Raw genomic sequence first — 72,089 nt, forward strand, 5'->3', positions numbered from 1 at the left:
TAATCTACACACTTTCTCAGGGTGTTGTCCTTTTTACGTACAGTGACAATTGCGGCAGCGTAATAGGAACTACTGTGGCGATGCCGGCTTTCAAGAGATCATCACAGATCTCACGCACCTCTATGCGTTCGTGGTGCGACAGACGGGCTTAACTTACTCTGGGGCAACTTGTACATATGCAGTGGAAGTAATAGACTTTAAGTCTGCGGCTTGCTCTTCCCGTAAAGTGGGCTCTATATCAAACTCTGACTCATTGACAGCAGGGACCTCAATGGCATTTATAGCCATAAGTGCCTCATTCAGTGTTTCCGGAGTTACAGCAGAAGTTTTTAGAAGGGGAGAGTCAGACAACAATTCTGCAGATACAATCTCATTCTTATCGTGCGGTAGTACCGCTATATCTTTTCTCAATATATCAAATGACTTCAGAACAGCAGTGAGTTTCGTATTTATACATTCAGTAGGTTTATTCATAAGTAACATAAATTCTTTTTCATATTTCTTTTCTTTGAGTTTACAAAGTCTAATATTCATTTTTTACAGAAGATCTCTACCTATAATCATCGGCAGTTCGGTTAATTTGTTCGGTAAAACTTCAAACGTTTGTATTGTCTCAATACTGAGGAGGTGAACAATACACTGGACTTGACCCAGTGACAGAAGTTGACTATTTCTTAAACCACGGCAGTTCAATCTACTGGGGCTAAGACGGCAGTTGGCGGGGACTTCAGATTGACGGAGAAAACTCTTTGGGCTACCCGAATCGAGGAGGGAGAACATATTTATAAATTTCCTATCTTGCACTTCATCACAAACAAAAGCAACACTCACCAGTTGTAAATGGGTTAGTCTATCTCCCACATCATCAGAAGCCGCGGTGGCAGTGGTAACGGCGGCAGTTCCCATTCGTGACGGGCAGTTTTTATAGATGTGGCCCACTATGCCACTTAACTTAAAACAGGAATTCGGCGGTCCGATCGTTTTCGGGCATTGGTGTTTATAATGCCCCCATCCCGAGCAGTTGAAGCATCTGGTCTCACTCGTGGCAGGGCCTGAAGATTTGTTCCCAGAAAACAAGGCAGTTGGTGTTGGCTGCACCTTCACACTGGCGCTTTGGTCTGAGGTGGCCGCCTATACACGGGAGCGCTCGTAGCCCCAGAAGGGGCTTCAGCTCAGCCTCCGTACGAGCTGAGTACAACATACCGACTCTAGTTGAGCTGTCCCGCAGTCCGTCGATGATCAGGTCGACAAGCTCGTTCGCCGGAATCGGGGCATTCATTGCAATCTCCTGCATCTCGATTGCAAATCTTAAACATCCTTCGCCTGTCCTAATGCGCCGGCTACGCAGAGCGTGGTACACCACTTCAATACTACGCGAGCGTCCAAACTCTCGGAGAAGGATTGATTTGAGCTCCCCGTAGCTGTGCACAGACACCGTGCGCAGCAACACCGCCGCCATACCCTCCAGCATGCAACCAGGTGTAGACCGTCGTTTAGCTGCAGGGTTTCGAACGAATCGAGCTCGATTCTCAACCATCTGCTCCAATGAGCATGTCTATTTTTTGTGGCTTATAAAACTGTAAGTCAGCTAATGATAACGCTGATTACGACGGACAACTTGTAATACTATGGTCTTCGGAATTGCAATATGAACATTTCGGGGACTTATTGTCAACTTTCTTATTTGCCAGAAAACACGAAAAGGTGCTACGATTATGCCTCGTGGAAACTGGAACTGACCTGTCACTATGAACAAGGGTTTCGAACAACGAGATAAAATTTTTTAGCTCTGATTGCTTCTCACTAAACTTTGGCAGTTGTAAATTCGGAAGACGAGATCGAGCCGGCGGTTCGGACGTACGTTCCTCATGACCTTTGGTATCGGACGAATGGTTGTGATTTCGGACCTAAGTTGTGATTTTGCTGAAATACACAGCTCTTCTAACTCTGATCTATACTCATCGTCGGAGTCAAAGGTCTCCACGAGTTTGATTTCAGCGCAGACTCGATATAAGTATTCAACATTTCCAATCTACATTCCAAGTCTATTGCTCTAAACGAAACACTTCTTCTTTACTAACGCGTTTTATACTTTTTGCGCACTGAGCTCGTCTTTCTTTGCATCATCGCAATCTTTGGGGATCGTCGATTAATTTCCTTACACAGAACTAACAAACTTGCTGAGTAACTATGAGCCGAATCGAATTTTATAGCTAACGAACTGCAACTTCTTTTTTTTTATTTATATGTAAGTTAGCACATGCGTTTCTCCTCGATACGCCGACTCCTACAGAACAAGTAGAACCATGCCCTGCACCCCAGAAACTGCTGAATAAGTTCCGGGTAGTATACCCGTTCTCATTAAAAGTCACGTTGACAACACACACATCCCACAACCCTAGGAAGTACATTTTAACCCATTTTTATCCAAACTATTCACTTGTTCCTATACCTAGAGTAAGCACTTTAACGCTTGACCCAATATTAACTTCATATCGCATAGCATAAGCACTTTTCTATTCGCCTTTGTAACCAACCCATTTCTGCTGACTTCACCGGAAGAGTGACCTACTCTCAACATCGGCCACAGTACGATCAATAGACGTTGATCAGCCCTCTTGATTTATATTTAAGGCCCCGATAGTAGTAGTCTTAGTCTTAGTTTAGTCTGGCCTCGGAACCAGAAGTACATTCAAGTGATAAATAAACGAATTATAACGTTTGTAAAAACCCAAATATTAAACCGAAGCGATATTTCATGTCGGGATGGCAATCGATTTATATTTTTCATCGCAGCTAGTGCGTCTGTCTTCGTCTTCCAGTGTGGCCTTAGGCCGCATACCGATATTTTCCATAGACGGTCTTAATACTAACAATCGATACTTAAAATACTGACTTACTACTAACGTAAGGGCCACGATACCGTCTGATAAGTTTTTTATTTGGCCGTTGGCTCGGGGTGAGGCAGTGGCATTCTGCACATGAATTATATTATTGGCCCTCAGAAATTCTGCAAATTCAGAAGAAGTAAAGCAGGTACCTCGGTCGCTGATAATTCGGCGGGGTCTACTGTAGTTTGCAAAATACTGAGATTTTAACGTCTGACATACTTCACGCTAATTAGTAGTGACCGCAGGGTACAGCTTCACAAATTTAGTGAAAGCGTCAATGACAACCAGAAGATAGTTTTTCTTGGAGCGTATGGACGGAAGGGGATCTAGATGATCAAAATGAATGGTATCTAACGGCAGGGGCACTTTGTGTAGCGTGACACGGTTGTCTTGAGCGGAAGAGGAATAGTAAATACACTTGAGGCAGATTAATATAATTGTTAACTTAAGACTTCATACAGGGAAACCAGTAGTACTTCTTGATTTGCGTACAACATTTCTCCGTATGACGTGATTTATCATTTCGGAAGGGACATAAAGTTGGGGTACACTCGACGGTACACTACTCCGTCACGCAGTTCGAAATCTGCTATTTCATGTATTCATCTCGGAGTTTGACAATCTCAGGGTCACGGTTCTGAGTTAACCGCAGTTGGAAGTCGAGATTTAAATCGTCAACGTATGCGGCAGTTTCTATTCAGCTCAGAGCATCGGCATGGGGCATACTAACCCCCGAGCGGTGTACGATCGTGTAGTTGTAATTTTCTAGCAGCAGGGCCCAGCGAGAAATTTTAGCGGAATGTCCACTGTTTCTCAGTGTCAACGCCAGGGAATTACAATCCGTAACGATTTTGAACGGGATGAACTTAAGGTACATCTCAAAGCGTTTCAAGGCATATACGATCGCTAACGTCTCTAGTTCATAACTATGTGGTTTCGATTCGGCGGCGGAGGTTATCGTAGAGAAGTAGAACACTGGGTGCAATTTACCGTAGGTTTGTTTTTGGAGGAGCACTGCTCCGAAACCAGTTGAACTAGCATCGCAGTGTAAATCTGTTTTAAACTTCGGGTTGTATATGGATAACACGGGGGATTCGATCAGTTTCGACTTCAGGGATCGGAAGGATTCGAGGCATTCCTCAGAGCAGACGTAAGGGGTATTTTTTTTTAACAATCGGGACATCGGATACGCAATCTTGGCGAAGCCAGGTACAAATCGGCGGAAGTACGAAAACAAGCCTAAGCAGCGCTCTGATTCCTTGCTATTTCTTGGGATGGGCAAATCACGTATCGCCTGAAGATGTGCTGGTTCAGGCGTGATACCGGCAGAATTAGCTAAGTAACCCAAGTACTCTAGTTCCCAATACGCAAAACGGCATTTGCCCAGCTTGAGGCATAGCCCGTTCACTCTTAACTTATACAGTATTTCCTTCAGTATCTCAAGATGGGTTTCAAAGTAATGAGATGCGACCAGGATATCATCCATGTATATCACCAGTTGACCTTGGTTTATAAATTTCTTAAGGACAAAATAAACAAATCTAGCGAACTCGGAAGGGCCATTACAAAGTCCGAAGGGCATGCGTACATATTCAAACTGGCCATCAGGGGTTACAAAGGCGGTATATTTGATTGAATCTGGATGCATTTTCACATGGTGGAATCCGTTCTTCAAGTCCAAAACAGTGAACAATGATTTATCACCCAGATGTTCGATGCAATCATCTAACAGAGGAATCGGAAAATGATCCCGAACAGTAATTTTGTTCAACGGGCGGTAATCTACACACTTTCTCAGGGTGTACTACTGTGGCGATGCCGGCTTTCAAGAGATCATCACAGATCTATGCCTCATTCAGTGTTTCCGGAGTTACAGCAGAAGTTTTTAGAAGGGGAGAGTCAGACAACAATTCTGCAGATACAATCTCATTCTTATCGTGCGGTAGTACCGCTATATCTTTCCTCAATATATCAAATGACTTCAGAACAGCAGTGAGTTTCGTATTTATACATTCAGTAGGTTTATTCATAAGTAACATAAACTCTTTTTCATATTTCTTTTCTTTGAGTTTACAAAGTCTAATATTCATTTTGTACAGAAGATCTCTACCTATAATCATCGGCAGTTCGGTTAATTTGTTCGGTAAAACTTCAAACGTTTGTATTGTCTCAATACTGAGGAGGTGAACAATACACTGGACTTGACCCAGTGACAGAAGTTGACTATTTCTTAAACCACGGCAGTTCAATCTACTGGGGCTAAGACGGCAGTTGGCGGGGACTTCAGATTGACGGAGAAAACTCTTTGGGCTACCCGAATCGAGGAGGGAGAACATATTTATAAATTTCCTATCTTGCACTTCATCACAAACAAAAGCAACACTCACCAGTTGTAAATGGGTTAGTCTATCTCCCACATCAGTACAACATACCGACTCTAGTAGAGCTGTCCCGCAGTCCGTCGATGATCAGGTCGACAAGCTCGTTCGCCGGAATCGGGGCATTCATTGCAATCTCCTGCATCTCGATTGCAAATCTTAAACATCCTTCGCCTGTCCTAATGCGCCGGCTACGCAGAGCGTGGTACACCACTTCAATACTACGCGAGCGTCCAAACTCTCGGAGAAGGATTGATTTGAGCTCCCCGTAGCTGTGCACAGACACCGTGCGCAGCAACACCGCCGCCATACCCTCCAGCATGCAACCAGGTGTAGACCGTCGTTTAGCTGCAGGGTTTCGAACGAATCCTCCAGATCGTTCAGCCATTTTTTCACGTCGTATGCGGTATCAGCTGAGCTCGATTCTCAACCATGCTCTCGATAACGCTCAGGTCACTGACCTGCTGTCTCGGTGCTCGGGATTCACCCATACTCTGTTGCAGTTTTGAGGATCTGCTCTGCAGTTGTAGCAACTCATGCTGTTTTCGTAGCGTCGTCAGTTGCTCGTCTAGACTGGAGGAGGCGGAAGCAGTAGGTGTGATGACTGCAGCAGGAGACGGCACGGAGGGCACTAAGGCAGGCACGTCTTCCCATGGGTCTGCGGCCAAGGGAACGTCAGATTCAGTGACGGGTGCGGCAAGCAAGGCAGCAGCATGCCCGCCTGCTAAGCGGGCACGGCGGCGACATGCCTGGAAGCGGCGGGCATGTAAGCGGCAGGCACAGCAGCCGCAGGTACTGCACCGGCAGGCACAGCAGTGGACACGAGGGCAGAGGGTACAGCGCCGGCAGGCACAGCGGCAACACGTACTGTAACGGCAGGCACAGCAGTGGGCACGAAGTTGGGCATGGTAGCAGCAGACACGGCAACTGGGTCAACGGCAGCGGCGGACGTGGAAGCGGCCATCTTAGACGCGAGGCGTGTGGCCTGCGTCCCAGCCGATGAAGTTCCACCAGGTTTGGCGGCAGGTGACGGCAGCGCTGATTCTTCGCTGTCTCGTGTGGCGGTGCTCAATGAAACGTGCATTCGGCGAATTTGCCCGACTGAGGCTGACGGCGGCACCTCAACTCTGCTTGCTCGCAAAGCTCTCATCATCTCCTCTTTGGTAATTCCTATGGTGGAGCTGGTCAGGGCAATTTGACCTGAAATCATCAAAACTTGTCAAAAGATTTGGCGTAAAAACCCAATTATTCAACCCAAACGATATTTAATGTCGGATGGCAATCGATTTATATTTTTCATCGCAGCTAGTGCGTCTGTCTTCGTTTAGCGTCACCGGAAGAAGAAGGACCCAACTTCCAGTGTGGCCTTAGGCCGCATACCGATATTTTCCATAGACGGTCTTAATACTAACATTCGATACTCAAAATACTGACTTACTACTAACAATCGATACTTAAAAATACTGACATCGATATATGTGTAAACAATTAACGGAATTCATAAATAACTGACATCTTACATGTTAAATGGAAGCTTCTGTGTAATTAGTTTCATGGTAAACTAGTGGTTAAAAAAAGAGTGTTGGGTGTCATCTCCCATGTGTATCAGAAGGATCATGGTAGTGCCACACGTTGAAATGGAGACACGTATGATAGACTCGTAACATATATAACAATATATATGTAGTTTTTTGTTATGTGTTCTGTCTTTTTTGTTTTTTAAGTTGAGATTAATTAAATTAAATTTTTTGCAGCAATTATTTGTTTTGTTAAGTGCTTTAATCAATGCGACCTTGTGTGATAAATATTATTATTTATATTTTTATACCCTTGCAGAGATCTTTGTTACGCACAGAAGGAGACGTTTCCGACCCCATAAAGTATATATATTCTTGATCAGCTTGAGAAGCTGAGTTGATATAGCCATGTCCGTCTGTCCGTCCGTCCGTCTGTCCGTCTGTGTGTATGCGTTTTACTCAGCCGTCTTAAGAGCTATCGGGCTGAAATTTTTATTTATATTTTTTTCGGGGTTTTTTATTACCCGGGAAAAAAAAAAGTATGAAAACCATCAGAATCGGACCACTATATCATATAGCTCTAGAAGAACTAGAAGAAACATTTATTATTACCAAGGACTGCAAGGGTATATGAACTTCGGCATAGCCGATGTTAGCTTCTTTGATGTTAGCTTCTTTAAATAAATTAAAAATAATAATATACAAATATAAAAAAAAAATTAGATAAAATATATTTTACAGCGAACGAATTTTTATTGACAATCAGCAACTATGATGTCAACCGAGAAGATAAATAGGGTATTTATGATCAACCAAGAATGTATATACCCTTCCAAACCAAGAATGTATATGCCCCACCAATTTGGCCGAAATCTAGGATATTTTATCCAAACGAAACGAAAAATGTGTATATCCTACCAAATTGGCAGAAATATTTAAATAAATTTATTTGATCAAACGTAACGAAAAAAGTATATACCTTATCAGTTTGTTGATTTCTATGTGCTTGTGCAATGCGAAACAACTAAACGGTAAGCATGTACTAGATTGTGAGCGACGAGAGAGTGGGGCGACAAGAGCGAATTTTGTGTGCTTGGCAACAATTTTTCATACCATACACCCATAGGGTGAAATGGTATATTAAAGTCGCCAAAATGTATGTAACAGACAGAAGGAAGCATCTCCGACCCAGGATCAACAACCGAGTCGATCTAGCCACGTCCGTCGGTCCGTCCGTCCGTCCGTCCGTCCGTATGAACACCTAGATCTCGGAGACTATAACAGCTAGAGCCACCAAATTTGGTATGCAGTCTCGTGTAGTATGTACACTTATCGAGTTTGTTTAAAATTTTTGCCACGACCCCTTCCGCCACCGGAATTTACAAAAAACAGATTTTCTTAAAAACTATGAAAGCTACCGACATTAAATTTGGTATGTAAGCTACCTTAATACACGCGCAGATATTGACTATTTAAAAATTTTGCCACGCCCATTTCCGCCCCGCAAATTAAACAAAACTGATTTTCTCGAAAGAGAGTCACCAAATTTCGTATATATATTGGCTTAGTAGGCGCGCAGAATACATATATTTTAATATGTTGCCACGCCCACTTTGACCATCGCGATCAAATTAGACTAATAAATCTTATCTATTTCTATCAATCTACCAAATTTGATTGAAATTGGACTAGAAACATGCAAAATATACGTATGAATGTATTTTGCTACGCGATCCATAAGGGCAGAATTGGCCGTTGGCTAGTGGCGGCGCTAGAGTGCTCGTGTGTTTGTAGAGTGAGCGAGATAGCAAGTTAAAACAATTTAATAGACATACATTTGGTTTTCGAAATTTTAAATATTTGTTTCACCTGGTGTATGGTATACCCAAGTCGGCGAGACGACTTACTTACTTCTTTTTTTTTGCTGCAAACACCGACGAATAATTTTTTGGTAGTATCTTAACCAAAAAATTGAAATCTAACGATTCAAAAATTCGCTTCTTAACAATGCAAAGGTAAAGTAGACCACAAATTAGCTTTCCTTGTCTCCTTGTTCGACATAGAGTCTTTCGTCGAATTAAACAAGGGTATGAACAGCTCCAGACAAGACAATTAATTTTACGGCAGACGCGGGGAATTTGTTTATTTGGCTTTTAATTGCACTTCAACGCGACATAGTTGTGTAACTTCTTTACTCCTGCTACCAAGGCAATAGCTTCTCGATAATTTCGCTCACCTTTGGATAAGGTACCGGAGTAAAAAGCGATGGGTTTCTCCGCCCCATTTGGCATTTTGTGACTTAAAACTGCACCGAGTCCATAAGGTGACGCATCACAAGCTAGTACTAGTGGCAATGAACCATCGTAATGCACTAGTACGCCGTCTGACCCAATAAGTTCCTTAAATGTAGAAAAAGACTTCTCACACTGTTTATCCCACTTCCAAAATGCATTTTTATCCAAAAGACGATCTAAGGGTTCTGCCACTGTTGCTTTATGTGGCAAAAATGAGTGATAAAAATTTAGTAGTCCTAAGAAAGCTTGCAACTGCTTTTTATCCTTAGGTGCTGGTGCGTTTTTGATTGCCGAGACTTTATCGGCACATGGTCGCATACCAGTTGAGTCAATTTTGAACCCTAAAAACTCAACGAATGGTACTCCGAATTGGCATTTCTCCTTGCGTAGTCGCAGTCTGGCTTTATCAAAACGTATAAACAGTTCCTGTAATCTAGTTGCCAATTCCGTTTCCGTTTTTCCCATTATTACAATGTCATCAAAATATGGTAAGACTCCGGAAATATTCTCAATACAGCTTTGAAAAATGCCTGGTGCAGATGAAATGCCGAATTGCAATCGAGTAACTTTGAATGCACTTTTATGTGTACTGATTGTTTGCAACAAAGACGAGTTTTCGTCGACTAATAACTGCTGATAAGCTTGAGCCAAATCAATTTTGGCGACAAATCGATCCACCTTCGATAGATGCCAGAAACGTGTTGATTCGGCGTGGAGGTAGTCGCACTGGTGGCACTGTAGCATCAATGTTTAATATGACTGGCGGACCAGTGTAACATCCAAGTTCTGTTGAGAATAAGTGTTAGAACTTATACAGAATGCTTGCGATCTGTACGCCACTGCCCACTGAATGTATGCCCTTGATACTGATGCCTAGTGGGTCAAACCAGTTACAACCCAGAAGGTCGCTACAACCGCTTTTAGTGACGATGACTGGTAGATTATCAATATTACTACCGTTGTAATGAATTGGTACATCAAAGACTCCTAGAATCTGGATTGGGTTGTGTTGGTAGTCACTAAACCCCGGATCGTAGTTGTAAACCTTTGGCTTGGTTGTTGGCCAGATACAATCATAAGTGCGCAACGTCATAGTTGCGTCAGATCCGGAATCCACTTCAACGATTGACCATTACTCTGAACCGTGATACGTTTTTTCAGGCTCACCAGATTAGATATGAGGTTTACCGATTTTCCGCGTGTTTTCTTGCCCTTTACTGGTTGAACATCGTTCGACGATTCGTTATTCTGGCAGACATGCTTAAGATGGCCTTTCCGGCCACAGCCGTGAAATATTGCATCACGATAAGGGCATTGCTGCCGGCCGAGTAATCCGGCACAATTGTTGTCCTTTTCTTTTATGTAGTTGTTGAGTGCGATGTGATTTGATGCCGTGGATAGCCTCATTAGTCTGTCTGATAGCCTTTGCACTCGCTGCTGCAGCTTAACTAGTAGCTCGCTCCAAAACTTTCCGCACTGTTAATTCAGTGTCTGCAAGAAAACTTCTCTGTAAGTTTTCATCCCTCATGCTGCATACAAAACGATCCCGCAGCATTCTGTCCAACGCTGCTCCAAAATTGCAACCCACTGCCAATGCCCGCAGCGCTGCCAGATAGTTTCCGGATGTTGATCACGTTTGGGAAAATTATAAAATTCTGATGGACGTGGACAAAGATGATCAGTTAGAATCTTCTCAATTTGGTCTGACCTGGTCTGGAAACGCCAATGATGTCAAAAGATCGTAGACTGGTGCTCCGACCAATGTGAGGAAAGATGCTCTATTGCAACCCTCGTCTTTGACATCATCACCAGCAAGCGACTCTGCCATGCAAATGTGTGTGTAAACGTTTGCAAATTGATTTTTGCAAAAGTGACAATTTTTGATGTTTTGCGTCAATAATTCCAATGGAATTTGGAATGTTTATTGATTTAATGATACAGAGCCAAGATAGCGTTGCCAGATGGCTTACACATGACAGGGCTGCATATACAACAAAACATAAAGGACTTTAAAGACAAATTGAAATTTTACTAAGTAATACGAGAGAAATCTAATAGTGAGAATAGAATGTACTAAGTTTAAATAAACAATAACAGAAAAGTGATCGCAGTTCTCAGATAATAATAAAGATATCGAATATTTCAATTGTGGTCATAAAGGTCATACAGCCGCTGACTGTGACAATAAAAACAAAGGTAAAAAGTATCTTGAATGCAACATGTTTGGACATTTTGGCAAAAAAATGTCCCACATGCCGGAAAAACGCGAAGTTAGTAATACACGATAACAAAAAAGATAATAATAGACGGTTTAAAGATGAATGGCTTTACTGACACTGGACGTAAATACAATCTTCTGTCCGAAAAGATTTAAAAAAAAATAAAACATTCAAAGCTATTTGAGTGCAACAAATTTTTATTTGAATTTGGTAATGGCGATGCCTTAAGCCGAAGTCCAGTAATTTTAATCACCGATGGACGCGCAATCAGCAAACTAAAGTAAAGGACAAGTCGACTATGTGAATATTATTGTGCGACATATTAGATGCTGCATTCTGTGTATTATCTCAATCCGCAAACCAGGGAAAACCGAGGGACTGTTAAATCCATTGCCTAAGGAAGAAGAACCACTGCAAACATTCCACATTGATTTTTTGGGTCCGCTTGAATCTAGTGACAAGAGATACAAACACATCCCTAGCTGTAATCGATGGATTCACCAGACTCTGCTGGTTATATACGACTAGGACGACATTCGCCAAAGAAGTTATATCAAGATTCCAAACACAAACTCTCACATTTGGAAACCCAGTCCAGATTATTACAGATAGAGGATCTACTTTTACATCAGAAGACTTTAAGGAATATTGCCGTTCAGAGCAAATGGGCAAGTAGAGAGACTTAACGCGCTCGAAGTTTGATGTCCAATTGAAGCAAATGATTGATGAGGAAATAATAAATATGTTTAGCGAGAAAGAGATGATCTAAGGAAGCATGCTAAACAGCAAATCATAAATCTACAAAAGGAAAACAAGAACACTTATAATCTACGACGAAAACATGCATCAATTTATAAAGAAGGCGATGTTGTTGCAAATTAACGTACTCAATTCGGAGGTGGACTGAAGTTAAAGCCAAAGTGTTTAGGTGCTTATCGAGTAACTGAAGTCAAATCAAAGGATAAAGCCGATCATGACGACTTTGAAGGCGACGACGATGCATTTAGGGCAAATGCTATTAAGGATGGCCGATCTGTGGAAATGGTATGGTAACGCTGTAAGGCCAGACCTACTGCCGAAGAAGCTGATTGAGGAGGTGGCAAGGAAAGCACACAAGCCGAAGTGGCAAGGCAGAATTAAAAACGAAGAGTAGAGAAAACGACGAACGACGAGTGTGTACTCGACGAAACGAAGCTAGAACATTCTATTTAAATAACTACATCATTTTGTAAAAACCCATTGTGCATATATTCTTCCTATAATAATTAACTTTATAAATAAATAATATACTTAATATAACAATAATTCTTATTCTTGTGGGCACAAATCCCACATCTATAAATCACACCAATTCTCATCTCATACAGTTTGTGTTCAGCCTTTTCTAATAACTTCTTTACGTTTTGAATTTTACGAAACTCGTTGTTTTAACTACCGTAACATTTCAAATGCTGAAAGCATCATCATGCTGCATGTTGATTTCGGGCCTGTAAATGAATTCATAATCATAGTTTTGATGCTCTTAAGCCCATCTAGCGATTGTAGGGTTAAGTTTAACTATGTTTAATGTCAGTGTTAAGTAATTACAATATGTCATAATCTTAAAGCTATCATAATTTTCGTCTGCTCCCGTTGTTCGCTTTGAAAAATAGGATATAGGATGCAACAATTTGTCTGCTTTTTTTCTGAAGTAACACTGCTCCGAACACTAAAGCACTGGCATCGCAATGCAATTCAATTGCAAAACAATTTTTCTTGAAACAAATATCTTTAATAAATCTACGAAAGTACGAAAGTAACCCAAGAAAACTTTGAACAGCCTGAGCTTTTTCAGGTTTTGGAAATTTTTTTATTGCTTCTCTTCCTTTATCATCTGTTCTTATACCTTCACTTGATATTTGATAACCTAAATATTTGGTACAGGACTTCATAAATATACATTTATCCAAACGTAACTCTAATTTATTCTCAGCTAGTCTTAAAAAACTTCCTTTAGAGTTTCTAAGTGTTCATTTATGTCCCTGCTGGCGACCATGATATCGTCCATATACACAACTAACTTATTGTTTTTAACCATATCACAAAATATCTTTTGTATAAAATGTTGAAAGACAGCTGGCGCATTTTTAATCCATTGGACATTCTTAAAAATTCGTATTGTATTATTTACATACACATGAAAGTATCCATTTTTAAGATCTAATTTTGTGAAGACAGTTTTGTTCAGTGTTTAAATTGCTGTAGTCGAATTAGCAAAAGTCATATATTTTGTGCTATTCATTGCTGTGACTGTTTAGCAAATATGAAAACAAATACTTTGTGTTGCTTTTGCTTCCGAAAAAAACCGAAATCAGAAAATCTGACAGCAAAAGCAGCAGCAAATAACCGAAATAGAAAATTTTGACAGCAGCAGCAAACAGCAAAAATCCGAAAGCAAAAAACCCGACAGCAGCAGCAATAGCAAAAAACCCGAAACAGATTGCTTTGATAGCAACAGCCAAGTTATACATTTTTATACCATACACCCATAGGGTGAAATGGTATATTAAAGTCGCCAAAATGTATGTAACAGGCAGAAGGAAGCATCTCCGACCCCACAAAGTATATATATTCTTGATCAGGATCAAAAACCGAGTCGATCTAGCTATGTCCGTCCGTCTGTCCGTCCGTCCGTCCGTCCGTCCGTCCGTATGAACACCTAGATCTCGGAGACTATAACAGCTAGAGCCACCAAATTTGGTATGCAGTCTCGTGTAGTATGTACGTTTATCGAGTTTGTTTCAAATTTTTGCCACGCCCCCTTCCACCCCCTGAATTTACATAAAACTGTTTTTCTTAAAAAGTATGGCAGATAGAGACATCAAATTTGGGTTATATACTTGATTAGTTAGCGCGCAGAAAATAATTGTTCCAACTTTTTGCCACGCCCCCTTCCGCCCCCGGAATTTACATAACTCTGATTTTCTTAAAAACTATGAAAGCCACCGACATTAAATTTGGAATGTAAGTTAGCTTAATAGACGCGCAGATATTGACTATTGAAAAATTTTGCCACGCCCATTTCCGCCCCCGAAAATTAAACAAAACAGATTTTCTCGAAAACTAACAAAACTAAAGTCACCAAATTTAGTATGTATATTGGCTTAGTATGCGCGCAGAATACATATATTTTAATATGTTGCCACGCCCACTTCCGCCTCCATAATTTAGAAAAAACCGATTGGCTCTTGCAATTTTTTGACCATCGTGATCAAATTGGGCAGACTAATAAATCTTATCTATTTCAACCAAACTACCAAATTTTATTGAAATCGGTCAAGAAACATACAAAATATGCGTATGAACGTATTTTGCTACGCGATCCATAAGGGCAGAATTGGCCGTTGGCTAGTGGCGTCGCTAGAGTGCTCGTGTGTTTGTAGAGTGAGCGAGATAGCATATGGTATGAGCATAATAAAACAATTTAATAGACATACATTTTGTTTTCGAAATTTTAAATATTTGTTTCACCTGGTGTATGGTATACCCAAGTCGGCGAGACGACTTACTTACTTCATAATACTAGGAACTGTTCTGTTCTGTACTGTTCCGACTGTTGCTATTGGCCAAATTTGGAAGTCGACGAAAGCAGCAGTCGGAAAAATAGTCGCAGCAGACTACTTGATTCTTAATTTTTGGTCTACTTTGATTTTACCTATACATACGAAATGACTAATTGTTAATTTACATGTATTTAAAGAGTATTGAGTACTTTCATGTGTATGTATGTATAGGTAAAATCAAAGTAGTTAAATCATAGTTTCCGAAGCAGAAGCAACAGCACACAGCAAAACTGTTGACAGTTTTCGTAGTTTTCAAACCCTGGTTTTATTTAGGGGAGAGGGCCCAGTTATGACCCGGGTTTTGAAAAACCTCAAAATTTTTTCTTCAGTTCGGGAAAATGAAAAATTAAGAAGTTTAACATTTAAATATTAACCAAACGCAACTTTTTTCCAAAGAATGTATGTTTATTTGAGTTACTCAAAAAATTTACTACTACTACTACTACTACTAATTTGTCATGTAAGTCAACTATAAGTGGTAATAAATAATTATCTTTATTTAGATTGTTAAAGTCCGTATACAAGCGGATATTCCCTGTTTTATTTTTTTACTAAAACGATTGGTACTCCAAATCACTCGGCTGTATAATTCCTTTTTTTAAGTAATCATATAATTAGATTTGCAATTTATCTTTTTATGTATATGAAAGGCGTCTGGGAGAAACAACTAAAAGGTTTCGATTTTCCCAAATATAATTAGATTTCACATCTGGTCATTGGCTCTTTTGGGATTTTAGCATTTAAATAATAAATTATAATTATTTGTCTTAGTTTCCACTTAATATTTGATAAGTCATTAACGACTAACTGTTTCATCTAACTGTTTACTAACTGTTTCATCTAACTGTTTTTTATAGTTTAAATTGGAATTATTTGTATCTTTTCTGTTTTTAGTCTCCACTTTTTGTACTGTAACCAATTTCAGTGCGATTAGATCAAATTTTAAATTACACGCTGTTAAAAAGTCTATTCCAAGAACTACATCGTGACTCATTTGGTACAACATTTAAATAAAAATAATATTTTATTAATTCTTTCAATACATGACATAAGGTTTTTCCAAATATGTATGTTTAATTAGCTTTGATTTAAACCGAAATATACTTTCAATACTCGCTCAAGTGTTAGGTGATTTGATATAAGACGTTTTTTAACAAAAGAAATATAACTTCCAGAGTCTAGGAGGCACGCTTCAACTAATGGAGATTTAGATTTGTCACAAAAAAATATATTGATTCTTAAATATTCGCTGTCAGTCGCAATCTTCCTCTCCGGACATTAGACAACAAAATGGCCAAAGGCACGACAAGCGTAGCAAGATCCTCGTTCCGTTTTCGGTTTATGGCAATTAATTGCCAGATGACCCTTGGAATTGCAATTCACGCAACGAACATCCTTATTGACGCTGTTATAAGACTTTCTGTCCGATTGTGTTGAAATAGGATGTTTCTTTAGTTCCGGTAGACTCACTGACGAAAACGCCTGAAGGACTTGCCTTGGTATGTAAACACTGGATACGTGCTTGATCGTGCAAACTTTTGGATGATTTCCCTTATTTTTTTTTTTTTTCAAAGCCTGTTGCGCGCGAGCCCAAGCAGATAACTGCCCACCTCCCACCCGACCGACCGAGGCGTGCAGCCGTATAACTCACGGCACGAATCGCGTGGACAAATACACAATAGAAAAAACAGACAAACAAATTATACTATAACTATCTATTAACTAAATGGGATGGATAGATGTTTTAAGTATATTAATAGAGAACTCTGAGCCGATTCCAGGGAATAGAAGGTTGTAATAAGAGCAGAGGACCCTAAAAGGTTCATGCATGGCATAGGTAGAAGAACAACGACTAAGGGATAAAGGTATCAAAGGATGTCTACTCCGTCTACAGGGTACCGACAGATTTACCTGAGCTAATAACTCAGGTGAGTCAATATCACCAATTAAGAGCTTGTGCATAAAAATAACACTAAGCATAATTCTACTACCTTCAATGATGCACTCCAACAGTTCCTCCATATCGATGTTGACGGCTGGCTTATGGCTAGCCTTATCTTTTCATCGAAATAAGAACCAAAATTCTCGCTGGCTAGCCACTTGCGATCCTGAAATTTGCTTTTAGCCTCAGCTTTCGACATTTTATTTCCAAATGTCAAGTAAAGTTGGTCAACTAGCTGATTAACCGGCTCGAGAATACGTGTCGCACTGCTGTGCAGCCACTGTTGTGCCTTACCCTTTAGCTTGGCAACAAACAGCATCCGAATGCATGCATCTGAGAAATCTAAGTGCGAGCACAAGCCTCACAATTGTAATCCTTAGTGACTTCCTTTGCTAGCGACGGAGCTGCTGGTGGTGATTCCAATAACTTGTTTACCATTTGGTTGGGTCGCTGTTTAACGCTACTATATTTGGCGGTGCCACTGTGGCCGTTGACATTTCCAGCGCTGCTACTGGAGCTGTTGTCTTTCCCAGCATTGCCACTGTGGATATTGACGTCATTAATGCTGTCAAGGAAGTCGATTGTGAGATTGCCATGTGCTTCATCTAAAACCTCGTAGACAAGGGGATATAACAAGAGCTTTGGGAACAAATTATTGCTGGTGCACTCCCATTATGAGCTACTAGACTTGATGTAGACAAATCGTGATGAAAAGCGTTTGGCGACGGCAATGGCGTAAAACGTAAAACATTTTGTTGTACTAAACGAAATTGTTCTGATGCTGGCCTTAAGTCGGCTCCGACGAACCGCCAATGCCTTTAGTTCGTCCATTGCAAAGAACTATTTCAGAGTTATAACCCACCAAATTTTCCAATAGATCCAATGAAATTCGAACGAAAACCGATTCCCTTATTCGGCTCGAATGACCACATATGATTTGGTCTAGCAGTGGACTTTACTTTAAAATGAATTGTATATAATTTCCTTTTGTGATTCTTTGCTACTGAATCAGTTAAGTGCTAATTTATTACTGAACAAGAGAAAAGCGAAGACGCAGCAGCGCGCAAAATGCTTATGTATGTGACGATTCTTATAACTACCTGTGACTTATCCATAAACGCAATCCGTTCATAAATAATCATAGTTTAATGCACTTGGCATCGCCAACTTTTTGATTGATATGATACTTTAATATCTTTCTAAGCGTACACAAAAGGTCCTTTTTAAGTCTTAATTTTCTAAGACTGACTTCTGTAGTACCTTAGAGTAGTCATTTGGGCCCATTTTTGTTCACTCTTTTTATATCTTTATGATCTTCCATTGGTAGTGACACATTCTCGTGTGCTAATGTACGCGGATGGTGTTAAGCTTTACATCGGTTTTAAAGACATATCGTCTTCTTGCCTGCTTCAATCCGGTCTTAATGATCTTCAGATTTGGTGTGAAACCAACCTATTAAACCTCAACGGCTCTAAATTTAAAGTTATGTCTTTTTATTGATGTACTACTTACTAATAAATTATGATCAATTACCTAAGTGTTCTTCAAAACCATAATAAACTTTTGATCCTCATATTTCAACTATGGTTAGTAAAGCTATGAGTCTTCTTGGGTTTAGAAAACGATGGTCAAAAGAGCTTGACGATCAGTACGCAACCAAAATTCTTCTTTCTAATTCTATTGAAGTAGTCGATCATATCTTAAAGTACGGATCTTGCATATGGTCACTTTAATATGGGAAGCACAAAAAAAAAAAAAATTTATCTGTTCAAAAGCAATTACAGCTTTTTGCTCTTCGAGGTCTGAATTGGGATCGCAATGTCAATTTGCCATCATACTCCAGTAGGCTTCTTTTAATCAATCTTCCTTCTCTAATTAATCGTACAGTAATGCTTGGTGCTATCTTTATACACCAATAAATAATATTAATTTAAATATCTGAAATATACTCCCCTCAGCTATTAAACCCATTAATCCTATCCGCAACCTGTTGACCTACCAGCAATTTTTTTCCTCTATCTCGTAGAGTCCTATGCTCTGATTCAATCTTCTTTATCCCGTAATTAGGTCAAAAACCTCCTTTTCTTTTCCAATAACCTCCATATTCCATGAAAAGGTACTGAGGTCAAAGTAAACACCCGAGAGCTTCAGGATTTTGCCTAGAATGCAAACACAAGATTTCTCTTAGGGCCAATCGACGTTCAGTATAAATCATTGAAGAAACTCAGAAGAAATCGCGTAACATATCCTTTGGCAACGTCGCAAAAGCATACCGAAAGCAAGAGGGAAGACGAGACGACCATTGACGGACCAGCAACATACTCACAGCGTAGCCGAAGGCTGAGACTCCCCACGAAAGCTAATTACACCTAAGCCCAAAGAAAACACAAGTATAAGTAAAAACTACAAATTTTACGAGTTCTAATTTCATGGTGTCAAGACTGTGGCTTTACGGCACATATGAGTTTAAACAAAAATGCATTTGATCAAGTACAATGTATTAATAAGACATTGCATTTGGCCAACAACAACACCGCAAAGATGAAAGAAGTTGGCGAGATTAACATTGATGTGAAAGAGAAGCAGCATACAAATGGAATTGCTTTCGGTATCACGAATTACCGACAAGGGATACGAAGTTATATTTCGCAGTTATATAAGCAGCTATTATGAAAAATAATAAGCAAGTTTGATTTCAGAGATTACGAAATCTGTAATACGTTAATGCCGAAAAACACGAATCGAATAATGTGTGTGACGAAGTAATTGAAATAGATATATGGCATTACCGTATGGGTCATCTGAACGAGGTTGACCTGAAGTGTTTAGCCAAAGCCGGAAAGATACATGGTATGAACATAAAGGAGAACGCAAAACTATTGCAGTGTGTTATTTGCAAAAGCGAAAAGCAGGCAGCAAATGCCTTCAAGAGCTCGATGGTGGAAATGTCAAAGCAGACATTGGAGATTGTGCAAAGTGACTTGTGTAGACCGATGCGTACCCAGTCTACGAGTGGATATAAGTATTTTATCACATTCACAGATGATTTTTACCGATATTGTTCAGTTTATTTTCTCAAGCAAAAATCTTTTAAAATATTCAAATGATATAAATCTATCTTTGAGAATGTTACAGGTCATAAGATAAAGATGTTACAGACTGATAATGGGACGGAATATCGAAACAAGGGATTCGATGAGTATTTAAACAAGCATGGAATTGGCCGACGACTCACTGTGCCCCACACACCCCAGCAGAATGGTATAGCTGAAAGACAAAATCGTACACTGGTAGAGATGGCCAGGTGTATGAAGAAGCAAGGGGGCGCTCCACCATCATTTTGGGCAGACCCAATTAACACGGCGTGTTATATCAGAAATAGATGTCCCACAAAAGGATTATCTGGAGAGTTGCCATACACGTATTGGACTGCAAAAGTTCCGAGCGTACTTTTGGCACAAAAGCGTATCCACTAATGAAGGGCAAAAACAAGGGCAAATTCAAGTTACGATCGGAGAAATGTATATTATTGGGATATTCATCAGAGTCGAAAGCCTATCGACTGTATCAACCAAAACGGCGTGAGATTTTAACAAGCAATGATGTCAAATTTATGAATATTACAGGATTCAGAAGCGAATATCAAGAATTCTATGACGAGCCAGAAAACGGCGTAGATATTCCACTAGGTGACCAACTGGATGAGACTGAGAGAAGTTCATCAAGCGACGAGGATGATACCGAAGAGGTATTTCAACGTGAGCGACGCGGCAGAGGACGACCAAAGTTGATGAGAACCGGTCAGCGTGGTAGGCCACGGAAAATATATCAACAAGGAAGAAATGTTTCGGCAGACGAACACATTGATCAACAGAATGAATTAGACTCAGCTGAGGATATATTCGAGGGGTGCGAAATGGCATTTGCAGTAGGTAAAAATGATCCAGCAACCATCAAGGAAGCCCAAGGCAGTGGCGATGCTGAGAACTGGACAAGAGCTATGGAAGATGAGTTTATGGCTCAAATTCTCAACAAGACCTGGGAAATTGTTGAGCGGCCCAAAGGCCGAAAGGTGATTGGAAACAAAATGGTGTTACAAACAAAGGACAACGGCACTCCAACAGGATGAAAGAAGGCGCGTAGAGTTGCAAAAAGGACTTTCACGAAACGTATTTGCCTGTGGCGCGATTTACATCGGTTAGACTGCTAGCCGCCTTATCAGCAGAATATGACATGGAGATCCATCAAATGTATGTGGTCACAGCATACCTCAACGGTGAACTGGAAGAGAAGGTATATAAGGATATTCCAGAAAAGTTTAACGAGTTTAAGCAAAAGGTAAACTCTGGAGCTCCTATGGGATCGAATCAACAACGACCCGACAAAGAATATAAGAGGGCAGCAAATCAATGGCGCAATGCGCAATTTTTTCTTAAGCTTTCTAGAATATACTGGAGCCAGTCTGGTATGCTCTGTCTCTGTCACTCTTTATAAACCTTTATGACCTACGTAGTTACGTAAGAATTGAAAATTTAGTAACAAGCAAGCAAACGAACGATCAAGACGTGTTCTAGCAGTAGCAGACTCAGTTCAGTAACATTGAAGTAAAAATAAAATTAAGTTCTTATGAGATATTAAACACAGTGGTTTATTGTTCATCATAATTTGGTCCTTCGAGCCGGATCGTTGGGCATTGTTTGTTTGTTACTCATTGCTTAATAATTTGTTGCAATGTGGTTGCAATAAATTGCTAACCTCAAAGTTAGTAGTCGATAGTTCTGGCCTACTATCGAATAGGCAATCGCGTGCTTATTGGAAAAAGCGCGGACAAACAGTGGCGCCACTCGCCTATCGGTATCTGTTATCGACATAATCGACGAGATTGTGAGGGAACACATCTCTGGGAGAAACACGCGTCTTGAAATTTTTGGTCCACACAAGCAGTGGAAATTTATTGGTATTTCATCATGGAGGAAATGAAAACATTCATAAAGGCCAGAGGAAGATTGAAGACAACCATTACCCGCATATATGGATATGCAGAGAATCCTGCACAGGATGCCGACGTCTTCACAATTGACACCAAATTGGAAACTTTGTCCAATGCGTGGAACGAGTTCACGAAGTCTGGCGACGAATTGGCCAAATACGACACACTAGAGGGTTATGTGGACCCTACCGAAGACTTCGAGATATACGAGGAGAAATATGAGAGAGCAAATGCCCGCCTGAAGGCTTTACGAGCTGCCTTGGCTACGTCTGGCAAGTTGGAAGAAATCGGCGCGGCTGGCAACGATGGTTCGCTCTTCCAAGGAATTCTGCAACAAATGCAAAATCATCAGCAACAACTACAACTCCAGATGCAACATCAAATGAAGCAGCAGCAACTATTGTTTGAGAGATTGCTCTCGCCACAGCAATCTTCGTCTTCGTCAGGCTCACAGTCGGTTGCAACACCGGCAACAAGAGATTGTGAGTTACCGAAAATCAACATCAAGCCCTTCGGTGGAGATTACAAGGAATGGCATGCCTTTAAAGACCTGTTTGAGAGTACCATTCACGGAAAGACAACTTTGACGAATATCCAAAAGTTTCATCACCTGAAGTCATGCGTCATAGGAGAAGCAGCGATACTCATCCAGCATTTGCCCGTAGTGGATGCAAATTACGACACTGCATGGAAATCATTGAGTGATCGATTTGAAAAGCCCCGTTACTTGGTGAATTTACTGATAGACACATTCACCGCCTTGCCAAAAGCTGTTGGGCAAAACTCATCATCGCTACGCGCTCTGACATGCGGAGCCAGTGATGTTATTCGGGCTTTAGACGCTTCTGGACAAACGGGCCGTGACTGTTGGCTCATATACTTGCTCATCAACAAGGTTGATGAGGCTACCCGACGTGAATGGATCGACAAAAGCCAGGATATTGAAAATCCTACCATTGAAGAGTTGCTCAAGTTTTTGGACTCACGATGCGATCGCCTTGAGCTCAATCAAGTTATCGATCATGTAGCGAGCAAACCGAGGGATGAAAAAGGAAAAAGGCAAGCACGCACCATGCTTGCCATTACAGGTAATTGTATGAAATGTCATAGTACTGAGCACATACTGTCGGCTTGTCCTCAATTCCAGAGCTTGACTGACAAGCAACGTTACACCTTTGCGAAGGAGAAACATATGTGTTTTAATTGTTTGAGAACTGGACATGGAGTAAGCGCTTGTGACTCGAAATCTTCTTGCAATTATTGCAAGCGCCGCCATCATTATATGCTGCATTCTGAAGGCCATTCTACACAGCATAATAGCGCAGAGCAGCACCCAGGCTACTCAGGCCAGGCTTCTGAGGAGTCACCAGCGGCATCAGCGATAGCAATGATGAATGTTACCAGACCCAGTAAGCCAAATGGCCAACGAAGAAGCACTCTACCTACTGCATTGGTACACGTCCGAAATTCTCAAGGAGCCTTGCTGACGTGCCGTATTTTATTTCGGAACGATGCGTACAGACTTTGGGGCTTGCACGTTCGCCATTTCGAGTTGTCACATCGGGCATCTCAGATGTCAAGGCGGGAATAACCAGAGGTTTCTGCTCTCTCCAGATGATGTCTCGTGTGTCGAGTCATTTCATTGATATTAAAGCTCACATTTTAAGAAAGATCACCTCACCATTGGAACGTGAAAATATTGATGCTTCATCACTGTCGGTATTTAATGGATACCAAATGGTTGATAGATGGACTACTGCAAAGATTTTGGGAACTAGAGGAAGTTTCAACACATACAACTGTAAACGAAGAGGATAAAAAGGTCGAAACGCACTTCCGGTGTACCCACAACCGCAACCCGAGTGAAAGATACATAGTCGATTAGCCCTTCAAGGAACAAAACCCACAATTTGCGGACACATTTCAAGGAGCTAGATCGCGCTTTCTCGCAGTCGAGCGTCGTCTAATTAAGGATGCCAGCGTGAAGTTAAAATATACTCAGTTTATGAGAGAGTATGAAGGAAATAGCTACAGTCGAAGCCACAAAGAAGCCACAAGAAGTCATTCTATTTGCCACACCATCCAGTCATAGGTGCCAAGCTGCGGGTGGTGTTCGATGGATCATTTCAAGATCGGGATGGACGATCCCTTAACGACGCACTTCACATTGGCCCATGTATACAACCTCTTCAACGTTTGTCTGTGTTTTCGAATGCACAGATTCGTATTTTCTGCGGACATCGTCAAAATGTTCAGACAGATTTTAGTGGCCCCTGAACATCCGAATTTTCAACGAATCCTTTGGAGAGAAGACCCTGAGGAACCATTGAAGCAATACAAGTTGACCACAGTCACCTACGGCACGGCATGTGCACCGTTTCTGGCAGTTAGAGTGCTCGAACAACTGGAAACTGATCACCAATATGAGTTTCCAAGGGCGGCTAGGATACTTTTGGATGATTTCTACGTCGATGACGTTCTGACAGGAGCCATGAACGAACAAGAACTGCTCGACATTAAGAAAGAGCTGATACTCCTTATGTCACGGGCACAATTGGAGCTAAGCAAATGGGTCTCACACGGCACGCATCTTTGACCCACTCGGCATTTTGGCGCCAGTGGTGATCAAGTTTAAAATTCTGCTCCAAGAATTATGGCTGCTTAATCTGGATTGGGTCTCGGAACTGCCAACGAAGCAAGCGCACTTATGGCAAACATTCAGAAAGGACATTTTCACGTTAAAGAACCTGAAGATACCACGATTTGTAGACAATCAACCCGATGACATCGAGCTGCATGGATTTTCAGATGCTTCGTTAAAGGCTTACTCTGCTGTCATTTACAACCGTGTGACACACCTAGATGGAAGCATCGGAGTGGCACTCATTGCAGCTAAAACAAGAGTGTCACCATTAAAACAGAAGTCGTTGCCACGATTGGAACTTTGCGGAGCTCTACTATTAGCTCGTTTATTCCAAGCAGTAAGGTCTGGTCTGCGCCAGAAGGATGTTAAGATACACGCATGGACCGACTTGCTGCTCAATTCTCAAGCCAGCAGCAGAACTTGAGTTCAAAACCAAAATCTTGACAACCATTTCCAAGGATATTGAGGTTTCCCCATTTGAGGTACTACTCGGAAGGACATCATCTTGGATCAGACTGGTTCGAGTGGTCGCATATGTATTCCGCTTCGTTCATCGAATCCAATCAAGCAAGTCTAAATATTCAGGACCTCTAAAGTTCGATGAAATTACCAGAGCAAGGAAGTTTTGCCTACGACAGGCACAAAATCAATTCAATGACGATAGACAGCTGCTTTTGAGAAAGCAATCTTTGGAGCGACGATCAATTTTAAGCAAACTATCTCCCTTCGTTGACGAAGATGGAAATTTACGTGTGGGTGGACGTTTGGAAAGGTCGCAATTGCCTGCAGATGCCAAGCATCCAGGGGTTTTGCCGAAACAACATCGCCTTGTGGAATTACTGCTGAAACATGAGCATAAGGTCAATCTTCATCCAGGAGTTTCAGCAATGTTTGTAATAATTCGCCAGAAATATTGGATCATTGGCGCACGAAATCTTATTCGACGTATCACACATGAGTGTTTAAACTGTTTTAGACAGCGCCATCACACAGGACATCAGTTTATGGCCAATTTACCGGCTGTTTGAGTGCGACAAGCCTTTCCATTTGAGCATACTGGATGCGATTATGCTGGACCTATCTTCCTGAAGGTTCACAAGGGACGAAACCCTAGGAAGGAAAAGGGCTGCATTTGCCTGTTTGTATGTATGGTTACTTCAGCTCTTCATCTGGAGCTGGCCACTGATCTCAGCACCGACACATTCTTGGCGGCATTAAAACGTTTTATGGCTCGTCGTGGAAAATGCTCCCAAATGTATAGCGATAACGGGCGCAACTTTGTTGGCGCAAAACGTGCACTAGATGAAATGGTACAGCTTCTCGCTTCACGCGAGCACAATGACGTCGTTTCGAAAGCGCTTGCGGATCAAGGTATCAAATGGAATTTTATTCCTCCATATTCACCACACTGGGGTGGTAAGTGGGAGTCGGCAGTACGCTCGGTTAAGCTGCATTTGCGACGTGTAATAGGAACCAACGTCCTTACCTTTCAGCAGATGCACACACTGCTCTCGCAAATAGAATCTGTCGTTAATGCGCGACCATTGTGCACAGCATCGGATACTGAAATTGCCTACCTGTCACCGGCACAATTCTTAATTGGCAGAATATATACAGCAGTTCCTGAAGACAGCTATTTGCAGATTCCGACCAATCGATTGAGCTACTGTTCAAGCAATGCTTCGAGGATTTTGGAAACGTTGGCATCAAGAATACTTGACATCGCTACAACAGCGCCCGAAATGGACCACCAAGCTACCAAACATTGCGATCGGTAATCTTGTACTGATCAAGGACTCTAACGCGCCTCCATCGGCATGGCTCTTAGGACGGGTAACTCAGGTGTTCACAGGAGATGATGGCCTCGTCAGAGCGGTTCAGGTTCTCACCAAATCAGGAGAAGTCACTCGCCCTATCGCGAAGATTGCAGCCCTACCGGGTTCAGAAACGGAGTTTCAGGGGGGGCGGGATGTTGAGGAACCAATTGTCATTTAACTTACACAGCAAGGCAAAGACTCATGAATGATCTTGCACATCTCACAATGCTTTTGTTTTTGTATTTTTTCTTAACTTTTCTAGAATATACTGACGCCAGTCTGGTATGCTCTGTCTCTGTCACTCTTTATAAACCTATATGACCTACGTAGTTACGTAAGAATTGAAAATTTAGTAATAAGCAAGCAAGCGAACGATCAAGACGTGTTCTAGCAGTGGCAGACACAGTTCAGTATCATTGAAGTAAAAATAAAGTTAAGTTCTTATGAGATATTAAACACAGTGGTTTAGTGTTCATCAAAATCATATAAATCTTTCGTTGAGAATGTTACAGGTCACTAGATAAAGATTGTACAGACTAATAATGGGACGGAATATCGAAAGAAGCGATTCGATGAGTATTTAAACAAGCATGGAATTGGCCGACGACTCACTGTACGCCACACACCCCAGCAGAATGGTATAGCTGAAAAACAAAGCCGTACACTGGTAGAGATGGCCAGGTGTATGATGAAGCAAGCGGGCGTTCTATATCAGGAATAGATGTCACACAAAAGGTTATCTGGAGAGTTCCCATGCACGTATTGGACTCCAAAGGTTCCTAGTATGAGATACATGCGTACTTTAAGTGTATGCACTAATGAAGGGCAAAAACAAGGGCAAGTTCGAGTCACGATCGGAAGAATGTACATTGTTGGGATATTCATCATAGTCTAAAGCCTATCAACTGTATCAACCAAAACGGCGTGAGATTTTAACAAGCAATGATGTCAAATTTATGAATATTACAGGATTCAGAAGCGAATATCAAGAATTCTATGACGAGCCAGAAAATGGCGTAGATATTCTACTAGGTGACCAAGTGGATGAGACTGAGAGAATTTTATCAAGCAACGAGGATGACTCCGAAGAGTCAACCTAAGAGACATGGTAGAGGGCGACCAAAGCTGGTGAGAACTGGTCAGCGTGGTAGGCCAGAAAATCTATCAACAAGGAAGAAAAGTTTCGGCAAACGAACACATTGATCAACAGCAGTTGAGGATATATTCGAGGAGTGCGAAATGGCATTTGCAGTAGCTACAGATGATCCAGTAACCATCAAGAAAGCCCAAAGTAGTAGCGATGCTGTGAACTGGACTAGAGCTATGGAAGATGAGTTTATGGCTCAAATTCTCAACAAGACCTGGGAAATTGTTGATTAGCGCGTTTAGTTGCAAAGGGTTATGCACAAAAACCAGGAAAGGACTTTCACGAAACGTATTCGCCAGTAGCGCGACTTACATCGGTTAGACTGCTAGCCGCCTTATCAGCAGAATTGACATGGAGATCCATCAAATGTATGTGGTCACAGCGTACCTCAACGGTGAACTGGAAGAGAAGGTATATAAGGATATTCCAGAAAAGTTTAACGAGTTTAAGCAAAAGGTAAACTCTGGAGCTCCTATGGGATCGAATCAACAACGACCCGACAAAGAATATAAGAGGGCAGCAAATCAATAGCGCAATGCCCAATTTTTTCTTAAGCTTTCTAGAATATACTGGAGCCAGTCTGGTATGCTCTGTCTCTGTCACTCTTTATAAACCTTTATGACCTACGTAGTTACGTAAGAATTGAAAATTTAGTAATAAGCAAGCAAACGAACGATCAAGACGTGTTCTAGCAGTAGCAGACACAGTTCAGTAACATTGAAGTAAAAATAAAATTAAGTTCTTATGAGATATTAAACACAGTGGTTTATTGTTCATCATAATTTGGTCCTTCGAGCCGGATCGTTGGGCATTGTTTGTTTGTTACTCATTGCTTAATAATTTGTTGCAATGTGGTTGCAATAAATTGCTAACCTCAAAGTTAGTAGTCGATAGTTCTGGCCTACTATCGAATAGGCAATCGCGTGCTTATTGGAAAAAGCGCGGACAAACGGTGGCACCACTCGCCTATCGGTATCTGTTATCGATATAATCGACGAGATCGTGAGGGAACACATCTCTGGGAGAAACACGCGTCTTGAAATTTTTGGTCCACACAAGCAGTGGAAATTTATTGGTATTTCATCATGGAGGAAATGAAAACATTCATAAAGGCCAGAGGAAGATTGAAGACAACCATTACCCGCATATATGGATATGCAGAGAATCCTGCACAGGATGCCGACGTCTTCACAATTGACACCAAATTGGAAACTTTGTCCAATGCGTGGAACGAGTTCACGAAGTCTGGCGACGAATTGGCCAAATACGACACACTAGAGGGTTATGTGGACCCTACCGAAGACTTCGAGATATACGAGGAGAAATATGAGAGAGCAAATGCCCGCCTGAAGGCTTTACGAGCTGCCTTGGCTACGTCTGGCAAGGTGGAAGAAATCGGCGCGGCTGGCAACGATGGTTCGCTCTTCCAAGGAATTCTGCAACAAATGCAAAATCAACAGCAACAACTACAACTCCAGATGCAGCGTCAAATGGAACTCCAGATGCAGAGTCAAATGGAACACCAGCAACATCAAATGGAGCAGCAGCAAGTATTGGTTGAGAGATTGCTCTCGCCACAGCAATATTCGTCTTCGTCAGGCTCACAGTCGGTTGCAACACCGGCAACAAGAGATTGTGAATTACCGAAAATCAACATTAAGCCCTTCGGTGGTGATTTCAAGGAATGGCATGCCTTTAAAGACCTGTTTGAGAGTACCATTCACGGAAAGACAACTTTGACGAATATCCAAAAGTTTCATCACATGAAGTCATGCGTCATAGGAGAAGCAGCGATACTCATCCAGCATCTGCCCGTAGTGGATGCAAATTACGTCACTGCATGGAAATCATTGAGTGATCGATATGAAAAGCCCCGTTACTTGGTGAATTTACTGATGGACACATTCACCGCCTTGCCAAAAGCTGTTGGGCAAAACTCATCATCGCTACGCGCTCTGACTTGCGGAGCCAGTGATGTTATTCGGGCTTTAGACGCTTCTGGACAAACGGGCCGTGACTGTCGGCTTATATACTTGCTCATCAACAAGGTTGATGAGGCTACCCGACGTGAATGGATCGACAAGCCAAGATATTGAAAATCCTACCATTGAAGAGTTGCTCAAGTTTTTGGACTCGCGATGCGATCGCCTTGAGCTCAGTCTAGTTGTCGATCATGTAGCGAGCAAACCGAGGGATAAAAAAGGGAAAAGGCAAGCACGCACCATGCTTGCCATTACAGGTAATTGTATGAAATGTCATAGTACTGAGCACATACTGTCGGCTTGTCCTCAATTCCAGAGCTTGACTGTCAAGCAACGTTACACCTTTGCGAAGGAGAAACATATGTGTTTTAATTGTTTGAGAACTGGACATGGAGTAAGCGCTAGTGGCTCGAAGTCTTCTTGCAAGTATTGCAAGCGCCGCCATCATTATATGCTGCATTCTGAAGGCCATTCTACCACAGCATAATAGCGCAGAGCAGCACCAAGGCAACTCAGGCCAGGCTTCTGAGGAGTCACCAGCGGCATCAGCGATAGCAATGATGAATGTTACCAGATCTAGTAAGCCAAATGGCCAACGAAGAAGCACTCTACCTACTGCATTGGTACACGTCCGAAATTCTCAAGGAGCCTTGCTGACGTGCCGTATTTTATTGGATAGCGCCTCAGACTTGTCATTTATTTCGGAACGGTGCGTACAGACTTTGGGGCTTGCACGTTCGCCATTTCGAGTTGTCACATCCGGCATCTCAGATGTCAAGGCGGGAATAACCAGAGGTTTCTGCTCTCTCCAGATGATGTCTCGTGTGTCGAGTCATTTCATCGATATTAAAGCTTACACTTTAAGAAAGATCACCTCACCATTGGAACGTGAAAATATTGATGCTTCATCACTGTCGGTATTTAATGGATACCAAATGGTTGACCCTGACTTCAGAACTAACGCTTCAATCGACATTTTGCTGGGCAATGATTGCATTTGGTTAGTTCTCACCGGAGAGAAGTTATGCGATGGTCAAGGGCACCCTATTGCAGTAACACCATATTTGGATGGGTAATCACATCGGTGACACTTCAAGATTGCAAACATTATCTACGTCATTGCTGCCTACGGTTAATATAGATGGACTACTGCAAAGATTTTGGGAACTAGAGGAAGTTTCATCACATACAACTGTAAACGAAGAGGATAAAAAGGTCGAAACGCACTTCCGGTGTACCCACAACCGCAACCCGAGTGAAAGATACATAGTCGATTAGCCCTTCAAGGAACAAAACCCACAATTTGCGGACACATTTCAAGGAGCGAGATCGCGCATTCTCGCAGTCGAGCTTCGTCTAATTAAGGATGCCAGCGTGAAGTTAAAATATACTCAGTTTATGAGAGAGTATATCCAGCTGGGTCACATGAAGGAAGTAGCTACAGTCGAAGCCACAAAGAAGCCACAAGAAGTCATTCTATTTGCCACACCATCCAGTCATAGGTGCCAAGCTGCGGGTGGTGTTCGATGGATCATTTCAAGATCGGGATGGACGATCCCTTAACGACGCACTTCACATTGGCCCATCTATACAACCTCTTCAACGTTTGTCTGTGTTTTCGAATGCACAGATTCGTATTTTCTGCGGACATCGTCAAAATGTTCAGACAGATTTTAGTGGCCCCTGAACATCCGAATTTTCAACGAATCCTTTGGAGAGAAGACCCTGAGGAACCATTGAAGCAATACAAGTTGACCACAGTCACCTACGGCACGGCATGTGCACCGTTTCTGGCAGTTAGAGTGCTCGAACAACTGGAAACTGATCACCAATATGAGTTTCCAAGGGCGGCTAGGATACTTTTGGATGATTTCTACGTCGATGACGTTCTGACAGGAGCCATGAACGAACAAGAACTGCTCGACATTAAGGAAGAGCTGATACTCCTTATGTCACGGGCACAATTGGAGCTAAGCAAATGGGTCTCACACGGCACGCATCTTTGACCACTCGGCATTTTGGCGCCAGTGGTGATCAAGTTTAAAATTCTGCTCCAAGAATTATGGCTGCTTAATCTGGATTGGGACTCGGAACTGCCAACGAAGCAAGCGCACTTATGCAAACATTCAGAAAGGACATTTTCACGTTAAAGAACCTGAAGATACCACGATTTGTAGACAATCAACCCGATGACATCGAGCTGCATGGATTTTCAGATGCTTCGTTAAAGGCTTACTCTGCTGTCATTTACAACCGTGTGACACACCTAGATGGAAGCATCGGAGTGGCACTCATTGCAGCTAAAACAAGAGTGTCACCATTAAAACAGAAGTCGTTGCCACGATTGGAACTTTGCGGAGCTCTACTATTAGCTCGTTTATTCCAAGCAGTAAGGTCTGGTCTGCGCCAGAAGGATGTTAAGATACACGCATGGACCGACTTGCTGCTCAATTCTCAAGCCAGCAGCAGAACTTGAGTTCAAAACCAAAATCTTGACAACCATTTCCAAGGATATTGAGGTTTCCCCATTTGAGTACTACTCGGAAGGACATCATCTTGGATCAGACTGGTTCGAGTGGTCGCATATGTATTCCGCTTCGTTCATCGAATCCAATCAAGCAAGTCTAAATATTCAGGACCTCTAAAGTTCGATGAAATTACCAGAGCAAGGAAGTTTTGCCTACGACAGGCACAAAATCAATTCAATGACGATAGACAGCTGCTTTTGAGAAAGCAATCTTTGGAGCGACGATCAATTTTAAGCAAACTATCTCCCTTCGTTGACGAAGATGGAATTATACGTGTGGGTAGACGTTTGGAAAGGTCGCAATTGCCTGCAGATGCCAAGCATCCAGGGGTTTTGCCGAAACAACATCGCCTTGTGGAATTGCTGCTGAAACATGAGCATACGGTCAATCTTCATCCAGGAGTTTCAGCAGTGTTTGTAATAATTCGCCAGAAATATTGGATCATTGGCGCACGAAATCTTATTCGACGTATCACACATGAGTGTTTAAACTGTTTTAGACAGTGCCATCACACAGGACATCAGTTTATGGCCAATTTACCGGCTGTTTGAGTGCGACAAGCCTTTCCATTTGAGCATACTGGATGCGATTATGCTGGACCTATCTTGTTGAAGGTTCACAAGGGACGAAACCCTAGGAAGGAAAAGGGCAACATTTGCCTGTTTGTATGTATGGTTACTTCAGCTCTTCATCTGGAGCTGGCCACTGATCTCAGCACCGACACATTCTTGGCGGCATTAAAACGTTTTATGGCTCGTCGTGGGAAATGCTCCCAAATGTATAGCCAAAACGGGCGCAACTTTGTTGGCGCAAAACGTGCACTAGATGAAATGGTACAGCTTCTCGCTTCACGCGAGCACAATGACGTCGTTTCGAAAGCGCTTGCGGATCAAGGTATCAAATGGAATTTTATTCCTCCATATTCACCATACTGGGGTGGTAAGTGGGAGTCGGCAGTACGCTCGGTTAAGCTGCATTTGCGACGTGTAATAGGAACCAACGTCCTTACCTTTGAGCAGATGCACACACTGCTCTCGCAAATAGAATCTGTCGTTAATGCGCGACCATTGTGCACAGCATCGGATACTGAAATTGCCTACCTGTCACCGGCACAATTCTTAATTGGCAGAATATATACAGCAGTTCCTGAAGACAGCTATTTGCAGATTCCGACCAATCGATTGAGCTACTGTTCAAGCAATGCTTCGAGGATTTTGGAAACGTTGGCATCAAGAATACTTGACATCGCTACAACAGCGCCCGAAATGGACCACCAAGCTACCAAACATTGCGATCGGTAATCTTGTACTGATCAAGGACTCTAACGCGCCTCCATCGGCATGGCTCTTAGGACGGGTAACTCAGGTGTTCACAGGAGATGATGGCCTCGTCAGAGCGGTTCAGGTTCTCACCAAATCAGGAGAAGTCACTCGCCCTATCGCGAAGATTGCAGCCCTACCGGGTTCAGAAACGGAGTTTCAGGGGGGGGCGGGATGTTGAGGAACCAATTGTCATTTAACTTACACAGCAAGGCAAAGACTCATGAATGATCTTGCACATCCCACAAAGCTTTTGTATTTTGTATTTTTTTCTTAACTTTTCTAGAATATACTGGCGCCAGTCTGGTATGCTCTGTCTCTGTCACTCTTTATAAACTTATATGACCTACGTAGTTACGTAAGAATTGAAAATTTAGTAATAAGCAAGCAAGCGAACGATCAAGACGTGTTCTAGCAGTGGCAGACACAGTTCAGTAACATTGAAGTAAAAATAAAGTTAAGTTCTTATGAGATATTAAACACAGTGGTTTAGTGTTCATCAAAATCATATAAATCTTTCGTTGAGAATGTTACAGGTCACAAGATAAAGATTGTACAGACTAATAATGGGACGGAATATCGAAAGAAGCGATTCGATGAGTATTTAAACAAGCATGGAATTGGCCGACGACTCACTGTACGCCACACACCCCAGCAGAATGGTATAGCTGAAAAACAAAGCCGTACACTGGTAGAGATGGCCAGGTGTATGATGAAGCAAGCGGGCGTGCTATATCAGGAATAGATGTCACACAAAAGGTTATCTGGAGAGTTCCCATGCACGTATTGGACTCCAAAGGTTCCTAGTATGAGATACATGCGTACTTTAAGTGTATGCACTAATGAAGGGCAAGTTCGAGTCACGATCGGAAGAATGTACATTGTTGGGATATTCATCATAGTCTAAAGCCTATCAACTGTATCAACCAAAACGGCGTGAGATTTTAACAAGCAATGATATCAAATTTATGAATATTACAGGATTCAGAAGCGAATATCAAGAATTCTATGACGAGCCAGAAAATGGCGTAGATATTCTACTAGGTGACCAAGTGGATGAGACTGAGAGAATTTTATCAAGCAACGAGGATGACTCCGAAGAGTCAACCTAAGAGACATGGTAGAGGGCGACCAAAGCTGGTGAGAACTGGTCAGCGTGGTAGGCCAGAAAATCTATCAACAAGGAAGAAAAGTTTCGGCAAACGAACACATTGATCAACAGGATAAAGACTCAGTTGAGGATATATTCGAGGAGTGCGAAATGGCATTTGCAGTAGCTACAGATGATCCAGTAACCATCAAGAAAGCCCAAGGTAGTAGCGATGCTGTGAACTGGACTAGAGGATGGAAGATGAGTTTATGGCTCAAATTCTCAACAAGACCTGGGAAATTGTTAATTAGCGCGTTTAGTTGCAAAGGGTTATGCACAAAAACCAGGAAAGGACTTTCACGAAACGTATTCGCCAGTAGCGCAACTTACATCGGTTAGACTGCTAGCCGCCTTATCAGCAGAATATGACATGGAGATCCATCAAATGTATGTGGTCACAGCGTACCTCAACGGTGAACTGGAAGAGAAGGTATATAAGGATATTCCAGAAAAGTTTAACGAGTTTAAGCAAAAGGTAAACTCTGGAGCTCCTATGGGATCGAATCAACAACGACCCGACAAAGAATATAAGAGGGCAGCAAATCAATGGCGCAAAGCTGTAACTGAGATGAGAGATCCCGTGTGTCTAATAAGACGAGCTCTATATAGACTACGCCAGGCCGGACTTCAATATTATTGTAAACTAACAACGAAGTTGCAAGAAATCGGACTAGAGGCCACAGAACAGGACTTCTGCCTGTTTGTGAAAATTATAAAAGAATTTATGTTGATAGTTTGATGTTTTTGTCAATAGTATCGAATCATCCGGAATGGTAGCAGCAAACGAAGAAGCATCTTAAGAAGGCTTTTAAGATAAAGGACTTTGGCGCAGTGATGACTTGTTTGGCGTGGTCGATGCAGATTGGGATGGCAATTTAAAGGACCGCCGCTCCTACTCTGGCCAAGCGCTTATATTGGCTGTTACCGCCATAAGCTGGGAGGCACGAAAGCAGCGTACTGTTGTATTGTCTAGTATGGAATCATAATACTTGGCAATGTCTGGGCAGTAAAGGAGGCGTTATACCTGAAGGCTCTACTAAACAGAATTTGTATAGAATATGGATCTGTGGTCAAAGGTTTTGGTTTCCATCCACATACAAAACATATTGACGTGCGTCACCACTTCATTCAATCGATCCATAAGAGTGGTGATATATTCGTGGAGTATATTCCTACGGAACTAATGGCGGCGGATGTCCTAACGAAGGGTTTAAGTGGCAAGAAACATAATGAATGTAGCATTTCAAATTTCTAATGAAATGCTGTATTTAAGATTGAAACTTTGTGGGGGTGTGTTCGATATTAACGCCGTCTGTTTATATAAAAGTGGCTATTTGGCATCCCTCGTATTAATAAGGAGATCTGTCAGCGCTTAACAGAGAAGAAGAGTTGGTTTCTGTTCATGGCACTGTACGGTCGTGTATTTAAGTTCGCGGGGTCTATCGGAAACATATTTTCCGACAAATGACACTGCTAAAATTGATCAAAATCGGATAACTCAATTATATAGCTGTCATACAAGCAAACGATAAACAACCATGCTACATAAAATTGCATTGCCACAGCCGAAGCTTGAAGGCTGTTCTTTCGAGAACTGTAAACTTTTATATAAAACTTATTTTGTCGTTGACAGCTATAGAGAAGGCGAGATTAACAAACAGTACTTGCAAGGGTAAACAACTTCGGCGCGGCCGAAGTTAACACTGGCCCTCTTGTTTAAAGAACGGGTGTATCTTATCCTTTTGTAGTCCTTGTTTTTATATTTTTGTGCTTCTTCGGATAGCTCTCTAATTAATAAGCACTGATACTCTATCAAGTTCTTTCCGTAAGCCAAAATCCTATAAACCGTTGGGGTAAGTTTGTTCTGCGAATCAAATTCAGTTAAAAGTTTATCTATTTTAGATGCATACTCTGCAAATTTTGCACGGTGTGGTGTCACTGTGTCACGCTATCCTCTGTTGTAGTGACACTGTCTTATATGGCTCCTATCATTCTTTGTTCTCGACCTTGTATGACGTATGCTGGCGTCTATTCTGATTGGCTTGTATTGACTGCCAGCGCTATTTCCGGTAAACGTTCATCCCAATTACGTTGATTTTCTTCTGAAAATTGGGCAATCATTGTCTTCACAGCGCGATTCGCCCTTTCGGTGAGGTTTTTGTGAAGCGTGCAAGGCGCTGTCAGCTGACATTTTTCCAGCATTTTCTTTCATATTCTGCGCGGGTATTGTACACCATAGAGAATACAATCATAGAAAATACGATCAATCAATACAAAGAGCTCAACTTGTAACATTTTGTTGCAAGCATATACAATTAAATATGTACGCAATCAAACATAAGTGTGCACTTGAATATGTACATATATGTGTATACATTAATGTAGGCACATAAATATATTCACATAAATACACAACTAAGTATGTTCATATATGTATGTACATATATATATGCACATATTCACATAAGTCCTAGGCCAACAAGCCTCAGTTCGAGCAGCTGGAGCAGAGACGGGGCTTGAAATGCGTAACCTCGACCACTTGGCGACAGAAGAGGAAATTAAAAAGTCAATGAAACTGAAAATTGGCGAAGACGCCGAGCAAGTGAATATAAGGAGCCTGCGCAAGTCCTTTAGAGGCAAACAGATGGCCATTTTAAGCATGCCGCGTACTATAGCAGCCACACTGCTAAAAGAAGGCTCTATAGAAGTTGGCTGGGACGTGTGTCCGATTCGCGAGAGGCATGCCCAAAAAAGATGCTACAAGTGCCTATGCTTCGGACACAAGGCAGAAAATTGCACTAGTGCCAAAGATCGCACGAACTGATGCCTCAGATGCGGCCAGACCGATCACAAGGCAGACACATGCAAAAACAAGCCAGTCTGTTTTAATTGCGTAGACGCAAAACGCATGGATGCGAGCCACTACACTGGTAGTCGCCGTTGCCCAATGGTAACTACTGGAGAGCAAGCTTCGAACAAGAATCTATAAAGTTTTTACAAATAAATTTAAACCATTGCGCCGCCGACTTACTCGGACAGTCAATATTAGAATTGGAGATCGATCTGGCTATCCTAAGTGAGCTGTACAGGACGCTGTCTAGTAACTCCTGGGCTGCAGACAAGACACACAAGGCTGCGATCTGGAATTGCGGACCAAATGGCCCGCCTATGCTGCACATTAGACCATCCAAATGCTTCGTACGGGTGCTTATCGGAGACGTGTGGGTCTACAGCTGCTATATGGCACCTAGCCTCTCACTACAAGAGTTCGAATCGGCAGTAGATCAACTCGCTATGGATGCCAGAGGTAAGAGCAGGGTCATAATTGCTGGTGACTTTAATTCTTGGTCAACAGAATGGGGCAGCAGTCAATCAAATATTACAGCTGGCTACGGATCAGTAATTGAGGTGACTTTTACGAGCAGTCAGTTGGCCCAGCAAGCCGAATGAAAACTTTGCAGCCACTACACAGCCAGCGACCACTTGACCATAATGTGCACAATCGGCAGAAATCCAGGCAACAACTCAAATGCACGGAAAAATTGTAAAATGTACCGGGTGGAAACGCTCAACACCAACGAGTTTGAGGCTTCGTTACAGTTTCTCCAACTAACTGGTGACGCTAACAATTGCGCCAAACTGCTGATAGACGCGATATCAACAGCGTGCGATGCCAGTATGGCCATCCGTAGGGCCACACCAAACAGAAGACAGCAGTCTATTGGTGGAATGCGACCATCGAGGAGGCGAGAAAACGGTGCCTGCAAGCCAGACGCCAATATCAAAGATCACGCGGCAGAGGTGATTTCGCCAGCCTACAGCTTGAGTTCCTTACCAGGAGAAGCGAACTTCGACATGCCACTAAGGTAAGCAAAAACAAATGCTTTCTCGAATTCTGCGACGCCGCCGAAAACGACGTTTGGGGCATACAAAGTGGCAATGAGAAAATTCAGAGCTGCTAAGCCAGCCACACCAGGAGAATCTCAAATGCAGCAGATAGTGGACACATTGTTCCCAGCCACTTCAGTAGTAGCACCAAGGACCGCCCTACACATTGTAGCACCAGATGCTTGCAACATCAGTCCGGAAGAGGTACTCCAAGTAGCTGTCGGAATTAATGATCACAAGGCTCCAGGTCCGGACACAATACCAAATAAGGCACTTAAACTGGCTGCTCGGCTACACCCCGCTAAATTCGCAAAGGTGTTAACAAATGCTTGTCAGAAGGCGTGTTTCCTGCCATTTGGAAACTCCAGGACCTTGTGCTACTCCCAAAGGCGAACAAGCCAGCAGAAGATCCATCTGCATATAGGCCGATCTGCCTCCTGGACTCGACAGGAAAGATTTTCGAGAAGCTAGTAGCGCTCCGTGTAGAAGCAGCCATCCAACGGTCTGGCTATCTGTCTCCGATGCAGTTTGGCTTTAGAAAGGCTAAATCAACAATAGACGCCTTAAGAACAGTCGTCGACATTGCTAGCAAAGCCATCGAGGGACAACGGTGGAAAGGTGGCAGTAAAAAATACTGTCTGGTGACCACACTCGACGTCAAAAACGCGTTTAACTCGGCGAATTGCAGCAGGATTCTGCATGCCCTGCGTTCATTTCAAGTTCCTGAGCATCTAGTTATCTAAGTGGAGGATTACTTTAGAAATATTATACTGCGGAATAGCACACAAGGCGGCTCCAAAATGCACTTGGTACAAGGAGGTGTTCCCCAGGGCTCAGTTTTGGGCCCCCCATTGTGGATCATAATGTATGATGGAGTTTTGCGGCTGTCTCTACCACCTGTCACGCAAATTGGTTTTGCTGACGATGTGGTGCTCATCTCGGTAGCAAAACACATTCACCAAGCAGAGAAGAAAACTACAGAGGCGGCGAGTATGGTGAAGCAGTGGCTTGCCAGGGCAGGACTCCAACTGGCAGACCACAAAACAGAGGCTGTGTTAATAAGCGAAAATCACACTCGAGACTTGTACAATCGAATCGGTCAACACAAAAGCAGACATTGGGCGAGCTATAAATCACATCCTGCTCAACAACAGGGGCCCTAGACAAATTCAACGGCTACTGCTAGCTTCTGTACTAAGGTCGGTTATGCTATATGGCGCACCTGTATGGGCATCCGCAATGGAGCAATCAACATATCGGCACGGGATGGAGTCAACATACCGACTGCTAGCGATTCGGGTATGTGGTGGCATCCGAACTGTCTCGGACGAGGCTGCTCTGGTCATAGCTGGGATGACTCCTCTTGATCTGTTAGCACGCGAGGCAAAGTACATGTTTATTATTAGGCAAACAGTGGCATGGACGCAGGCGGCAAAAAGCGAAACAAAAGCAGCTGCAAGACGAGCGAGCATGGAGGAGTAGCAACGCAGATGGTCCACTTTTACAAAGGGTAGATGGACCCATAGACTTATCCCTAACTTAAAGGTTTGGCTTTCCAGACGGAACGGCGACTTAACTTTTAAGTTAATCCAGACTCTAAGCGGTCATGGCTGTTTCATGTCATACCTTCACCGTTTTGGCAAAGACAGCAGCCCCGAATGCACGCTATGTCGTAATGGTAACATGTCCTATTCAGCTGTCCAAGATTTTCCTCAGAGAGATTCGAACTAGAGGCCATTCTAGGACTGACGCCCGCAGTTGAAAACTTGGTCTCAGAAATGACTGAGAGCCAGGAGAAGTGGTTTGCGGTCTGCACATATGCAGCAAACACCATGGGCACGCTCCGCCGACTGAAACGTCTAAGAAACTCAGGAGGGGCATAATAGGCCCGTCATCGTCCTGCGAAGTAATACCCCACGGCAGTCCCGCAGGTCCTCGATGGCATCTTTCTTTTTTTCTCTTTTTTTCTTTTCTTTCAGAATTATCCTCCTTTTATTTTTTCCTTTATTTTGTTGTTATCTAAATCTATCGTTAAATGTTGTTCTTTTTTTTCAAATAAACGAATTAAAAAAAAAAACATAAGTACCAATGCACAAGCGTAACATGAACTGAACCAGGACAGTGTGTGAACGCTGACCAAGCACTTTGATGCGTGAGCTCCAAACAATATGTATGTATGTACTCTCTTTTGCAGCTGTCGCCTAAGTCGCAGCATAAGAATATATATGTAAACATAGTTTAAGCCAAAGAATATTTCCAAATAGTTACCATTCGAAGTCTGAGCGTAATAAACAACATAATTTAGGTGCTACGAATTGAACAAAGCCATTCCCCTCAAAGCTCGTTAGACTTGGTGCACATAAGAACTGCCTTCCTTAATTTAACTGGTGATGAATTCCCAGTAAGATGCAGCACAAGAGTGCAAATGTGCTTCTTATTAACTGTACCAAATATATGCTGCTACGCAAACGTGGCAGGTACATTCCATTTTTATTTAATGGACTAAAAAAATATCAAACAAACATAATCAAAAAGGAGAACACACACACACACATAAAAATACATAAATAAATAATTGAAGAAAAAAACAAAAAAGCACGTGCTGATGACTAGCACCGAACCGTTACATCCGGAAGACTTGGATTTCATGACGGCTGTACCTACCGCACAAAGGGAAGCACCCCTCCTCGAAGAGGTATTAGAGGTGAGTCCAAACGAAGGACCTCGCCCAATCACGATAGCTGAGTACCGCCTCGCCAAGAGAAACAGAAGGAAGACCCCAAAAAGAAGTCACTACACAGAGTGCCTCATGAACAACACAAAGCAACTTCGCGAAAGAGCGAAGAAACGCAATGAGTAAATAATTGCCTTTAAATATAATTGAAATTTTACCTAAAATTAAGTTAACATAAATACGTACCAGTTTGCACTTGCTGCACAGTGTAATAACCCGGTACTTTCCAATAAAACACGTTACTTCTAAATTTATAAACACATGTATATTTTTCCTCTTCGATGCGCCCGCCTTGATTGTCACAAATATACTAAATACATTTATACTAATTACAACCAAGAGAGAGAGGTAATAATAGATCATAGAGAGAGAGATAGAGAGAGTTAGAGAGATAAAGGGCTTTGCTTTGTAGGCGTCGATTACCGCTTAGCATCTCGGTGCTGGTTCCCACATCCCTCCTTTTCTCATGAGCTTAAGCTTTAATTCCTCGGTGGAGTTTTCGTAATCCTCTTCTAGTGCTTGCTCCTCGAGTTGTGCGGCTGGCTGTGGAGTTTGGTTTGTGGCAGGTATTGGAAACGATTTTGTGTTGGTAGCATCGGACGATTCCGTTTCACCAGGGACCCTTTTAATGTGATTTGCATTTCTTATGAGCGTTTTGCCTCCCCCACATACTTGTACTATATTCCCTTCTTTTTTCAAGACTTCGTATTCAGTAGTGTCAAAATTTGGTGTTAGTTTGTGGGGAAAAACTACATTCTTAAGAACCACCTTATCTCCTACATTAATATTTACTTCCTTTGCTCCTCTCCTTTTGTCTGCAGTTTCCTTTCCCTTTTGTTTATTGATGCAGTCATTATCCCTTTCCGCTGAGTCTGTAAACACTCCCACTAAATCTTGTACTCCCGGGATTTTATCCCTAATGACCCGATTGAACATCAGCTCTGTAGGAGCGGAGCCTGTGGTCCCATGAGGGGTTACATTATACATCAGTGTGAAAGCTTGAATTTCATCCTTAAGATTTTTCTTGTTTTGATGAGCTATCTTCAACCGCTTGACTAATGGCTTGTTCATATTCTCGACCTCGCCGTTAGCCTGTGGCCAAGAAGGGGGTGCTGTTATTTGCTCGATGCCGCATGATTTACAATAGTTTCTGAATTCACGCCCCAATTAGTGATTCCGATGTAATGGAGCGAAGGAATTTAAACTCCATCTATCTAGAGTAATAGTCTATTAAGACTAAAATATATTCATTGTTTGGTAGTAGACCTAAAAGATCTGTAGCGACCGAAATCCATGGCCCATTAGTAAATTCTGTTCTCTTCATAGGCGGTGGATTTGTCGCTTGGTATACTAAAATACAATCAAAACAATTCTTTACAAATTTCTCGGTATCTCTGTCAATTTGGGGCCACCAGACTTTGGACCTCAATATTCGCTTAATGGCTGATTCGCCAGGATGTCCCTCATGTGCCAGCACCAACACTTTCTGTCTCAATGTTGCCGGAATAAAAATCCAAACTCCTCTTAGCATGATTGTTCCAATAGTTGACAGTTCATGTCGAAATGGGTATAATTTATTTGACATTGCCGAGTCCCAAGAACCTTGCTGAAGGCACACCATTGCGTCTAATATTTCCTCATCCTGTGTGCTGTTTTCAGCTATTTCAGATATCGATATTGATATTGGTGTAGCGTTTTCAATAATTCGCAATATGCTATGCTCACATTTGATGTCGTAAGAACTGGTTGGCGTTTGCTCACACAAACGGGACAAACTATCAGCTATGTTTTCCTTTCCTGATTTGTAAATGACTTTAAACTTTTACGCTTAATTCGAACTCTAGACCTATCAGATAAAAATAGTATTTCCCTACCGCCCAGACCAAAGCTAAACTCTATTTTTCCGTTTTGGAGTATCGCTTTTCTATATTCGTTAAGCTCCTACTAGCAAATGCAATTATATTGGGCTCGCCCTCATCGTTAAATAGCAACAGTACTGCACCTAGAGCAACCGGACTAGCATCAGCGATTAGTCGCGTTTTATTTTTAGGGTTAAAATATGAGAGACTTGGGATTTTAGTTAAAGCTAACTTTAGCTTTTGAAACCCATTTTCTTCAGCTGGTCCCCAAATAAACTTCCGATCTTTCTTTAAAAGCTCACGTAAAGGCTCTGTTTGGTCCGCTAGGTCTGCAATGAACTTGCCCACATAGGTAACTAGTCCTAGGAAACTACGAGTTTCTTCCTTGTTTTTGGGTGGCCGAAATAATCTAATAGATTCAACTTTATCAGGATCTACTTCAATTCCTTTGTCTGTTAAAATGTGTCCCAAAAATTTAATTCTATTTGTCTCCCAAATGCATTTCTCATTGTTTAGAAGAACATTATTATTATTGAAAACGCTTCGAACCTTTTCCAGTGCATTATCGTGCTCTTCCAAAAATTATTACATCGTCGATATAATTCATCACGTTGTTGCACGGTGCTAAGAGTTCTTCCATCCGTCGTTGGAAGATTTCCGGCGCCGCATTTATTCCAAAATATTAGTCGCTTATACCTAAATAAACCCTTCGGTTTAATAAAAGTTGTTATCTGCCTACTTGTTTCATCTAACTCCAATTGATGGTACGCGTCCTTTAGGTCGAGTCGTGCAAAGATTCAGGCATTTCTTAATTTAGTCATAAAAGATTCAAATGTCGGCAAAGGGTAGTTCGCACGAAGAATCGCACGGTTGGCTTGCCTCATATCCAAACATATTCGAATACCACCACTTTTTTTAAACGCGATCACCATTGGAGAGATCCACGGGCTGTGACCACTGACCGGTTCAATAATGTCCAGATTGTAGGCTTCCTCCAACTTAGCATTGACTTTCTCTTCGAGCGCAACAGGAATACGCCTCATTGGTTGTTTCACAGGATCAACGTAGGGGTCTAGTGTGTTAGTTTCACACTAATACCTTTCCACTTGGGAAATGGTGGCACAATCTCAATGTTGTTAACCGGTAGTCCAACTCGCAGAACATTTAACTTCGTTGCTGTTTCCCGTCCCAGCAGTGACTGCCGTCCTTTTTCAATTACAAAGAAGGATGCAATCAGCTCGGGGTTCTGCTTGATTGATATCGGTGCCTGAAAAATACAAATAACTTTAAGGATTTTATCTGAGGCGTATCCCCTAAATTGACTTTGTGAATTTCCGCGGACGTTAAAAACTGTTGCTTTCTTTAATTGAAGAGTTAACCAATCGTCTTGCGAGATAAGGTTAAACCGGGATCCAGAATCAATTACTAGGGAAACATCTGCACCTCCAATTCGGCATTGCATCATCTCTTCATACTCCTCATCACTGTCTATCTTAAAACAATTCCGTTGGATTGTCTTATTTACCACTGGATTATCTTCTTCAATTCGGTGCACATATTTGCGTTTGGAATTTCCCATCTGACTGTGGGTATGGGCGTTTAAGGTTTGTTCTGCATCTGCGGGCAAAGTGACCCACACGAGAGCATCGGTTGCATTTAATCTGGCGTGCTGGGCACATCCGACTATCTTCCTTGTGTCCTGACCGTCCGCTCCTTCCACAATCACTCTGATTAATTTTCCTTGATTTCATATTAGTGATTTTATTTATGCTTTCTGGCAATGACTTCGAGTGCATAAGCTGCGACTGCTTATTTATTTCCTCGTCCACCTGGCAGGCTTTGATGATTTCGCTTAAAGTTTGTTCTTTTTCCAATAATTTCTTTTTTAGTTTCGTACTAGTCCAGATGTCAATAATTTTATCTTTTAAACAAATTTCTTCTATTTCGGCTTTCGTAGACCCAAAATTACACTTTTGGATTTGTTGGCGCAAACGCAAAATAAACTTCCCAAATGTTTCACCTTCTTCAGGAGAGATTTTCCTAAAAAGGTGTCTTTCAAAAGTCGAGTTTTGCTTGGGTGAGAAGTAAGCTGTCAGTTTATCGACTAACACAGAAAAAACATCAGTTTGATCGGCCTCGTTCAATTCGACTATGGCACCCGGCAATGCGTATGCAACCGTCTGCAATTGGATACCACCCAAATGTAACAATTTTGTTCTTTTCTGAATTACAGATTTGACTTCTTCCACTTCCAGATAAATCTAAAAAGCGCGCAGCCACTTTTCCCATTGATTTTGGAGCAATGCGTTCCCCAAACTTTCACACAGAAAAGGTTTTATGACGCTTTCGGTCATTGCGAATAAGTATAGATGTTTGTATGAAAACAAAAATCAACCATTCATTAAATGCTTCTGTCGAGCAAGTTCCGTTTTATCGAATATTCCCAACACATTTGTTCTATTAATTTTTCATCGGCAGACTGCCACTGACCACTGTCAGATAATGTCTTAATTTTTTGTTAAATTTGTAATCTTTTATCGGCTTTTAGCCTCTGACCTTTGCCAGATACTTTTTGTTATTAAACATCTGTTTAACACCTTTACGGCTTTTCGCCCCTGACCTTTGTCAGATAGTTCTTCTTATTAAACATTTGTTTAATATCTTATCGGTTTCCCCCTCTGACCTTTGTCAGATACTTCTTTATTAAACATTTGTTTAATAACACTGTGATCGAAAAAAAGATTGATTTAAATGCACCCCTCCACCATCCCCCCGTGATCAAACCGGGCTACGCCCTTGTCTACTATTGTTGTCAAATAAATAATATGCAGTTATGATACCGACTGTATAAATATTTTTCAAAAACTAAACAAATAAAGTTAGTTTAATTTTGTTAACATATCTAAGAAAAATTCAATTTGATTAAATGGTTATATTATAAATCGTAAATTAGATAGGTCTGGTGTTTCTTCTGCTGCCATTGAGCATAGTAAATGTTCATATTTTGATCCAGATTCGAATGGAAAATTTTCAATATTAGCAAAATGCGAGAAAGAAAACATAAAAAAAAATTGGGTCAAGATTCGATTTTTTTTACATTTTGTTCCAAAGCTTGGGAACGGACGGATTTAGAGGCTAGATGTCTTCCCAACATTTGTAGGTCCTTTAATTCGAAACGTTGCTGAAGAAAGTTTATAAAAAAAATAAATATTTTAGAAGTTAGAAGCAAATGAAAAAAACACCCATTGCGAAAAAATGGCAACTTTGATGAAAAACTTCCGGAAAAAATTTTGTATGAAACCATCATGATAACTTAAAAAACTATCGAAAAAAACATCGAATTTTGCCATGTCTTTTTTTTTTTGAAAAAAACTAACACAGTGTAATTAATCGGCATTTCGCCTCTCACATTTGTCAGATTTCTTTTCGCTTTCTTCTCTTTTTTTTCTATTATGAGTGAAAAATGCATTTTACTTTTTTTTTATGTCCATGCATACGCGTACGTATGTATCTGTTTTATGCCTACTATTACACCGTTTTAGGGTTTCTCTTAAAAATATTTCTCCTTCTGTTTTTATTTTTTCCTTTTTTTTCCTTTTCACTATTTAACTATTTTATTTGCTAGTTCGCTATATTTCTTTTAATGAATTGTTTTTTTTTACGTCGTCGCCAATGTAATAATCCGGTATTTTCCAATAAAACACGTTACTTCCAAATTTATAAACACATGTATATTTTTCCGCTTCGATGCGGCCTATCTTTGAGGAACCAGCTATTTTCAAGTGGCCACGAGAACATACAAATATTACCCAATCAGTTACTGATTTCTTAAAGCCAGCCTAAAACAAAATTCCAGAGTTTGATGATGATCAGTGCGCCTTATAAAAACAAAACTTAAAGGCTACACTAGAAACTCAATAACATCTGAGCCATAATTGAACCTATTGCCAATAACGTAAAACCAGAATCTGTAGCGTCACTATCTGCTAAATTAAAAAACCTACGACAAAGAGGTTGAAAAACTTACTGAATCTCTGGAAGAAGCCTTTATACACGATGGTACAACCTTCGAATTAGCTGAACAGTAACTTTCAATCGCTACAGAGGCTCTAACAAAGAATTGTATGAACAATTAGGTACTTAACGTACTAAAAGCATGAATATTCCGTGCCATGAACGACCTGACAACAAAGTTCGTAGACACCCTTTGAGAACTTCAGCAATAGATTCATATTTCCACACAACTTCCACATAGTAAATGAAAATTTTCCGATACCATTCGATGGAATATTAGGACTAGATTTCTTCGAAAACTTTTAACTGCCAATTAGATTTCAGTGAACCAAACGATTCACTAATATTAAGACCAAATAATTTAGATTTTCCAATAAACATCCCAATATTACACACCTGTGACAGTAATACCACAATACCACAATACCACAGGATCTGAAGTAATCCGACAAATAAATATTCCAAACGAAAGTACAAATACCGTCATCTTAAACCAAGAAATCGAAAAAGGAATATTTATTGGGAATTCGATCTCAAGTCCGAACCAAACATTTGTCCGAACTTTAAATACAACCAAAGGAGTAAAAATTGTAAATTTGAACAATTAAAGAATTATCAAATAGTACAGAAAGGTGATGACCAAAGAAGTCAATCAGTAATGCAAAAACTGAAGCCAAACTTCCCACCTATGTTCAAAAACATACTAGAAGAGCACTGCACCAAGTATACAGACATATTCGGTCTAGAAACCGAATCAATTATAACAAATAATTTTTACAAAGAAGAACTAAGATCGAATGATAGACAGCCATTATACATAAACGATTACAATACCAGACACTCATAATAATAAATAAAAAGACCAGGATCAGAAAAAAAAAAAAAATGGTGATTAGTAATAGACTTAGTCTATTAGACTATAGTCAAATAAATAAAAAACTATTATCCGATAAATTTTCATTACCAAGAAAAGATGGTATTCTCGATCAACTAGGCAGAGCCAAATATTTTTCATGCCTAGATTTAATGTACGGTTTTCACGAAAAATCCAGTAATGGATCTTACCAGTTTACTAGACTACCGTATGGTCTGAAAATAGCACCAAATTCCTTTCAAAGAATGATGACAATTGCTTTCTCTGGATTAAATCCGTCACAAGCATTCCTTTACATGGATGACTTAATAGTCATATGTTGTTCTGAGAAACACATGCTCAAAAACCTAAAGGATATTTTTGACATATGCAGAAAACACAACCTAAAACTGCATCCAGAGAAATGTTCATTCTTCATGCACGAAGTGACATTCTTAGGTCACAAGTGTACCGACAAAGGAATATTGCCAGATGACACCAAATATGACGTCATTGAAAAATACCCAGTACGAACAGATGCTGATAGTGCTAGAAGATTCGTAGCCTTTTGTAACTATTACAGACGTTTTATTAAAAACTTCGCAGAACATTAACGTCCGATAACACGACTATGTTAGAACAACGTAGATTTTGTTTGGTCTGAAGAATGCCAAAACAAAAACGATTTGAGTATCTAAAACAAGCTTTAATAAAAACCACACTGCTACGGTATCCAGATTTAAGCAAAGAATTTTGTATAATAACAGATGCTAGCAAATATGCATGTGGAGCAGCTATGACCCAAACTTATGGTTTTAAGCAGATACGAGTAGCATACGCTTCTCGTTCATTCACTTAAGATAAAAGTCATGAAAGCACTACTGAACAAGAACTAGCTGCGATACACTGGGCTATTACACACTTCCGCCCATATTTTTTAGAGGGTCCAGCATGTTGTACCTATCAAATGAAGTAAAAGTTAACACGCCGATAGTGGTACCAGCATTCATATATGCCCTTCCTATTTGGGGCTCTGCAGCTACATCTACGGTAAAAGAGGTCCAAACCATGACTTGTACAAATATTTATTTATTTATTGATTTATTTATATATTTATTTATTTATTTATTCATTTATTTTCGTCAACTAACACAGCAGTCGATAGTAGCAGATAGTAATTAATTGAAAAAGATAACTTAGCTATATACACAAGTAAACATCTCCGACCCGGTGAAGGTGTTTTATTTCCACAAGGTGCCAGCTGTGCCCCGATTGACAGCCAATGTGGTCAGGAATAAGTTGCAAGCAATTCAAGTCCATAATATCTTCAGCGGTTTCGTTGTATATTATTAAAAAGTATAGCGTGAAGAGATAAGGTGAGAGAGGTTGTTAAAAAATTGGCACAGACATCTACTAAGGTGAATAGAAAAAAAATTTCTGGTCCGATGTGAGTGAACACAAAAATACAGCGTATCTAGTAAATTGTAGAAATGACTTCACAGTTGACTAGCTTATGGAGAAAGACAATGCCAAATACAAGCCTACGGTTGTAGAGTGAAGGAAGATTAATAAGAAGAAGTCTGTCAGAATAAGAAGGTAGTTGAAGACTCGGGTCGAACTTAAGGAATTGCTTCTGAACCGATTCAATACTACGCTGGTGAACATCATATTGAGGGTTACACACTGGCGAGCAATATTTTAGAGTAGGGCGAACTGACGAAGTTTATAAAACCTTTGTTACGTAGGGGTCCTTAAATTCTTTGGCCCAACGTTTTACGAAGCCAAGAAGACTGCATGCTCTATTGACAATTGAAGATGCATAAAAATTAAATAAAAGTTTTGGGTCAAACATAACGCCTAAGTCTTTGAATGATGATACACAATCTAACAGAACAGACTTAACAGAGTAATGAGCTAGGAAGGGAGACAAACGACTGAATGTCATAAGAGCGCTTTGAGGCATAAGGGTGTAATTTATTAACGTGGCACCAATCACAGAACGCATCGAGATCTGATTGCAAGTACTGTTGGAAAGAAGGATCATTACAGGAAAAACAAATCTTGACGTCATCCGCAAACATGATCACGCGTGAATGAGCCAAGGCCAAAGGCATATCATTTATAAACGGGGTAAATAATAGTGGGCCCAGATAACTGCCTTCGGGTACACCTGACGTAACTCGAACAGTTTTAAATATTGAGGAACGAAAAGACACCTTTTGGGTTCTGCCAATAAGATACGATTTTAACCAAGCCAATAGTTTTGGGAAAAAATCCATTATGTTAAGTTTCGCGAGACGCAATGAATGATCAACCGTATCGAAAGCCTTACTAAAGTCAGTATAAATAACATCAGGTTGACACTTTTTACGGAAGCCATGGTGTACAAGGGTAGTCAATTCTAAAAGGTTAGTAAGCGACGAACGACCTTTCACGAATCCATGATGACAAGGAGAAATAGTGGATCTGGATAGGCGTTGAAGGGAAGACGTAATAATTTTCTCAAACAGCTTTGGTATTGCCGAAAGTTTGGCAATGCCACGGTGGTTAGAAATATCCGATTTGTTGCCCTTTTTAAAAAGCGGAATAATAAAAGACTCCTTCTGTTTAAGATTAAACATCGTGTCCATCTGAAGCGGCTTCACCAAATCAGATGCACCAAGAAATATACATAACGAAACAAAAACATAACACAAAAATTAATCATAAAGATTCATATGACAATTATTGCTTAAAACCAAACAAAACATGCGTCCACACTCTGTGGGAAAGCACTCAAGATTTTAAGAACGACGGATGATATAAACAAGCATTAATATAAACATTAGAGTAAGCATTTTTAAGAACAATTGTCGCCTCTTAGAGTCTAAAATTCTTAGACTTTGATGTACACAAGACGTTTGTTAATAAAATCAGTTCATATTTTGAATTCAAGTGATGAAGTTGGGCTTTCAGCTTTTTGCGGTGCTGAACTCCTCTTCATTTTGGTCCTTCGATAAAAAGGAACTCTGTAGTTTTCCCCCACCAGTGGTAAGAGACTCAGAGAATAAATCAGCTCCTTAAGGTCTGAATTCTTATGATAAGATCAGATAAAGGTAGCAAAATAAAAAAACTCTTGTTTTCCCCCACCAGTGGTAAGAGACAGAGTATAATATGAAAGCAAAATATTGCTTAATGAATAAAAAGTGCGTGCAACCGAGTATATAAAGGCAGTTTGGCTAGTCGAGCAACTGCAATAATTTCGGCGGCGGTAAAAAAAAAAACGAAATAAAGTTGGTGTGTGGCTAATTCGAAGCCCAGATATATATAAAGTGAAAGAAAAAAAAAATATAAAAATATAAAGTTGGTGTGTGGCGTATTCGAAGCCCTAATATCGAAAAAAGTGAACTATATGTAGTTGCAAGTCGGAAACTACCAACAGCAGCAGAGCAACAAGAAAGTTGCAAAGGAGAGGCCGCTGAAGAACATACATTGCCAATAGAAGGAAGTCTGGTGTGATGACCGGCACCGGTACCGCCTGAGCCCATAGGCCCTGGACAACAGCAGCAGAGCAACAAGATACATAGCTGCAAAGAAAAAACTGAAGAACGTGCAGTGGCAGTATAAGAAATTCTGGTGCGCTGTCCGGCACCGGTACCGCCTGAGCCCATAGGCCCTGGACAACTGCAGCTGAGCGACGAAACAATAAAAAATAAAAAACGGCGAACTCTACCCATTGGCGGACAAGCAGCAGCGAACAGGATCATCAGATAAGATATAAATTAAAATAGTCATAAGTACTTCATATTTTATTTTTATCATTATATAATCCAAATATACGCATAAGTTAAAATGTTCACTAATAAGGCTGCAAAAGTGTTGGAGAAGCAGGCAGAGTTACATACCAGGTTAAGGCAGTTAGAAGCACTAGATCCTACAAACATAACTAGCTAAGTTGTAGAGGAAGTAAAACAGATAAGGAATCAATGGATACCTAATAACAAAAAATTGATCCAAACTGCTCCAAATTTCGATCATGATTATTTCAGAAATAAAATACATGAAGAAGCATTAACGATAGTTGCCAAAATTATAGCCATAGGAGAGGCAGAAAAACCACGCACTAGTAAGTCGGTGTGCGTTGAAGCGGAGGCAAACATGTCAGAGATAGTTGATGATAGCATAGGAGAGTCGCGCGGGAATGCGACCTCCAGTAATGAAAACCCTAAGGTTAACCAGGAGATATTTATGGATAGAGTCCGACAGCTCCAGGAATATTTGGAGGTAGTAGAGTTGAAGTCAACAGGCAATGGGACATGGATATTATATATTAATAAAATTAACTATTTATGGGAGAAAGTTCAGGCATGTCAAGTATTAACAAGTGATGCAAAATTTAAGAATATTACGGATGATTTACAATTTGATGTCCGAAATTCATTGTCAATGCTAGAAATGAAAATGAGCAATAAGGAAAATGTTAAGATTGAGAATGTAACCGTGAGAGGCGAACTACCGGTGTTGCCAAAGATTCAGGTACCCACATTCTCTGGAGAGCCAAGAGAATGGGACCTGTTTGTAGAGTTATTTGCAGAATTAATTGAGAATAGAGAAGATTTAAGTCTTACTCTTAAATTCAATTATTTAAAATCCGCATTAAAGGGAGAAGCGAGGAGCATGGTGGCTCATTTACTGTCAGGTTCAGCTGACAATTATAGTGCCGCTTGGGAACTCTTAACTAAGCGGTATGAAAACAATCGGAGGGTATTTTCCGAACAATTAAGTCGGATCGTTGATTTACCGATGATCAACAATGAATCCGCGAAAAATGTTAGGGATGTGATTGACATAATTAATGAGTCAATACACTTAATTAAAATTAAAGCAAATTTATCCGATGAAGTTGACGTAATATTCGCTCAACACATACTTCGAAAATTTGATAGTGAGGCTCTACAATTGTATGAGAGCCAAATTAGAAAAACAAGGGAAATTCAAAAGCTATCTGATGTCATGGAATACTTGGAGCAAAGATATTGCTCGTTAAGTGCCATGAGCAAAGAAGAGAAAAAACCGCTACAAACTGTTTTAAATCATGCGGAATTCGAAGCTAAATGTCCGATTTGCAAAATTGCCGGGCATAAAGCGTATAAGTGCTATAAGTTTAAAGGGTTGACACCTACGGAAAGGTATGAAACAGCCAAAAAAGTACAGCTTTGCACAACATGCTTGAATCATTCAAGCTATAAAGTGTGCACTAATGAAATGGTCTATTCATTGTGCAGTAAGGGACACCATACCTTACTCCATTTTGAAGAAAAACAGGAGAGTATTAATACTTGTGTAACGGCACAACCAACACTGTTGGCCACAGCTGTAATACAAGTAAAAAATGCAATTGGAGGATATAAGACTCTAAGAGCCCTTATTGATTGTGGTTCACAGAGCACCATTTTGTCCGAAGAGGCCGCTCAAATATTAAAATTACCTAAAATTGAACAAAATACAGAAATAAGTGGCGTGTCCTCGATAAAAGCCAAAAAATTCAAAATATAAGGTAAAAATAGACGTAAAGACGCGAAATCCCTGGAAAAGACATCTTAAGGTAGAGGCAATTGTGTTGCCAAAGTTAATGGAAGCTCTTCCATTAAAAATAGCAAACGTGGATATGTCAAAATGGCAAACTTACGTACTAGCTGATCCTACCTTTAATAAACCGGGTAAGGTTGATTTAATAATGGGGGTAAGCGTATATACCCAAATCTTAAAAGGAGGAATTACAAAAATTGATGGCCTGCTAGGTCAAAATACTCAATTTGGTTGGATCGTCTTGGGATGCACCAAATCAAATCAGAATAAATCTGTAGTGGCAACAACAATAGATGTCACAGGTTTTAAAAAACGTTGGGAGAACAAAAAAGGTAAATGTCAAAATAAAAAAAATACAATGCCAAACAAACTCAACAAAATTAAAAAAATAAATTTATGGCCCCCGGCAGGACCTCACATTGGAGGTAAAGTAAAAACTGGGGAAGAAAAATTATATATACCTGAGCCAGTACAAAATAAGAATTTTCAGATGGCAATGGTTGAATTAAATAATGATAATTTAAATAATAATGTCAAAATAGAGTCAGTTAAAAAATTGCCCGAGTCTGTATTAGAAAAAGGGCAGGTATTGCAAACTAAAGGGACAACATTTGAACAGAATAACCGCCCAAATTTCAGGTATTACCGAAATATCACAACAGTGGAGCAAAAGCCACATGGGCTTAAACCGAAAGGTAGAAGTAGTAGGTCTTTAAAGTTTACACCATATAAAAAGGCTAGAAGTCAACACAGTAATACACTTCAGGAGTGGGTAGATATCCCGAAACAATTATAAAGCATTGGGCGATATTAATAATTTGCCAAATATAATATAAAATACAGTCGAAGCCAATTTAGTAAACCATACAGCAGAATATGAAAGAATAGGAAGTCAGTTCAACATGTAGCTTTTATGCTTCTCTAACAACAATTATCTTACTAATGATAATATTAATAATAATAATTTGTTTAAGACAACTTAATAAAATAAAAGTATCCAAATCGTCGCATTTGGCGGCCCTTTGCAGAATGTTTAAGATTAAACATCGTGTCCATCTGAAGCGGCTTCACCAAATCAGATGCACCAAGAAATATACATAACGAAACAAAAACATAACACAAAAATTAACCATAAAGATTCATATGACAATTATTGCTTAAAACCAAACAAAACATGCGTCCACACTCCGTGGGAAAGCACTCAAGATTTTAAGAACGGCGCAATATCAAGTCGCCAACGCTGTGCATGATATAAACAAGCATTAATATAAACATTAGAGTAAGCATTTTTAAGAACAATTGTCGCCTCTTAGAGTCTAAGAATTCTTTGATGTACACAAGACGTTTGTTAATAAAATCAGTTCATATTTTGAATTCAAGTGATGAAGTTGGGCTTTCAGCTTTTTGCGGTGCTGAGCTCCTCTTCACCTTCCAAACATCATTAAAGCAACAAGTCTCATTCGATATAAAGAATAACAGAGATACAGGCTTAGATATTTAGATATTTTAAGGATGCAGCTAGGTATATTTTTAGGCCCGGGTATAAAGGAAGACTTCATAGATAATAAGCTAGAGATATTACAGTCTTCAGTAAAACTAGGAAAAAAACACACAATTTAAATGTAGGATTGAGAAGGGATAGAGTGAGGGATCCGAAGCAGTAGTAGATTAAGTCCACTAAAAGAATTTAGCAAACAGATCTGCAATATCTCAATCATTATTAGCAGTTTGGTCATTAATTCTGAAGGTAGAAGGTAGTAGATTAAGGCGTCGTTTAGAATTAACAAAGTTGTAAACTCTTTTGGGGTTCTTATAAAATTCAACCTTACAGCGCACGATATAATTATTGTAGCATTTAGTTTTTAAGAGAGGAAAAAGTCCCGAACCAGTTTTTTTAAGACTTTTAAAATATTTCGATTTAATGTTACGGAGATTAGAGAGCCTACGTGTGAACCAGACCGGCGCACTGGAGACGGTAGAGACATTCACATAAGAAACGCATTTATCAATTAGAGAATTAAGAGCAGAGTAGAAAAAATTCACTGCACAATCTATATTACAGCACTCAAATAGAAGTGACTAATCATAAGAGAAAATAAGGTTATTAAGAAGATTGAAATTTGTTTTACAAAAACATCTACGACGAGAAACTGAGATGTTGTTAAATAAATTAGTGACATAATTTTAAGAAATAATAACTTCAATGGTAGGGTGATAGGGTAGGGATCTTTCACTAGGGGCTGTGTTCGGGATACAGCACTAACAGTGGGATCAGAGACAAAAACAAGATCAAGGATTCTTTTAGAAGAGTTAAGGAAAGAATTCAACTGATATAGCGGACATTCAAGTAGGCTATCAAGAAAAACATGTTGAGATGAAGGAATTAAGAAAGATAGATTATCATCAACAAGCCAAGAAATATTAGGCAAGTTGAAATCACCTAAAACTATAAGGAAATCGCGATCTTTAAGACGATTAAATATAGTTTGCAAAGCATCAGCATGATGCATATAGGTCGTTATATCAGAAGCTGGAGGAATATATGAACAAGAAATATATAAGCTAAAGTTGGAACATGTAATTTCGACGCAAATAAACTCAACACCTAAGGGCAGATCTATCGGCACAACACTTGAACACAGATTCGAGTTGACAGCAATAAGTACTCCGCCACGACGACCAACACGATCAAGCCTATAAGAAATAAAGTTATTAGAAAGAATTTCATTGTCCAAAACAGAGGAGTTAAGCCAAGTTTCAGAGAAAGCTAATATGTCAGCCGAAAAGGTTTGGCTATCACAGAACAGGTTCGAGAGCTTGGTAAGAAGTCCTCTTACATTTTGATAATGAATGCAAAGACTAGACGTTATTAGTTTTTTGAAGCAGAAGATAAATTAGGAAGGTGGACAGGCAACGGACGGGAGCTCTTTTTGGGCGCAAACTCGTGTACAACTAGGCCCTCTGGCCAAAAATTAGTGTCAACCATAGCTGAGAAATACTCATTAGGTACTGTAATTTTAAAAGAGGAGATTTCGCGAGGCCTAGAAAACTTAAACTTTTGAATTAAGACTTTAGCAGGGCATATATTACTAATGTAAGCTGCCACACACGACTCAGAAGTATCAGGAGCAAGCCTAGAGATAAATAATTGTTTGCGATGAGCCACTACAGTTAGTGGAGGCGGAGGAGCATTGGGATCCGCAAGTGATTGGGAGCTAGCATGATCCTGTGATTGATCAGAGTTCCCGTGAGGGATAGATTGAGGTACACCAGAGCTTGTACTGGACACTTCAATCCGAAAAGGAGAGCATAAAGAGGGAGAAGAAGATGGTGCAGGCGAAAGTAAAATGGAAGAGAGACAGTGCTGGCGATATGATATGATATGATTATCACAGAGCCAACAAGATATTGCTTTATACTGATCATCAAAACGATCAGAATGCTTGCAAGTAGCTAGACAACAACAGATTGAAAAGCCAAAAGAAACACAAGACAAAAATGTATAAAAATATATAGAAAATTTAAAAACATATAATTATCGATAAAAAATCAATAAATACAATTAAATCAAAGAGACAGCTAGAGTGCACAGCACAAGAAAGAGTGCAAGAACAGTTATAAGCCAAGCTTTAAGAGGCGGTGTTACAAAAGTGAGTACGCGGTTGGAAAGCTGAGCTCAAGCACAAAAAAGAGACAACAACAAAAACAAACAAAATCACTAGCACTGATGGTATGATCAAAAGAAAAAAAAAATATCACTCCTGTTTGATTCAAATCCGCGTCACTGGAGTTCCAGTCTTACCATTCCTCCTTTCAAAACGCTTCAGACCCTTTCTAGTCCTTAAGCTCTCAATTCCGCGCCCTGAAACACAAGTTCCCAGCAGGCCACAGCAGCAGGCCACAGCAGCAGGCCACTGATTGTGGTAATCGCTCCAAGAGTCACTCGGAGTTACGACACTAGTTGCTTCCACCATGGCTTTCCAAAAGTTTATCTGGGTTGGCAATAATCTAATTCAGTTTGAAATCGACAACCAAGTCACTTCACTGTCCGAGATGAGTGAAGGTTAAGCAGGAATATGAGCAAAGCGATGCACTCCCAGAGAGCAAGGACGGTAGCTCTGAAAATCTAGCCATCCAAACTAAATATGACAAATGCTACCAAGTTAACAAACGGTGCACGTCTCGATTGAGCGACCCATGAAGCATTAGCGCCCACTCCCCGAAGCCGTAATGGGTCCACCTCTGTGCCAGCATAGCGATGCTGTCGACTTCCACCCATTGACAAAGAGGTCTTTACGGGAGATTACCTTACATGGCCTACGTTCCATCTACTTGAAACAGCATGGAATGCACTAAAGCAGCGTTTCGAAGAAGTCAGTTCAGAGCACTTCTTGACCTGCCTTAAACAGCTCATGAGTCCGGAAAGGCATAAACAGAATGCCTTGCAGGCTTCCATTTGTGCCTTTGAGCACTGTGGCCTTTCCACGTGGGGTGGCATGCTTGAATTCGTCTGTTCCATGAAATTGCTGTGTAAAATTGTCCGAGTCAGTATAACTGTCATCACAATACGCTCTTGCACAAAGACGCCCGACCGAAGACCAAAAACAAACAATTCTCACAGTATTGTCCGTACATACTTTACCTCTGAGGCAAGGTCCTAACGAGATAAATTGCTCGGTATAGCTATCGTGGACTTTTCGCACTACTTAAACCTCACGGGCTTTATTATGATACCACGACATCAACATCGGTCACTTCAGACCAGTTACAATCGCTCAGTTCCTAAAAACTGAGGGTCATCTGGTGACGGAAGTAGTTACAGTACCACCGACAGTACCACAACGAAGGTACGGCTTCAATGCCTCTAGCAAATCCAAAAACGGAGTAAGTCTTAATGGCATACTTTACCCTGGTCCGGTACTTCAGTCTGATCAAGTTGTCAAGTGGCGTTTTTTCCGAGTAGTTTTAAATGCCGACATCGCAAAAATGTACCGTCAAATTATGGTCGATATAGTTCGATTTCAGAGAATCCTATTCTGAAACAAAGTCCCATATGTATGTCGATGATGTCCTGGCAGGGGCTGACACTGAGCAAACTACAATCGCAATTGTCAATGAACTACGGGAAATTCGTCCAGCCGAATTTTCTATGAGTAAGTGGACGTCTAATATAAAGAGTGTCTTCGGTTGCATCCCAAAGTGTCATTTGTTGAATGTTTAATTCCTCAATGTCAAAGAGGCCAGCACAGCAAAAACACTTTACTTCCTTGGAACAGCGGGCAGTGAAGATGTCGCAATCGTTAAACCATAAAATGAGATACTATCCCGGCTTTCCAATCTGGGAAGTGCCTTACGAGTGGTAGCACACATGGTCTGTTTTGGCACAAAGAGTCGTAAACTTCCAAATGACTACTCCGGAGAGGTGACCTCTAGTGAGATCAGTCAAGTAATCCATGTGTAAGTCCAAGTTACCCAGCATGAATATTTCCGTGGTGAATAGCAGTGCGTACAACATAAGAAATCTGTCTTCCAGTGTCTAGTGACATTCTCAATTTGAGTCCGTTCACTGACGCATCAGTTGTGATCCGAGCCTATGGGCGCGTCACTCAGATATTACCAGCGTAACCACATTCCGCTGTAAGTCCATTGTCCCGGCTGTTGGTGCTTTTCACGCATCAGATCTGTCTCGAGTCAGATCACCCTCGAGGGTGTCCCCAGCAAGGGCCGATTTCTCTTATGTCTCTTATGTCTGAATACGCCACCGGTTCTTTGGCCTTGACTCCGGGCCATTTCCTAGTAGGCGGTACGTTGCTATACGTCACAGAACCTGAGATAAAGGACCAGGTTCCATTAACCGGTGGCAACGTTCGAAGGCCGTGAGTCAACATTTCTGCGCTCGGAACAAAGATGAGTATCCGAAGGAGTTACAAAAGCGGAATAAATTGATTTGCTTGTAAAAATCTTGAGGTTGGCGACCTTTCATTCAACTAATGGCGTCTAGGGCGAATCCATCAAACTTACACCGGCAGTGACGGCAACGTTCGTTGTCGACGTGCTCACCGCTCACGGTTTTTGAAACAACTAGTCGTGAAGCTGATCTTTCTTCCTCCAAGAGAAAGAATTCAAACTCTCTACGTAGTTGTTCAGAAGCAACTCCTCACACTACTCTCCAAGCGGGGCTTAAGCTAAAGCTAGTTCCCCCGTGAATTTGAATAAAAACTGAATTTGATATTGTGCGTGCCCATCTTTTTTGTGTCAAATTCTTTAAGATGGAAAAATTCATTTAGCAGCTCCATAATTCTGAAAATGAAGTTCTGCCCCCTACTAAACACACATTATAACTGTCCCTTTAACTTGTATTTGCTAAACGAAATAATTTACCAAGCAATTTCAATAGCATAAATAGAATAGAACCTTTATATAACATGGATGATTATGCTAAAGAAGTTAATTATAGATTAGAACTAGCATGTTGTTGTGGAACTGGCTGTGGTTTTATACTTAATGTAGAGCTTTATTGTTTTATTCTTTTAGGCACGTTTTGCTTCGCCATTGTGTTTGTTAAGAGTGTGACCATCTTTTTCTTAGAACAAAATGATAAATTGAATTTGATATCATGTCATCATATTGAATAACGCTTCTTCGCTCAGCGTGCTTGGGGCCCAGCTGCAGAACGCTGTTGGTGTGTGTACAGATGGAGCGCTCTTGATTGAGCACACTATGGCGAAGTCAGCCTTGCTGATGGTGTGGGGTGTGGCAAAGGCGTCCAGCAAGGCCCTGCCCCTTCTGGTGGTCTTATGGCTACCCCAGTCTATTGCTCATGCATTGAAGTCGCCCGCTATTGGTGGCGTGTGAGTATAGAAGTATAGAAGCTGTAGACATATACTCCATTGCACATAAATATATTTACATAAGCACAATAGCACAAGCGTAACATGAGCCACGGCTAAGCCAGCGTGTGAACGCTGAGCCAGCACTTTGATACAAGCGCCCCAAAAATATGTATGTATGTACTTTTCTACCACATAATCAGGATATTTTTGTGCTTGTTGTTGTATCTTTTCCATTATATCATGCATCTATCCCCACTCCTTGTTGGCTTGTCTCAGCCTGACCCCGTTGTCTATGATTCTTGTGCAGACTTTCAGTGGCTTTCTCGATAGATCGTCGGCTACAATGTTTAGCTTCCCCTTTCGGTAAGCTATTTTAACGTTATATTGTTGGAGTTCCAATGCCCATCGAGCTATGCGACCCGTGTGGTTTTCTATGCTGTTAAGCCATTTCAATCCCATGTGGTCTGCTACCACCTTAAAGTGGTATACCTTTAGATAAGGCCTCAGTTTGCGTACGGCTCATACTATCGCCACACACTCTTTTCCTGTTGCAGAGTAGTATTTTCAGCTGGTTTTTGTTTTCAGAAGAGGTACAGAGGTCCTCGGTGTTTTGTATCAGTATTGCTCCAAAACCAATGTTGCTTGCGTCTGTCTGTAGCACGAATATCTTTGCATATGAAGCTACCTCTTGATTCTGGCGTAGTTCTTTAGTACATGTTGGTGGTTTTAACAGAGCTATTGCAGCTACCTTGTCAGGATCCGTGCCAATGCCGTCTTCTGTCACCAGATGGCCTAGCAACTTAAGCTCCTTCCTGAAGAACCGGCACTTCTCTGTGTTGATCCGTAAATTTTCCGCTTTCAACCTTCTAAACACTTCCCGCTGATGTTTTACATGGTCTTCGATTGATTTGCTCACTACCACAATGCCATATTGGTATACAAGCACGTTTGGTGTTGCCGATGCAGAATGTAGACCGAACGTCATTATCTTCCACTGAAACAGTCCTAGTGGTATCTGCCAGTAGCTGTCTTTCAGATCCAAGCTTCTTATGAACTTTGACCCACGAAGTTGATTCAGAATACAATCGATGCGGGGCATTGGGTATGCATCATTTATTAATTTTGCATTGATTTGTCTAAAATCCAAGCATAACCTACACTTGCTTGTCTATTTCTTCCTTGATATCCCCTTGCATCCCTTGGTTTTTCGGGAAGTACCTTTGTTTTAATGGGATATCATCCTTCATTATTATGCGATGTATCCCCATATTTCGGTGTCCATAATCCTTAAGAAATTTCATCCTAGAATTAGTGCATCCATTCTATCCGGCATGACAAGGAATGGCATGTTAATTGTTAATTAATTGTTTCCTTTGGCTCCCGAATCAATTATTGCCTTCGTTTGTATTCCTGCTAACTCAATAACTGCTGACAATTGATCCTCAACAACATTTCTTCGTAATTTTTCCGACTTTACTGCACTGCCAGCAGAAGTTGTGTCGCTGATTCTTGCACTCTCTGGCCCAGTGCCCGGCTCCACCACACCTTCGGCATGCCTGGCTCGAGTTCAGGACTTTCCCACCTTGTATGTTGTTGTCTGTCCACCCTTGTGGTTTTTCTAGCTGCTGTGTCCTCTTTGTGTACAATTTTCGCGATGGAAATGGGATCGTTCCTGCTCTAGCATTTCTTGTTCCTCTGCTAACTACATCAGGTCGTCCAGATTTCTTATTCTGTGTGGACAGACTTATATTTTTAAGTCTGATGTGCAGTTTTCCATTATAGCCTCTAATTGCTGGAACTCTGGAATCTTGAGTGGTCTCATCCTTGTCTGCATGTCTACCAAAATAGTCCTCGAAGTACTCGCTTCTGCCCTGTTTGCGTGCTTTGAAGTGATCGGCCAGTTTGTTGAAATATCATTTCGGTAGGACGTATTTCTTGAAGTACTCAGAAACTCTTTCCATGATATCCATTGCTTGTTGTTTCCAATGTACCACTAGAGGGCTAATATGCAGCTCTATGCCGTACATGTCCGCTGAGCATTTTATTTGTTTTAAAAATTCCAGAGGTCAAGAGTTGCCGTCGATTCTAAAGTTCCACTCTTTTACTTGCTTTGCCACTTTAGCGTATTCGGTTTACTGTTTATTGTGTTTAATACCATTTTCCTGGGTTCTATTGTTTGTTTTCTTTTCTTCTTGTTTATCTCCTCCTTCCATTCAGGGTTAACAGAGATCTTGTCTATCCATTCGCCTAGCTGCTTCATCAATTCTTCTACTGGACATTTCGACATATTTGATGCAGGTTCCACTCTTTCACTTGCTTTGCCACTTTAGCGTATTCTGTGGTCTTGTTTACTGTGTTTAATACCGTTTTTCTGGGCTCCATTGCGTGTCTTCTTAGGTATCTTTTATTCTCGATGCTGTCCAAAGCTCCTTCACTTCCCCATCTTTGTGTAATAAATGGAGGAATTGCTCCTGTTTTTGGTTTTGGGGACTTTGGTGAATCTTGTCTCTAATCTGTTTTTCTCGTCCTTCCATTCCGGGTTAACCTAAATATCATTAATATCTTTTCAGGGCTGTGTTCGACACAACAATATTTATTTTGTGCCCCGGTGAAATAGGAACTCGTAATGTTTGTATTTGCTAGGAATTCTCCTGTAATTCCTTCTGAATTCTTCAAGGATAATTCTTGAACGTCGATTGGCCCTAGGATGTCTATTGTGGTCTTTTGTTTGCGTTCAAGGATAAATGATTTGTTCAGATATTCTCGCCACTTTCAGTGTCTTAAACTCGCCCTTCAAGGCTATTAATCGCGACCACGGGTCACAAGGATTTCTTCTGTAAACGTTTTGGTATGTTCATAGATCATCCTTGGCGATTAGTGTCCTTCAGGATATATCCTGGAATCTTGGTAGAAGGATTTCTCTTCTTGCCTAACATATATTAAAGGATTTCATCTGAGCAGCGCTGCTCGTCTTTTTATGCGATTATTAGATATGGTGTTCGGTTATCCTGCTCTAAGGACTTTTACTTGATGAATTTCCAAGGTTACTTATAGGGTCGCTTGACTTTCCACTGGCTTACCTGTTGATTTTTTTATCATTACTTAAAGGCTCTGCTTGCATATTGCTGCGTTTTTATGGGCATCCTGGCCTCAGGAATTGCTCAATACCTCTATACAGCTAGTATAGTTCCATCGGCCCATAGCTTTCACCCACGCATTCTCTTGTCGATATGTGTTTTGAAAGTCCCAAAAAATACTTGGATGCAGCCGCATCCATTTTCTCAACGGCTGCGCGCCCATTTATTTCCTTGTCTTGTCCATACACCATCCTGTTGTATGCAGGCAGCCGTCAGTTTCTCTCATCTTCTTGTACTTTCCAATAGGTCACGCAGCCCCTCCTGTTGCTCTGCGACGCGCTCTTTTCTTTGTTGACATTTTAGACTTAAACTAATTCGGCGTCCCCCGCTAGAAGTTGCGACAAGCATAGCCATCACTTTATTTCGTGCAAAGCCCCCTCAGACCCGCACTTTTTTCACTTTTACTATTACTTGTACTCACTGATATTCGCTTTGCACTCATACGTCATACGTGTAGAGAACGCATGCATTGGCCACCTGTACCTACGCTCACTGAGCCACACATAGAGCCCAAGCCAATAAATAATAAGAGAGGTTATTTATATGGGCTCTTACAATTTATGCATAGTCCAATGCCCCCTTGGCTGGGAGTAAGCATGCACTCATTCCACATCCCCCTCGCACGCGCGCTCATTAGTCAATTTCATGCTCTTTGCTTCCCACGCATCTACCCGCTGAGACAAATTTGCTGTATATTGTTGATGTTTATATTGCTTATTTGTTGTGTGGAAGGTTATAAAGCCCAAAAAAAAAAACACATTTTTAAAGATATGAATAATGTGTGAAGATATGAATAATCTTGGACTATGTGTTTAATAAATGTCAATTAAGCACATTTGAAGTACCATTGTAAAAATTTTAATTTCTATACGTGTAGGAATTTATTTTTATTTTTAAATATTTTAGTTTATTTAATGTAAAACTATTTATTTGAATATTTTAATTAAGTTTAGTAAGCAATTACTTGTCTTTTCATCTTTTCTTCGATTCGTCTTTCGTCATTAATGCAACCGTACTCGCTCGCCTCTTCTGTTCGACTGACACGTCTTTCGCTCAATTCGCGCCGCTCAGCTGGCATCTACCAGACCCTATCTCACATATATATATATTTCGATCCGTGTTAACGCATCTGCTGAGGCTCTTACCGGATCATCCAAACAAAAAAATTGAATTGCTTCTAAAAGCTAAGAAATATACGCTGGTAATGACAAAGCGTTTTTTTGCAAAAATTTTTTTTTTATTTTTGGCACGGTTTTCAGGTAAAAATTCGGTTTTCGGACAAATTTTTGACTAATTTTAAATTACAAAAAAAATAAAAAAAAACGCTTCGTCACGACCTGCCAATTTACGTATTAAATTTTTGTGAAAAATTTGAAAATGATGGGTCAAGTGGTTTTCCGATAGAGTGCTTAATGACTAGGAAAAAGCTGTTCGTCAGAAAATTAACTTAAAGATTTTTAAGTGATTTAAAGTGATATATGTATAAGTTACTTAAGAATTCTACTTTGTATTGTTCGATCTAATGAAGCGATGTTCGTAAGGTAACCTTTGGAATATATTTCATTGAATATATATATATAATTTATCTAAAAATTGTTTAAAAACCATACCAAATCATGGGCAGAACGATTACAACGAAAAATGTAAACTATACTAAGGTCGTGAATAATGTGCTGATCGTGTAAAATATTGTTATGAAGAACCTATATTTGCTGCCTATAAATTTATATAATTGAAACTTATCCATACGGTTTACTCCAACATGAACCGCTTTTTTTTATATTTCAGGCATTTGTAATTTACGAAACTGTCCGATAAGTACTTAGCCTACAAATGACAGACAAAAATTGGAGAAGTTTCGATTTATTTCGCAGTGGAGGAGGCAGCAGTTCGTAGCCCAATTCGACCAATTTAGCCATGGCGACGGCGGAGGTGTGAGCCAGTGCGTTGTCTTCGGGGAAGAGTACTTTTTTCTTTTCCAAATGGAGCCGTTTTTTCTTCAACTCAGCGTTGAATCGGCTCAAAAACTGTGCCTGTTATGCCCTTATCAGGATCGTCGATGTAGACCACACCTAGTAAATCCCAGAAAACGTTAGCCATCGCCTTTTCGGCAGATAGGACAGTCTTCGCCTTCTTCGGAGCAGATTCGCCTGGTTTTCACAGCAGGTTTCTTGTCATTGTTTTGACTGCTCCTTGGTCTCGGGTCTCGCACCTTTAATCGGCGGTCTGAAAATACGAGATCGTGGATTTTTTCCTCGTTATCGTCCGTGGAAGCAGTTTCGGGGCACCTGGGCGTGGCTCATCAAAAACCGAAGTGAGGTCGTTGAACTAATTTTGAACAATCGCCATCAAAGGAGAAAAGTCACCGTACACAGCATCCAACGGCTCTTTGATTTCACTTCGCGATTTCCCTTCCACAAAAAAAAAATGGAATCACCGATCGATATTGCCCTTTTTCCATTTTTATAAAATCTGTGAACACTTTCGCTTATACACGGAGTCAAAACAAATCCACAAATTCGATTCGACTGAAATTTAGAGGTTTCTCTTCTATAAAATGGTTCTGCACGAATATAAACTTTTCTTGCGATAGTGAAGCCATCGGGCGGTGAGGCCAAGTACTTATCGGACCATCCTCGTATGTAATTTTGAATTCAAAAGTAATGTTGAAGGCAAAAAAAAAAATTTTTTTCTAAGTTTTGAAATATGAAAAAGCCTGAAATTATGTTTGAAATGGGAACAATGGTTTGAGTTACCTTAGTATAATCTGTCAAGTACCCTTTCTAAACTGGCATAGGACGACATAAAAGAAATAAAATTACATTTGTTTTGGGACAATACTTTAAAATAGAACAGTTGTCATGGGCGGGTGGGTAAAGAAGGGGAATAATCATATCTAAGTTCTCTCACATCCTTTATTTAGATCCATGTTTGTTTTCTTTAGGTCGTGGTGAAATAGCACCTTAGCATCACCTAAAGGTGAAAAAAACTTTTGGTAGTTTAGTTTTGTCAACGTGCATTAAATTTATTAATGATATTAAGTGTGAAAATGGGAGAAAGAAGTCCAACAAATCTGACGAGCTGGACCCGATCATAGCAAGAATGCGCACCCTCTATCCTGATCACACTGTTAGTTTTACCATTCCGTCAAAATTTAGGATCCCTCTCATGTTAAAGACTTATCCTCCTTAGTACCTCTACATCTGAACTGTATCCTATAACAACATGAAGCCTTTTAGTCGTTAAATAGGTTGAGCGAAAGTTATAAACTAAAACCTATCCTGGTCACGGCACCAGCCTTTTAGATGTTAACTAGGTTGACCAAAAATTATACACCATTCAGCTCGCTAAATGTTGCTAATAATGGGTGATAACGCTTGGTAAGTGAAATCAGTAGACCATTAAAAATTAAGACTTGTCACCACTTAAAAAACCAAAACGATAAACAATTCTGTATAAATATGTAATAGTTAGTTCTTAAGAAGTTTTCTTTCAATAATTCCAACATTCTCGAAAATACCAGATTTTTATACCATGCACCCATAGGGTGAAATGGTATATCAAAGTCGCCACAATGTATGTAACAGGCAGAAGGAAGCTTCTCCGACCCCATAAAATAAATATATTCTTGATCAGGATCAACAGCCTAGTCGATCTAGCCATGTCCGTCCGTGGTGGCTAGAGCCACCAAATTTAGTATGTAGACTCTTATAGTATGCACAAGAATAAATTGTTTTTAAACTGTTTTTCTTAATAATTTGAACAGCTAGAGATATTAACTTTGGTATAAATGATTTGGAATACATAGATGCGCAGATATTGACCATTTAAAGTTTTTGTCATGCCCACTTCCGACCCCGCAAATAAAATAATTTTTAGGATATAACTGGGACAACAAACGAAAACCCACTAAACTATAGAAGTATGTTTTATATGCCCCTCTCGGTTTTTACCAATGTTTTTATATTTTAGATGGAAAAAATCATATGTTGCTTACTGGAGAGCTGTTAGTATACAACATTACAAGAATTGATGCTCAGAAAATATATCGGTGCCGTACACATCACAAACTTACACAGGACTCTGTCGTTAGCAGTAATGCTGGAAAAATTCAACTAACAGGTATGATGAATTTATACGTTACTTTACATTTTACTTCAAAACCAGAGCGCCGGGGCTAACCTTGACCGCGTCAAAGTTTGTATACCCTTGCAACGTTTTTGGTAACACTTTCCTTACCTATAGTCATCAAAGTGGAAAAAAGTTTTATCGATAAAGGCGAAAGAACGGCATACAATCTTAGCATAGGAAATAACGAAGATATTAATCAAAGTCACTGTTTTCCACCGATCGTTTCTATGGGAGCTATATGATATAGTTAACCGATCTTTATCAAACTCAGCACAGTCATTAACAGATATATTAAACTAATAAATGTTTAATCTGGTTAGAGATTACGACCTATTGAAATTTTTAGCGTTGAAGACATGGTATGGCTATTGCAATTCTGGAGTTCTTTAGCAAAGTCTGCAGATGATAGAACTTGGTAGTTCTTGAAATAGCTATACAGACAACCTGCTCACCTTTTTGTGTGTTGCCTTTAAAATAATCCTCTTTTGTAAGATTGACCTCGAGCCGGCTAAGTTCGATTTATTGAAAACTATTAACTATTTCTTTTGAAAACAATCACGTTAAAAGTAACAAAGTAATTGACAAAAGCCACTGTTCTCGCCCAATCGTTCCTATGGGAGCTATATGATATAGTGACCTGATCTTGATTAAATTTGGCACAGAAGTTTATAGGTGTAATTAACTAACCAACACTAAATTTCACGACAATAGCTCAGAAAATAACGAAGATTTGAGAAAAGTCACTGTTCGTGACCATTTGTATGGGAGCTATATGATATAGTGGTTCGATCCGGCTGAATCCGAGATATACAACCCCTGCAGTATATAAGTTAATAAGTTCAGGTTCAATGAATTCAATTTATTAATCATCTTATAATATTCATTACTACGAGTTAATACGAGTCAATGTTGCGTTGCGATATGACTGTGTTCCATGCTCCTCTTTCCAAATAAGAATAATCAAGTCAGTTAAAAATAGTCAGCAAGGCCCCAAAAAGTGATAGCGGCATACAATATACCAAGGGTGGCCACGGAAATTTAACTTGGGAGCCGGCTCTTTACCGGCAGAGAAAAAGGTCACTTTTGCGAGTCGACGCACACAAAAATTTGTGTGCCTCGAGTTTTATGACGGGTCATAAAACGACCTTTTTTGGGTCGAGCGAGCGATCGTCGTCGAACTTGTAGGCAGAGGGACGGACAAGTCCCGAATTTTGCGGGGAGGGGGAAAAAGGTCGCGATCTCGTGCTCGCAACTTGTTGGCAGAGGGACGGACAAGTCCCGAATTTTGCGGGGAGGGGGAAAAAGGAACGCGACAAGTTCGACGACGATCGCTCGCTCGACCCAAAAAAGGTCGTTTTATGACCCGTCATAAAACTCGAGGCACACAAATTTTTGTGTGTGTCGACTCGCAAAAGTGACCTTTTTCTCTGCCCAGCCTCTGTCGGTAAAGAGCCACGGGAGCCAAAAGAGTCACTACGTGGCCATCTAAGCAATATGCTATTAATGATGCCAACTGCCGAAACATGCACTTGGCATGTTCTCACATAGCAACGTGTTAAATGGCTTGTGCTCACATTTCAGCATATCGTAAGCATATCAAAGTCATATGAGTTAACTATTCTCCCTCTAAAATTCGACAGTCCTCGGCCGCCTTTTGCTTTGCTGGCATCAGATCTGACGGTCTGGTTGGGTCCTTAGGTGATCCAAGGGAGGCGAGGCCTCCGACGATGCCGATTAAAGTCAATCCGGACCGCCGTGCTTCGGGTTACATGTTGTCGACAATCCTTCTTGAAGTTGAAGACGTGCCTAAGATTCCCCGTTGACAGCTGTAGAAAGTATGACGAACGGTGTTGCTTGACAGTTGTTCGTGTTCAAAAATTTTGGGTAGTTACGATGCGGATGCCGAACATATTTTGTCGCTGATCCCAGGACGTCCCACCAGTTGGTTGCGTTAGTTCTTGGTATTACTGGACTGCCTGGAGGTCACCTTGACAGAAACCAGTTGGTTGGATTTGGCCTTGGTATGAGCGGTATCGCCTTGTCCTAACTGGATGCATGAGTACTTGGACATCAGCTCGCATAATTTGGTGATGGTAGTTTCCTGGCGAGCCGTGAGAGCCAGGGTTACTCGTTGGTGTCGACCACTCAGCGAATTGGGCTTGCTCGACCATGCCATCACGTATGTCGAGGGATTTTAAAACCTTTCCGGAACACATTTTGACTCGAGGACATTATTAGTAATGGAACAATAATTGCGTTTAGAATCTTAATACTAGACATTGTTATATTTTGATCTATCTCCCTTTGAGTTGGATAGTTGTAAGTCATACTTATCTGAATAGCCCAAAACAGTGGCAATTACAAAATTCGCTTTTTACGTGAGAGACAGAAATATATAATTCCTGTAATTCTATATAGGTTGTTATATTCATTCATTGACAATAACATCTCGGATCTTGTGCTGCTTTCATGCTGTTTTTTATTTACTTCGGCAATGTGTTATTTTTGTTACAATTCATAAAGATCGAGTGTTGTTAGTTTATTAATTGGACTTATGTGTTAACAATAATTTTCATATTGTTGGATTAAGATAGAGTGTCGACTATAACTAATAAAAACGTAGCTTAAATACTTAAGCCATGAAAAAGAAATGTACTGCTATCTGAGGTTGTCTTTGTGCACCATCCTCCCCTTAATAAGAAGGCATGTCCGCATGTCTGCCACAACGGTTTCTTCAACATACAAGGGTGATAATTTCCTGTTGACTTTCACGAAAACCTTGTCCCCGACATTCCAAACCCTGCTTTGCCTATTTTACCTGTCACCTGTGCATTGTTTATCATATCCTTAACACCTTTACTAGCTTCCGATGAAGGACAAAAAATCTGGGACGGTGGTTTTTGTGTTACCGAATGAATTGTATGGTTATACTCTATTGTGGCTAACAAAATCAAATCGACAGTGTCGACATATTCCCTTTGAAGCTTAATGCATCTAGCGATTTCAGCGATCGTGCTGAGGAATTGCTCCACTTGGCCGTTGGATGAGCTGTGCATCGGCGGCGTGTTGGCTATCTCTACGCTGAAATTCTTTTGTAGAAGGATTTTGATGGTCATAGAATAATGAAGGTTCATTGTCGCAATAGATAGTTTTTGCTTTAGGGAAGAGACTCATCAACTGAAACAGCGGGGCTTTCAAATCCTCAATAGTGCGCAAGACTATGGGCTGCACGACAGCAAACTTGGAATATTTTTCGACACAGGCTAAAAAGTATTTCTTATTAGTGGGAAAAATGTCAACGTGCAACATTTCGCCAACATAGCCTGGAATAGGTGTACTGCCGAGTTCCTGTCTCTTTGGGTGTCTTTTATACTTAGCAATTGAGCAAATTTTACAATTGGTGACAACTTTGTTAGCGATTTGCGTCATTTTAGGAAAATAATAATGCGGCCCTGTAAGCGCGGTTATGCTCTGTTATGACGATCTCCCTGCTCTCGTTGCTTTCAAAAATATTAGCAACGATCTGTTTACAATAATACAATTTTGTGGCAGGAAAAGCTTTAACCAACTCGTGCTGGACGCGAGCCAAGGTAGGCAAATCACAATGGATTGCGTTTAATACGTTAGGATTAATACCGGCTTTTGCCTCTTCGAGGAGGGTTTCGTTGTTCGAAAAATTGATAAGGTGTCTGATTTTTTGACCGAATAGAATGCCTTTTTAGCGGGAAGCGCGCTTGCTCTAAAATTAATTGGTTTCTATAGCAATTTACGGGCTTGTCTGATGAAGTAATTGTGTAAGACAGCGACGCCTCGCTATGAATGGTGGTCGCGTCAGAATCACAGGCATTGTCGTTTAGTGCACTGATATTTTGTAGCAACAGCGCGTCAGCAACGAAATTTTCCCTACAAGGCTTGTACAAAATTTTTCCTCACGTTTCGGCGATGCGGGCCTTCCAGCGCTTGATTTTTGCCTTAGGATTACTATCAGATGCCGCAAAGGTTAGCGGTGGCCGGTAAACATGTTGATGTCTTTTACCTCGTAAAGGTACTGCCGCAATTTGTTCAAGGACCAAACAATGGCTAGAAGCTTCCGTTCGCTTGTTGCGTAGTTTATTTCGCACGGCTTGAGCGCTCTGGAAATCATTGTAACGGGACGACCGTTCTGAGACAAGACTGCGCCTATGCCATCGGCAAATGCGTTTGTTGTCAAGTCGAAGGGTTTCTTGTAATCAGGGTACATCAAGATTAAGTTTTCGAACGCCAGAATATTCTTTAATTTCTGAAAAGAGTGGGATTGTAAATCTTTGACCTGTATAAAGATGCTTTTTGATTTGTATTTACTAATTGACCCGTTTTATCCCTTCAGGATGTTTGAGATCGGTCTTGCTATTGAATCGAAGTTTTTTGTAAAACATCTGTAATAACTTGCGAGGCCTAAGAATGATCTGACACCGAATAGAGTTTTCGGCTCGGTTATTCCGTTATGGTACTGATTTTTTCGGGGTTTCGCTAGTGACAATAAACCTTGGGTTTATTCGTCGCTTGTCCTAAAAAACTGAGATTTCTCTTGGGCCACACGCATGATCGCTTCAAATAGCCGGTTTAAAGCCCAATCTGCATGTTTAATGTGAGCCGTCTCCGATTCTGAAAAA

At 40.8% G+C, this 72,089-nt stretch overlaps 1 protein-coding gene across 1 annotated transcript; it reads left to right on the top strand.

Moving 5' to 3' along the window:
• Nucleotides 1-19,635: 19,635 nt before the first annotated feature.
• LOC124460994 lies at nucleotides 19,636-20,972 on the top strand. Its single transcript, XM_047012584.1, has 3 exons — nucleotides 19,636-19,819; nucleotides 19,979-20,104; nucleotides 20,470-20,972. The coding sequence occupies exons 1-3, from the start codon at nucleotides 19,636-19,638 to the stop codon at nucleotides 20,970-20,972; spliced, it is 813 nt and encodes a 270-aa protein (XP_046868540.1).
• The last annotated feature ends 51,117 nt before the right edge of the window (nucleotides 20,973-72,089 follow it).

Source organism: Drosophila willistoni, unplaced genomic scaffold (genome assembly GCF_018902025.1).
Source record: "Drosophila willistoni isolate 14030-0811.24 unplaced genomic scaffold, UCI_dwil_1.1 Seg169, whole genome shotgun sequence".
NCBI lineage: Eukaryota > Metazoa > Arthropoda > Insecta > Diptera > Drosophilidae > Drosophila > Drosophila willistoni.

Excerpts from the sequence above, each read along its gene's own strand:
- LOC124460994 (XM_047012584.1), top strand. The coding sequence starts at position 19,636 with ATGGGTCATCTGAACGAGGTTGACCTGAAGTGTTTAGCCAAAGCCGGA. Across the intron at positions 19,820-19,978 it reads GACATTGGAGATTGTGCAAA|GTCATAAGATAAAGATGTTA; the intron begins GTGACTTGTGTA and ends AGAATGTTACAG. Across the intron at positions 20,105-20,469 it reads CCACACACCCCAGCAGAATG|GATTCAGAAGCGAATATCAA; the intron begins GTATAGCTGAAA and ends TGAATATTACAG.